This window comes from Bufo gargarizans, chromosome 4 (assembly GCF_014858855.1).
Source record: "Bufo gargarizans isolate SCDJY-AF-19 chromosome 4, ASM1485885v1, whole genome shotgun sequence".
Classification (NCBI taxonomy): Eukaryota; Metazoa; Chordata; class Amphibia; order Anura; family Bufonidae; genus Bufo; species Bufo gargarizans.
The window spans coordinates 38451594-38521799 of NC_058083.1; the positions used below are offsets into that span (position 1 = coordinate 38451594).

General features: G+C 43.6%; 1 protein-coding gene across 2 annotated transcripts; it reads right to left on the reverse strand.

Annotated features, from left to right (window-relative positions):
• Positions 1-31895: 31895 nt before the first annotated feature.
• Positions 31896-60688, reverse strand: LOC122934153 (cytochrome P450 2K6-like). 2 transcript variants are annotated; one of them, XM_044289396.1, is made up of 10 exons: positions 60616-60688; positions 58754-58941; positions 56301-56463; positions 53117-53266; positions 50623-50783; positions 48485-48661; positions 43159-43300; positions 37584-37768; positions 34612-34753; positions 31896-33691 (listed from the first exon to the last, which is right to left on the reverse strand). In XM_044289396.1, exons 2-10 carry the CDS (start codon positions 58925-58927, stop codon positions 33516-33518), a joined length of 1470 nt encoding a protein of 489 aa, XP_044145331.1. In that variant the 5' UTR covers positions 58928-58941; positions 60616-60688; the 3' UTR covers positions 31896-33515. The 2 variants fall into 2 exon arrangements, with proteins under 2 accessions (XP_044145331.1, XP_044145330.1); XM_044289395.1 differs by having other exon boundaries at positions 60476-60629.
• Positions 60689-70206: the final 9518 nt, after the last annotated feature.

Sequence of the window (70206 nt, forward strand, 5' to 3'; positions counted from 1 at the left end):
AAGTCTTTTGGAGGAGTTAATCACTGCCTAATCTTGCCCTAACGTCGCAGCTGCAACCTCTCCCTATACTGATCAGAGCAGAGTGACGGGCGGCGCTATGTGACTCCAGCTTAAATAGAGGCTGGGTCACATGCTGCAGTCGCCAATCACAGCCATGCCAATAGTAGGCATGGCTGTGACGGCCTCTTGGGGCAAGTAGTATGACGCTTGTTGATTGGCTGCTTTGCAGCCTTTCAAAAAGCGCCAAGAAAGCGACGAACACCGAACCCGAACCCGGACTTTTACGAAAATGTCCGGGTTCGGGTCCGCGTCACGGACACCCCAAAATTCGGTACGAACCCGAACTATACAGTTCGGGTTCGCTCATCCCTATTCTTAACCCCAGGGCGGAACGTGACAACAAAATTAAACCTTGAAAAGAACAAAGACCATCTGGCCTGTCTCGGGTTCAGACGCTTGGCTGACTCCAAGTAGGCCAGATTTTTATGGTCAGTAAACACGGTAATAGGGTGTCTGGCTCCCTCTAGCCAATGGCGCCATTCCTCAAAAGCCAACTTAATGGCCAACAATTCCCTATCTCCCACATCGTAATTTCTCTCTGCGGAGGAGAGTTTCTTCGAAAAATAAGGCACACGGTCGCGATTTGGCAGGAGAGGAACCCTGAGACAAGACCGCACCCACACCCACCTCAGAAGCATCAACCTCAACTATGAAGGGTAGAGAAATATCAGGTTGTACCAAAATGGGAGCGGAAGCAAAACTCTCCTTGATATTAGAAAAGGCCTTACGCGCCTCTACCGACAAGGAAGAAAAATCTACCCCCTTTCTGGTCATATCAGTTAGTGGTTTAACAATAGAGGAATAATTCAAAATAAACTTCCTGTAATAATTGGCAAAGCCCAAAAAACGCATCAGCGCCTTCTGATTCTCAGGAAGCTCCCACTCAAGCACAGCGCGGACCTTCTCGGGGTCCATGCGAAAACCAGAAGCGGAGAGAAGAAACCCCAGAAATTGAATTTCTGGAACAGCAAACACACATTTTTCCAGTTTCGCGTATAATGTATTCTCCCGCAGGATGAGCAAGACCTGACGTAAGTGTTCCTTATGAGTTTTGAAATCAGGAGAAAAAATCAAAATGTCATCCAAATACACTAATACAAATTTTCCCATTAAATGATAAAAAATGCTGTTCACGAAATGCTGAAAAACGGCTGGGGCATTCATCAAACCAAAAGGCATAACCAAATTCTCAAAATGGCCCTCAGGGGTATTGAAGGCCGTCTTCCATTCGTCTCCTTCTCTGACCCTGACCAGGTTGTATGCCCCTCTTAGATCTAATTTGGAAAAAAACTTTAGCCCCAACAATCTGGTTAAACAGGTCCGGGATCAGAGGAAGCGGATAAGGGTCACGAATAGTGATACTGTTCAGTTCCCTGAAATCCAGACAAGGTCTTAAAGAACCATATTTTTTCTTAACAAAGAAAAAACCAGCGGCAACAGGTGACTTCGAGGGTCGTATGTGTCCTTTTCTCAGACTCTCCGAGATATAAGCACGCATAGCGACCCTTTCAGGTTGGGAAATATTGTATAAACAAGATTTAGGCAGCTTGACGCCTGGGATGAGATTAATAGGGCAATCGTACTTCCTGTGCGGGGGCAAATCCTGAACTCCACTCTCAGAGAAGACATCCAAAAATTCTGAGAGAAAAGGTGGTACAGTCTTAGTAGAAACCTCAGAAACAGATGTCGTGAGTAGGGATGAGCGAACCCGAACTGTATAGTTCGGGTTCGTACCGAATTTTGGGGTGTCCGTGACACGGACCCGAACCCGGACATTTTCGTAAAAGTCCGGGTTCGGGTTCGGTGTTCGTCGCTTTCTTGGCGCTTTTTGAAAGGCTGCAAAGCAGCCAATCAACAAGCGTCATACTACTTGCCCCAAGAGGCCGTCACAGCCATGCCTACTATTGGCATGGCTGTGATTGGCCAGAGCACCATGTGACCCAGCCTCTATTTAAGCTGGAGTCACATAGCGCCGCCCGTCACTCTGCTCTGATCAGCATAGGGAGAGGTTGCAGCTGCAACGTTAGGGCGAGATTAGGCAGTGATTAACTCCTCCAAAAGACTTCATTCAGAGATCGATCTGCAGCTGTGGATGATTGAACTGCTGCTATTGAATTGCTCACTGTTTTTAGGCTGGCCAGAGCGTTTTTCAGTCACTTTTTTCTGGGGTAATCAGCGGCCATTTTGTGTCTTGTGGTGTGCCAGCACAAGCTGCCACCAAGTGCATTTAACCCTCAATGGTGTGGTTGTTTTTTGGCTAAATCCTACATCAGGGTCAAGCTGTCACACCAAGTGCATTTAACCAGCAATAGTGTGGTTATTTTTTGGCCATATACTACATCAGGGGCAAGCTGAGCCTGTCACCAAGTGCATTTAACCCTCAATGGTGTGGTTGTTTTTTGGCTAAATCCTACATCAGGGTCAAGCTGTCACACCAAGTGCATTTAACCATCAATAGTCTGGTTATTTTTTGGCCATATACTACATCAGGGGCAAGCTGTCACCAAGTGCATTTAACCCTCAATGGTGTGGTTGTTTTTTGGCTAAATCCTACATCAGGGTAAAGCTGTCACACCAAGTGCATTTATCCATCAATAGTCTGGCTATTTTTTGGCCATATACTACATCAGGGGCAAGCTGAGCCTGTCACCAAGTGCATTTAACCCTCAATAGTGTGGTTGGTCAAGCTGTCACACCAAGTGCATTTTAACCATCAATAGTGTGGTTATTTTTTGGCCATATCCCAGTCTAATTCTGTCAGTAAACGTATACCTGTCACCCAGCGCCTAAATAATAGGCCTTAAATTTATATCCAGCTAAATCTGTCGTTACTGCTGTGGCTGGTCAAGTTATTTAGTGTCCGTCAAAGCACAGTTTTTGTTCTGGGTTGAAATACAATTCCCAATGTAGCAATTTCCTAATTTAGTGGTTTCTGCTGTATCAGATCTATTTTAAATCTATCCCTAAAAGGGTATATCAGATTCAAGGTGCACATAGGGTCATTCTGAATAACTTCACACACACGCTACTGTGCATTTCCAAGTCTAATTCTGTCAGTAAACCTATACCTGTCACCCAGCGCCTAAATACTAGGCCTCAAATTTATATCCAGCTAAATCTGTCGTTACTGCTGTGGCTGGTCAAGTTATTTACTGTCCGTCAAAGCACATTTTTTGTTCTGGGTTGAAATACAATTCCCAATTTAGCAATTTCCTAATTTAGTGGTTTCTGCTGTATCAGGCCTACTTTAAATTTATCCCTAAAAGGGTATATTAGATTCAAGGTGCAGATAGGGTAATTCTCAATAACTTCACACACACGCTACTGTGCATATCCCAGTCTAATTCTGTCTGTAAACGTATACCTGTCACCCAGCGCCTAAATAATAGGCCTCAAATTTATATCCAGCTAAATCTGTCGTTACTGCTGTGGCTGGTCAAGTTATTTAGTGTCCGTCAAAGCACAGTTTTTGTTCTGGGTTGAAATACAATTCCCAAATTTAGCAATTTCCTAATTTAGTGGTTTCTGCTGTATCAGGCCTACTTTAAATTTATCCCTAAAAGGGTATATTAGATTCAAGGTGCAGATAGGGTCATTCTCAATAACTTCACACACACGCTACTGTGCATATCCCAGTCTAATTCTGTCTGTAAACGTATACCTGTCACCCAGCGCCTTAATAATAGGCCTCAAATTTATAGTCAGCTAAATCTGTGCTTACTGCTGTGCCTGTATTAGCGTAATACGGTACCTAAATAGATAGCCACATAGTGTTAGTTGTCTTTAAAAAAAGGCCTGAATTTGAATTCAATACATTGGGTCAAATAATATTTTTGTTGTTGTGGTGAATGATAACAATGAGGAAAACATCTAGTAAAGGACGCGGACGCGGACATGGTCGTAGTGGTGTTAGTGGACCCTCTGGTGCTGGGAGAGGACGTGGCCGTTCTGCCACAGCCACACGTCCTAGTGTACCAACTACCTCAGGTCCCAGTAGCCGCCATAATTTACAGCGATATTTGGTGGGGCCCAATGCCATTCTAAGGATGATAAGGCCTGAGCAGGTACAGGCATTAGTCAATTGGGTGGCCGACAGTGGATCCAGCACGTTCACATTATCTCCCACCCAGTCTTCTGCAGAAAGCGCACAGATGGCGCCTGAATCCAAGCCCATCAGTCTGTCACATCACCCCCATGCATACCAGGGAAACTGTCTGAGCCTCAAGTTATGCAGCCGTCTCTGATGCTGTTTGAAAACTCCGCTGGCAGGGTTTCCCAAGGGCATCCACCTAGCCCTTCCCCAGCGGTGGAAGACATAGAATGCACTGATGCACAACCACTTATGTTTCCTGATGATGAGGACATGGGAATACCACCTGAGCATGTCTCTGATGATGACGAAACACAGGTGCCAACTGCTGCGTCTTTCTGCAGTGTGCAGACTGAACAGGAGGTCAGGGATCAAGACTGGGTGGAAGACGATGCAGGGGACGATGAGGTCCTAGACCCCACATGGAATGAAGTTCGTGCCACTGACTTTCACAGTTCGGAGGAAGAGGCAGTGGTGAGACCGAGCCAACAGCGTAGCAAAAGAGGGATCGTTGGACAAAAGCAGAACACCCGCTGCCAAGAGACTCCGCCTGCTACTGACTGCCGCCATCTGGGACCGAGCACCCCAATGGCAGCTTCAAGGAGTTCCCTGGCATGGCACTTCTTCAAACAATGTGCTGACGACAAGACCCGAGTGGTTTGCACGCTGTGCCATCAGAGCCTGAAGCGAGGCATTAACATTCTGAACCTTAGCACAACCTGCATGACCAGGCACCTGCATGCAAAGCATGAACTGCAGTGGAGTAAACACCTTAAAAACAAGGAAGTCACTCAGGCTCCCCCTGCTACCTCTTCTGCTGCTGCCGCCTCGGCCTCTTCTGCTGCTGCCGCCTCGGCCTCTTCTGCTGCTGCCGCCTCGGCCTCTTCCTCCGCCTCTGGAGGAACGTTGGCACCTGCCACCCAGCAAACAGGGGATGTACCACCAACACCACCACCTCCGTCACCAAGCATCTCAACCATGTCACACGGCAGCGTTCAGCTCTCCATCTCACAAACATTTGAGAGAAAGCGTAAATTCCCACCTAGCCACCCTCGATCTCTGGCCCTGAATGCCAGCATTTCTAAACTACTGGCCTATGAAATGCTGTCATTTAGGCTGGTGGACACAGACAGCTTCAAACAGCTCATGTTGCTTGCTGTTCCACAGTATGTTGTTCCCAGCCGGCACTACTTCTCCAAGAGAGTCGTGCCTTCCCTGCACAACCAAGTATCCGATAAAATCAAGTGTGCACTGCGCAACGCCATCTGTGGCAAGGTCCACCTAACCACAGATACGTGGACCAGTAAGCATGGCCAGGGACGCTATATCTCCCTAACTGCACACTGGGTAAATGTAGTGGCAGCTGGGCCCCAGGCGGAGAGCTGTTTGGCGCACGTCCTTCCGCCGCCAAGGATCGCAGGGCAACATTCTTTGCCTCCTGTTGCCACCTCCTCCTACTCAGCTTCCTCCTCCTCTTCTTCCACCTGCTCATCCAGTCAGCCACACACCTTCACCACCAACTTCAGCACAGCCCGGGGTAAACGTCAGCAGGCCATTCTGAAACTCATATGTTTGGGGGACAGGCCCCACACCGCACAGGAGTTGTGGCGGGGTATAGAAGAACAGACCGACGAGTGGTTGCTGCCGGAGAGCCTCAAGCCCGGCCTGGTGGTGTGCGATTATGGGCGAAATCTCGTTGCAGCTCTGGGACTAGCCGGTTTGACGAACATCCCTTGCTTGGCGCATGTGCTGAATTTGGTGGTGCAGAAGTTCATTCACAACTACCCAGACATGTCAGAGCTGCCGCATAAACTGCGGGCCGTCTCTTCGCGCTTCCGGCGTTCACATCCTGCCACTGCTCGCCTGTCTGCGCTACAGCGTAACTTCGGCCTTCCCGCTTACCGCCTCAAATGCGACGTGCCCACCAGGTGGAACTCCACCTTGCACATGCTGGACAGACTGTGCGAGCAGCAGCAGGCCATAGTGGAGTTTCAGCTGCAGCACGCACGGGTCAGTCGCACTACGGAACAGCACCACTTCACCACCAATGACTGGGCCTCCATGCGAGACCTGTGTGCCCTGTTGCGCTGTTTCGAGTACTCCACCAACATGGCCAGTGGCGATGACGCCGTTATCAGCGTTACAATACCACTTCTATGTCTCCTTGAGAAAACACTTAGGGCGATGATGGATAACGAGGTGGCCCAGGAGGAGGAGGAGGAGGAGGGGTCATTTTTAGCACTTTCAGGCCAGTGTCTTCGAAGTGACTCAGAGGGAGGTTTTTTGCAACAGCAGAGGCCAGGTACAAATGTGGCCAGCCAGGGCCCACTACTGGAGGACGAGGAGGACGAGGATGAGGAGGAGGTGGAGGAGGATGAGGATGAAGCATGGTCACAGCGGGGTGGCACCCAACGCAGCTCGGGCCCATCACTGGTGCGTGGCTGGGGGGAAAGGCAGGACGATGACGATACGCCTCCCACAGAGGACAGCTTGTCCTTACCCCTGGGCAGCCTGGCAAACATGAGCGACTACATGCTGCAGTACCTGCGCAACGACAGCAGAGTTGTCCACATTTTAACGTGTGCGGACTACTGGGTTGCCACCCTGCTGGATCCACGCTACAAAGACAATGTGCCCACCTTACTTCCTGCACTGGAGCGTGATAGGAAGATGCGCGAGTACAAGCGCACGTTGGTAGACGCGCTACTGAGAGCATTTCCAAATGTCACAGGGGAACAAGTGGAAGCCCAAGGGCAAGGCAGAGGAGGAGCAAGAGGTCGCCAAGGCAGCTGTGTCACGGCCAGCTCCTCTGAGGGCAGGGTTAGCATGGCAGAGATGTGGAAAAGTTTTGTCAACACACCACAGCTAACTGCACCACCACCTGATATGCAACCTGTTAGCAGGAGGCAACATTTCACTAACATGGTGGAACAGTACGTGTGCACACCCCTCCACGTACTGACTGATGGTTCGGCCCCATTCAACTTCTGGGTCTCTAAATTGTCCAGGTGGCCAGAGCTAGCCTTTTATGCCTTGGAGGTGCTGGCCTGCCCGGCGGCCAGCGTTTTGTCTGAACGTGTATTCAGCACGGCAGGAGGCGTCATTACAGAAAAACGCAGCCGCCTGTCTACAGCCAATGTGGACAAGCTGACGTTCATAAAAATGAACCAGGCATGGATCCCACATGACCTGTCCATCCATTGTGCAGATTAGACATTAACTACCTCCCCTTAACCATATATTATTGTACTCCAGGGCACTTCCTCATTTAATCCTATTTTTATTTTCATTTTACCATTATATTGCGGGACAACCCAAAGTTGAATGAACCTCTCCTCTGTCTGGGTGCCGGGGCCTAAAAATATCTGACAGTGGCCTGTTCCAGTGTTGGGTGACGTGAAGCATGATTCTCTGCTATGACATGAAGCCTGAATCTCTGCTATGGGACCTCTGTCCTCTGCCTGGGTGCCTGGGCCTAAATATCTGACAATGGACTGTTGCAGTGGTGGGTGACGTGAAGCCTGATTCTCTGCTATGACATGCAGACTGATTCTCTGCTGACATGAAGCAGGATTCTCTGTTACGGGACCTCTCTCCTCTGGCTGGGTGCTGGGCCTAAATATATGACAATGGACTGTTACAGTGGTGGCTGACGTGAAGCCTGATTCTCTGCTATAACATGCAGACTGATTCTCTGCTGACATGAAGCCAGATTCTCTGTTACGGGACCTCTCTCCCCTGGCTGGGTGCCTGGGCCTAAATATATGACAATGGACTGTTACAGTGGTGGCTGACGTGAAGCCTGATTCTCTTCTATATCATGCAGACTGATTCTCTGATGACATGAAGCCAGATTCTCTGTTACGGGACCTCTCTCCTCTGGCTGGGTTCCTGGGCCTAAATATATGCCAATGGACTGTTGCAGTGGTGGCTGACGTGAAGCCTAATTCTCTGCTATGACATGCAGACTGATTCTCTGCTGACATGAAGCCAGATTCTCTGTTACGGGACCTCTCTCCTCTGCCTGGGTGCCTGGGCCTAAATATCTGACAATGGACTGTTACAGTGGTGGCTGACGTGAAGCCTGATTCTCTTCTATGACATGCAGACTGATTCTCTGCTGACATGAAGCCAGATTCTCTGTTACGGGACCTCTCTCCTCTGCCTGGGTGCCTGGGCCTAAATATCTGACAATGGACTGTTACAGTGGTGGCTGACGTGACGCCTGATTCTCTGCTATGATATGCAGACTGATTCTCTGCTGACATGAAGCCAGATTCTCTGTTACGGGACCTCTCTCCTCTGCCTGGGTGCCTGGGCCTAAATATCTGACAATGGACTGTTACAGTGGTGGCTGACGTGAAGCCTGATTCTCTGCTATGACATGCAAACTGATTCTCTGCTGACATGAAGCCAGATTCTCTGTTACAGGACCTCTCTCCTCTGCCTGGGTGCCTGGGCCTAAATATATGCCAATGGACTGTTCCAATGTTGGGTGACGTGAAGCCTGATTCTCTGCTATGACATACAGACTGATTCTCTGCTGACATGAAGCCAGATTCTCTGTTACAGGACCTCTCTCCTCTGCCTGGGTGCCTGGGCCTAAATATATGCCAATGGACTGTTCCAATGTTGGGTGACGTGAAGCATGATTTTCTGCTATGACATGCAGACTGATTCTCTGCTGACATGAAGCCAGATTCTCTGTTACGGGACCTCTCTCCTCTGGCTGGGTGCCTGGGCCTAAATATATGACAATGGACTGTTACAGTGGTGGGTGACGTGAAGCCAGATTTTCTGCTATGGGACCTCTCTCCAATTGATATTAGTTAATTTTTATTTATTTTATTTTTATTTTTATTCATTTCCCTATTTACATTTGTTTGCAGGGGATTTACCTACATGTTGCTGCCTTTTGCAGCCTTCTAGCTCTTTCCTGGGCTGTTTTACAGCCTTTTTAGTGCCGAAAAGTTCGGGTCCCCATTGACTTGGGATCGGGTTAGGGACGAAGTTCGGGTCGGGTTCGGATCTCGAACCTGAACATTTCCGGGAAGTTCGCTCAACTCTAGTCGTGAGGCAATTCTCTCTGCAAAAGTCACTCCAACTATTTATTTGCTTCGCTTGCCTATCAATGGTGGGGTTATGCTTAGTGAGCCAGGGTAGCCCCAAGACAAGAGGAGTAGGTAATTTGCTAAGGACGAAACATGACACATCCTCAACATGAGCATCACTCACAATTAAACGAATATTGTGAACTATGCCCTTTAATGATTTCTGAGAAAGTGGAGCGGAATCAATAGCAAAAACAGGAATATCCTTTCCCAAAGTGCACACCTGGAAACCATGAGTTATCGCAAAATGATTATCAATGAGATTGACAGCTGCTCCACTATCTACAAAAATCTCACAAAAAATGTTCTTGCTCTCTAGCGCCACCCTGGCAGGCAGGACAAAACGGGAACTACAAGCAAACGGAAAACCTTCAATTTCCGCCTCAACCCTGCCAATAGTAACAGATGGAACATTTTTAAAAGATTTTTTCCTTTTTGTTTCTTTATTACTCCCAGAAAACTGCCTGAATCTCCTAGAGGAACAAACATTTGCCAAATGATTTATACCTCCACAACAAAAACAAACCTTCCCTATGCAGGCTGAATCTTCTATTGTCAGAGGCAATCAATACCAGCTGCATGGGTTCCTGCTCAGAAGGGGCTGACAGCGACTGAGACCCCTGCGCACAGAATGAGACCGCTTCACTGTCCTGGGACTGAGTATTACAGGAAGGAGAGATCTCTCCTCTCTCTCTAAGACGTCTGTCAATACGAACGGCCTGAGACATAGCAGAGTCCAAGGAGATAGGCCTCTCATTAAAGGCAAATGCATCTTTCAATCCCTCTGAAAGACCATGGCAATATTGACTTCGGAGTGCAGCATCATTCCAACCAGTATCAGCTGCCCATCTCCGAAATTCTGAGCAGTATATCTCTGCGGATTGTTTACCCTGGCATAACAGACGTAGTCTAAACTCAGCCAAAGCAACACGATCCGGATCATCATATATCTGACCCAGGGCTAAAAAGAATTCATCCACTGAACGGAGGGGCCGTGCCCCCACCGGCAGCAAAAAGGCCCACGACTGAGCGTTACCCTTGAGCAGCAATATAATGATCCCCATCCTCCGTTCCTCATCACCAGAGGAATGGGGAAGAAGGCGAAAATGGAGTTTGTAAGCCTCTCTGAAACGCACAAAATTCTCACTACCCCCGGAGAACGTGTCCGGGAGCGAGATCTTAGGCTCAGAACAAACTCCATGAACGCAAGCTGAACCGGTCACTAGAAACTGAGAAAGAGTCTTAAGGAGATCAGCTACCTCCAATGAAAGACCCTGGAAGCGTTCAGTCAAAAGTGAAACCGGATCCATGCTTGAGACGGTTTTGGCGGCTTATAATGTTACGGTAGGTGTACAGGAAACAAGACAATGCAAAATGAATATATGACTCACTGGATCCAAAACTAAGGAACAAAAGGGAGACCCCTGCATCAGACCTGGCACTCTCCCTGACTGCTCAGCCTATGCGAAAATCCCAATGGTGGATGATCGCATATCCTCGTACCTCGACTATATACCACCTGAACACCCTACAATAGTGAGGGGACACGACCACCGGCTCCCTACACTAGACACGGAGGGAGTCAGGGTCACCTGGGATCCAGCAAACAGAAAATCGCAAATAAATGTACAGCACTTAACTTGTAGAAGACTGGAAAATGGGATCAGCATGCACACACACTCCAGGAAGTTGTATAAGCCGCACACTAATGCATTATGGGGAGGAATTTAAAGGGATGCAATCAGTCCAACTACATAACAGCTGAGAGAGGCTAACGAGATAAGGAACTGAAGACCAAAACAAAGAAAACTTAAGGAGGAGGTTCTGAAAGGCTTCTGTCAGAGCTTCTCAGCTCTCTGGTTGTGACAGCCGAGTACCTAAGGAATTATCACGTTTTATTCAAGACAAAGGATTAGCAAGACAGACATTACTTGAGGGCTTTACTAGGCACCTTTGTAGAAGGTGTAGGAGACAGCATAAGGTATTCACACTTCCAGTTCAAACTCTGAGGACAGTTAGGCCAACTGTCAGAATAACATTGGAATAGAAGTTTCAGGATTTAGAAAAGCACCTTTAATCAGGATTAGAATAAGGCCGGACTTTTGACCAGTGTAAGACTTTCATATTTTACAAGCCTAGTCTGAAGCATTAGCTTTCTTATTCATTACAAGAGCCTGTATTTCACTAAGGACTTGCATTTCCCTTTCCCCATATGAATGGGAGATTGTGCTTAATGCCAGGCTGTATCAAGAGACTGTTTAATACTTTGGATGTACTGTTACCAGGAGTTATCTTCATTAAAGGTCCACCCTGGATTTCATCCTTCTTGTCTCAGTTTCAAGTTCCTCAATTAACACCACAGTAAATGGTACTGGCGTCATGACTACAAGGGACCTTGACATAGGCACATTAATACCGACCATCAAGGGCACCTCGAATCACCATCTGGCCCGTGTCCCTTACACCAGAGTGTGCCCCAGAGAATTCTTGTGCTGTTCTCCTCTTCACTTACATCGTCCCTGGGCAGGCTCGCATAGCAGTGAGTAACCAGAACTGTATTTACCTCAGCCCACCTGTTGCTCACACCATGACCTCACACATAATTCCCCTGCTAGGTCTGGCATACCGCACATATAGTAGTTCGAAGGGCGAGAACCCAATAGAGGCCTCTCGCATAGCAAACATGAGATAGGGCAGAAGAAGGTCCCAGTCCTTCCCATCTTTAGACACCACCCTTTTTAACATGTTTTTTAATGTTTTGTTAAACCTCTCTACCAGACCGAGACTGGGGGCTAGTTACCTGGCAGGTCAGACAAGACTTACAAAACTGGTCCACCTCTCTGAATATACTGGTCCAGTAAAACTGCTGTAGTATACAGTTCTGCAAAACACGGGTCTCAGTCCTCCAGCACTGCACAAGCCACCGATCCCAGCACACACACACCTTGCTGCTGAGCCCAGCTGTCTTTTAAGGACAGCCAGGTGCTGCCAACCAACACCCGACACTTAAAATCCAGTCTGGTGTTTGACCCTACCTGGCTGCAAATCAATCCCAGCAGCACACACTGGGAGGAAAATACCTGTTATCCCAGACCATACCCTTCACTGTGTCACTATATATATATATATATATATATTGTGGATTCTCACAGGGTGAAGTAATTGAGGGTATATATGTGTCTCCCAGGTTCTTAGCATATGCTGAAGAAAGTTATTTAGAAAAGGGTTAAAAAAAAAACTGGGGAGCTGCAACTGGGGAGTTGCTAGATCACTGGGCTGTCAACACACTTGCTCAGAACTTCCTGGGAGTGAGAGAAGCCACATCTCACTGAGGGACCCTGAAGGTCCAGAGCCTGCAAACTGCAAGTATCACAGGTTGCTTTTTCAGACAGCGTGCTTATTTTGGGTGGACTGAGGATAGCTCATCCACGTCCTCCAGTTGAAATGCACTTCTGTCTCCTTAGGTCTCCTTGTGCGAAATAATCTGACTAATCCCTCTACCTTTTCACCTCTGGAAAGGTGAGCTAAATAACGGACTGTCACAACATATAAATAAATATATGTATATATAATTATAATATAGATCGTTAGTATCGCTGTGTATTTGTGTATTTAACCAGTATGGTAAATGGCATAGTTTGGAAAACATAAAATTTATTGATTTGCCATTTTTTGGTCGACTCAAAAAAAAAATACTACAAAGTGATGAAAAAGTCATACACACCCCAAAATAGTATCAATAAAAACTGCATATTTAAAAACTAATAAAACGTTATGGGGATCAGAACATTGTGATGCAAAGCAAAAATATATATAATAAGCGGATATGGGAAAAGGCAATTTATTATGTTTTTGTTTTTTTGTTTTTTATATATCAAGTCCCACTTGGATCTTGAAGATCCAGTGCGGCTGATGGCTGTTCTATACATTGCAATGCTCTTGTATTTCAAAGTATAATATATCAGTAATGCATTCATAATAGATTGACACACTGGATGCCTTTGCAAGACATCCAGTTGCTATGGTAACTATCTGCCCACTGCCACCGCCCCCTCCATCTATTAACCACATGGATGCCGCGGGTGCATATTGACCGATACAGCTAAGGGGTTAAACAGGTGAGATCGGTGCCAGCACTGATCTTGCCCGGTACAGCAAAGTGTCAGCATAGAGCTGACACTCACTGCTGATGGCAACAGCTCAGGAATGAAGCCACCACCATCATATACAGCAGGGGGGGGGGGGCGCAAAAGGGGCAGTGTCACAACCAGACAGCTGAGAAGCTCTGACAGAAGCCTTTCAGAACCTCCTCCTTGAGTTTCTTTGTTGTGATGTTCGGTTCTTCATCTCGTTAGCCTCTCTCAGCTGTCATGCAGTTGGACTGATTGCATCCCTTTAAATTCCGCCCCATAATGCATTACTGGGTGGCTTATACTTCCTCTTGGAGTGTGTGTGCATGCTGATCTTGTTTTCCTGTCTGCTACAAAGTTAAGTGCTGAACATTTATCTGTTATTTTCTGTTTGCTGGATCCCCAGGTGACCCTGACTCCCTCTGTGTCTGGTGTAGGGAGCCGGTGGTCGTGTCCCCTCACTATTGTAGGGTGTTCAGGGGTATATAGTCGAGGTACGTGGATATGCAAACCACCACCTTTCGGATCTTTGCATAGGCTGAGCAGCCAGGGAAAGTCTCAGGTCTTGTGCAGGGGTCTCCCTTTTGGTTCCTTAGCTTTGGATCCACTCAGTCATATATGCATGTTGTTTTGTCTTGTTTCCTGTACACCGTCCGTGACATTATAAGCTGCCAAAACCGTCTCAAGCATGGAACTGGTTTCACTTTTGGCTGAACGCTTCCAGGGTCTTTCATTGGAGGTAGCTGATCTCCTTAAGACTTTTTCTCAGCTTCAAGTGACCGGTTCAGCTTGCGTTCATGGAGTTTGTTCTGAGCCTAAGATCTCGCTCCCGGATACGTTCTCCGGGGGTAGTGTGAATTTTGTGCGTTTTAGAGAGGCTTGCAAACTCCATTTTCGCCGTTCTTCCCCATTCCTCTGGTGATGAGGAACGGAGGGTGAGGATCATTATATCGCTGCTCAGAGGTAACGCTCAGTCCTGGGCCTTTTCGCTGCCGGAGGGGGCACGGCCTCTTCGTTCAGTGTATGAATTCTTTTTAGCCCTGGGTCAGATATATGATGATCCGGATCGTATTGCTCTGGCTGAGTCTAGACTACGTCTATTATGCCAGGGTAAACAATCCGCTGAAATATACTGCTCAGAATTTCGGAGATGGGCAGTTGATACTGGTTGGAATGATGCTGCACTCCGAAGTCAATTTTGCCATGGTCTTTCAGAGGGATTGAAAGATGCATTTGCCTTTCATGAGAGGCCTATTTCTTTGGACTCTGCTATGTCTCAGGCCGTTCGTATTGACAGGCGTCTTAGAGAGAGAAGAGATGTCTCCTTCCTGTCATACTCAGTCCCAGGACAGTGCAGCGGTCCCATTCGGTGCGCAGGGGTCTCAGTCGCTGTCAGCCCCTTCTGAGCAGGAGCCCATGCAGCTGGGGTTGATTGCTTCTGACAATAGAAGATTCAGCTCGCATGGGAGGGTTTGTTTTTGTTGTGGAGGTATAAATCATTTGGCAAATATTTGTCCCTCTAGGAGATTCAGGCAGTTTTCTGGGAGTAATAAAGAAACAAACAGGAAAAAATCTTTTATAAATGTTCCGTCTGTTACTATTGGCAGGGTTGAGGCGGAAATTGAAGGTTTTCCGTTTGCTTGTAGTTCCCGTTTTGTCCTGCCGGCTAGGGTGGCGCTAGAGAGCAAGAACATTTTTTGTGGGATTTTTGTGGATAGTGGAGCAGTGGTCAATCTCATTGATAATCAATTTGCGATAACTCATGGTTTCCAGGTGTGCACTTTGGGAAAGGATATTCCTGTTTTTGCTATCGATTCCGCTCCACTTTCTCAGAAATCATTAAAGGGCATAGTTCACAATATCCGTTTAATTGTGAGTGATGCTCATGTTGAGGATGTGTCATGTTTCGTCCTTAGCGGATTACCTACCCCTCTAGTGTTGGGGCTACCCTGGCTCACTAAACATAACCCCACCATTGATTGGCAAGCGAGGCAAATAAATGGTTGGAGTGACTTTTGCAGAGAGAATTGCCTCACGACATCTGTTTCTGAGGTTGCTACTAAGACTGTACCGTCTTTTCTCTCTGAATTTTCGGATGTCTTCTCTGAGAGTGGAGTTCAGGATTTGCCCCCGCACAGGGAGTACGATTGCCCTATTAATCTCATCCCAGGCGCCAAACTGCCTAAATCTCGTTTATACAATCTCTCCCAAAATGAAAGGGTCGCTATGCGGGCTTATATCTCTGAGAGTCTGAGAAAAGGACACATACGACCCTCGAAGTCACCTGTTGCCGCTGGTTTTTTCTTTGTTAAGAAAAAAGATGGTTCTTTAAGACCTTGTCTGGATTTCAGGGAGCTGAACAGTATCACTATTCGTGACTAGGGATGAGCGAACTCGAACTGTATAGTTCGGGTTCGTACCGAATTTTGGGGTGTCCGTGACACGGACCCGAACCCGGACATTTTCGTAAAAGTCCGGGTTCGGGTTCGGTGTTCGTCGCTTTCTTCGCGCTTTTGTGACGCTTTCTTGGCGCTTTTTGAAAGGCTGCAAAGCAGCCAATCAACAAGCGTCATACTACTTGCCCCAAGAGGCCATCACAGCCATGCCTACTATTGGCATGGCTGTGATTGGCCAGAGCACCATGTGACCCAGCCTCTATTTAAGCTGGAGTCACATAGCGCCGCCCGTCACTCTGCTCTGATTAGCGTAGGGAGAGGTTGCGGCTGCGACAGTAGGGCGAGATTAGGCAGATTAACTCCTCCAAAGGACTTGATTAACTGATCGATCTGCAGCTGTGGATCATTGAGCTGCTGATCCTCAATTGCTCACTGTTTTTAGGCTGCCCAGACCGTTTGTCAGTCACATTTTTCTGGGGTGATCGGCGGCCATTTTGTGTCTTGTGGTGCGCCAGCACAAGCTGCGACCAAGTGCATTTAACCCTCAATGGTGTGGTTGTTTTTTGGCTAAAGCCTACATCAGGGTGAAGCTGTCACACCAAGTGCATTTAACCAGCAATAGTCTGTTTATTTTTTGGCCATATACTACATCAGGGGCAAGCTGCGCCTGTCACCAAGTGCATTTAACCCTCAATGGTGCCTTTGTTTTTTGGCTAAAGCCTACATCAGGGTGAAGCTGTCACACCAAGTGCATTTAACCAGCAATAGTCTGTTTATTTTTTGGCCATATACTACATCAGGGGCAAGCTGCGCCCGTCACCAAGTGCATTTAACCCTCAGTAGTGTGGTTGGTCAAGCTATCACACCAAGTGCATTTAACCAGCAATAGTCTGTTCATTTTTTGGCCATATACTAAATCAGGGGCAAGCTGCGCCCGTCACCAAGTGCATTTAACCAGCAATAGTCTGTTCATTTTTTGGCCATATACTACATCAGGGGCAAGCTGCGCCCGTCACCAAGTGCATTTAACCCTCAGTAGTGTGGTTGGTCAAGCTGTGACACCAAGTGCATTTAACCAGCAATAGTCTGTTCATTTTTTGGCCATATACTACATCAGGGGCAAGCTGCGCCCATCACCAAGTGCATTTAACCAGCAATAGTGTGGTTATTTTTTGGCCATATCCCAGTCTAATTCTGTCACTAAATCCATACCGGTCACCCAGCGCCTAAATACTAGGCCTCAAATTTATATCCCGCTAAATCTCTCGTTACCGCTGTCCTGTTGTGGCTGGGAAAGTTATTTAGTGTCCGTCAAAGCACATTTTTTGTTCTGGGTTGAAATACAATTCCCAATTTAGCAATTTAAAAATTTAGTGGTTTCTGCTGTATCAGAGCTATTTGAAATCTATCCCTAAAAGGGTATATAATATTCAAGGTGCACATAGGGTCATTCAGAATAACTTCACACACCCGCTACTGTGCATTTCCAAGTCTAATTCTGTCACTAAACCCATACCTGTCACCCAGCGCCTAAATACTAGGCCTCAAATTCATATCCAGCTAAATCTGTCGTTAGTGCTGTAGCTGGGCGAGTTATTTAGTGTCCGTTCAAGCACATTTCTTGTTCTGGGTTGAAATACAATTCCCAATTTAGCAATTTAAAAATGTAGTGGTTTCTGCTGTATCAGAGCTATTTGAAATCTATCCCTAAAAGGGTAGATCATATTGAAGGTGCACATAGGGACATTCAGAATAACTTCACACACCCGCTACTGTGCATTTCCAAGTCTAATTCTGTCACTAAACCCATACCTGTCACCCAGCGCCTAAATACTAGGCCTCAAATTTATATCCAGCTAAATCTGTCCTTAGTGCTGTAGCTGGGCGAGTTATTTAGTGTCCGTTCAAGCACATTTCTTGTTCTGGGTTGAAATACAATTCCCAATTTAGCAATTTAAAAATTTAGTGGTTTCTGCTGTATCAGAGCTATTTGAAATCTATCCCTAAAAGGGTAGATCATATTGAAGGTGCACATAGGGACATTCAGAATAACTTCACACACCCGCTACTGTGCATTTCCAAGTCTAATTCTGTCACTAAACCCATACCTGTCACCCAGCGCCTAAATACTAGGCCTCAAATTCATATCCAGCTAAATCTGTCCTTAGTGCTGTAGCTGGGCGAGTTATTTAGTGTCCGTTCAAGCACATTTCTTGTTCTGGGTTGAAATACAATTCCCAATTTAGCAATTTCATAATTTAGTGGTTTCTGCTATATCAGAGCTATTTGAAATCTATCCCTAAAAGGGTATATAATATTCAAGGTGCACATAGGGACATTCAGAATAACTTCACACACCCGCTACTGTGCATTTCCAAGTCTAATTCTGTCACTAAACCCATACCTGTCACCCAGCGCCTAAATACTAGGCCTCAAATTTATATCCAGCTAAATCTGTCCTTAGTGCTGTAGCTGGGCGAGTTATTTAGTGTCCGTTCAAGCACATTTCTTGTTCTGGGTTGAAATACAATTCCCAATTTAGCAATTTCATAATTTAGTGGTTTCTGCTATATCAGAGCTATTTGAAATCTATCCCTAAAAGGGTATATAATATTCAAGGTGCACATAGGGACATTCAGAATAACTTCACACACCCGCTACTGTGCATTTCCAAGTCTAATTCTGTCACTAAACCCATGCCTGTCACCCAGCGCCTAAATACTAGGCCTCAAATTTATATCCAGCTAAATCTGTCCTTAGTGCTGTAGCTGGGCGAGTTATTTAGTGTCCGTTCAAGCACATTTCTTGTTCTGGGTTGAAATACAATTCCCAATTTAGCAATTTCATAATTTAGTGGTTTCTGCTATATCAGAGCTATTTGAAATCTATCCCTAAAAGGGTATATAATATTCAAGGTGCACATAGGGTCATTCAGAATAACTTCACACACACGCTTCTGTGCATTTCCAAGTCTAATTCTGTCACTAAATCCATACCGGTCACCCAGCGCCTAAATACTAGGCCTCAAATTTATATCCAGCTGAATTTGAATACAATACATTGGGCCAAATAATATATTTGTTGTTGTGGTGAACCATAACAATGAGAAAAACATCTAGTAAGGGACGCGGACGTGGACATGGTCGTGGTGGTGTTAGTGGACCCTCTGGTGCTGGGAGAGGACGTGGCCGTTCTGCCACATCCACACGTCCTAGTGTACCAACTACCTCAGGTCCCAGTAGCCGCCAGAATTTACAGCGATATATGGTGGGGCCCAATGCCGTTCTAAGGATGGTAAGGCCTGAGCAGGTACAGGCATTAGTCAATTGGGTGGCCGACAGTGGATCCAGCACGTTCACATTATCTCCCACCCAGTCTTCTGCAGAAAGCGCACAGATGGCGCCTGAAAACCAACCCCATCAGTCTGTCACATCACCCCCATGCATACCAGGGAAACTGTCTCAGCCTCAAGTTATGCAGCAGTCTCTTATGCTGTTTGAAGACTCCGCTGGCAGGGTTTCCCAAGGGCATCCACCTAGCCCTTCCCCAGCGGTGAAAGACATAGAATGCACTGACGCACAACCACTTATGTTTCCTGATGATGAGGACATGGGAATACCACCTCAGCATGTCTCTGATGATGACGAAACACAGGTGCCAACTGCTGCGTCTTTCTGCAGTGTGCAGACTGAACAGGAGGTCAGGGATCAAGACTGGGTGGAAGACGATGCAGGGGACGATGAGGTCCTAGACCCCACATGGAATGAAGGTCGTGCCACTGACTTTCACAGTTCGGAGGAAGAGGCAGTGGTGAGACCGAGCCAACAGCGTAGCAAAAGAGGGAGCAGTGGGCAAAAGCAGAACACCCGCCGCCAAGAGACTCCGCCTGCTACTGACCGCCGCCATCTGGGACCGAGCACCCCAAAGGCAGCTTCAAGGAGTTCCCTGGCATGGCACTTCTTCAAACAATGTGCTGACGACAAGACCCGAGTGGTTTGCACGCTGTGCCATCAGAGCCTGAAGCGAGGCATTAACGTTCTGAACCTGAGCACAACCTGCATGACCAGGCACCTGCATGCAAAGCATGAACTGCAGTGGAGTAAACACCTTAAAACCAAGGAAGTCACTCAGGCTCCCCCTGCTACCTCTTCTGCTGCTGCCGCCTCGGCCTATTCTGCTGCTGCCGCCTCGGCCTCTTCCTCCGCCTCTGGAGGAACGTTGGCACCTGCCGCCCAGCAAACAGGGGATGTACCACCAACACCACCACCACCACCTCCGTCACCAAGCGTCTCAACCATGTCACACGCCAGCGTTCAGCTCTCCATCTCACAAACATTTGATAGAAAGCGTAAATTCCCACCTAGCCACCCTCGATCCCTGGCCCTGAATGCCAGCATTTCTAAACTACTGGCCTATGAAATGCTGTCATTTAGGCTGGTGGACACTCGCTCATGTCGCTTGCTGTCCCACAGTATGTTGTTCCCAGCCGGCACTACTTCTCCAAGAGAGCCGTGCCTTCCCTGCACAACCAAGTATCCGATAAAATCAAGTGTGCACTGCGCAACGCCATCTGTAGCAAGGTCCACCTAACCACAGATACGTGGACCAGTAAGCACGGCCAGGGACGCTATATCTCCCTAACTGCACACTGGGTAAATGTAGTGGCAGCTGGGCCCCAGGCGGAGAGCTGTTTGGCGCACGTCCTTCCGCCGCCAAGGATCGCAGGGCAACATTCTTTGCCTCCTGTTGCCACCTCCTCCTTCTCGGCTTCCTCCTCCTCTTCTTCCACCTGCTCATCCAGTCAGCCACACACCTTCACCACCAACTTCAGCACAGCCCGGGGTAAACGTCAGCAGGCCATTCTGAAACTCATATGTTTGGGGGACAGGCCCCACACCGCACAGGAGTTGTGGCGGGGTATAGAACAACAGACCGACGAGTGGTTGCTGCCGGTGAGCCTCAAGCCCGGCCTGGTGGTGTGTGATAATGGGCGAAATCTCGTTGCAGCTCTGGGACTAGCCAATTTGACGCACATCCCTTGCTTGGCGCATGTGCTGAATTTGGTGGTGCAGAAGTTCATTCACAACTACCCCGACATGTCAGAGCTGCTGCATAAAGTGCGGGCCGTCTGTTAGCGCTTCCGGCGTTCACATCCTGCTGCTGCTCGCCTGTCTGCGCTACAGCGTAACTTCGGCCTTCCCGCTCACCGCCTCATATGCGACGTGCCCACCAGGTGGAACTCCACCTTGCACATGCTGGACAGACTGTGCGAGCAGCAGCAGGCCATAGTGGAGTTTCAGCTGCAGCACGCACGGGTCAGTCGCACTACAGAACAGCACCACTTCACCACCAATGACTGGGCCTCCATGCGAGACCTGTGTGCCCTGTTGCGCTGTTTCGAGTACTCCACCAACATGGCCAGTGGCGATGACACCGTTATCAGCGTTACAATACCACTTCTATGTCTCCTTGAGAAAACACTTAGGGCGATGATGGAAGAGGAGGTGGCCCAGGAGGAGGAGGAGGAGGAGGAGGAAGAGGGGTCATTTTTAGCACTTTCAGGCCAGTCTCTTCGAAGTGACTCAGAGGGAGGTTTTTGGCAACAGCAGAGGCCAGGTACAAATGTGGCCAGCCAGGGCCCACTACTGGAGGACGAGGAGGACGAGGATGAGGAGGAGGTGGAGGAGGATGAGGATGAAGCATGGTCACAGCGGGGTGGCACCCAACGCAGCTCGGGTCCATCACTGGTGCGTGGCTGGGGGGAAAGGCAGGACGATGACGATACGCCTCCCACAGAGGACAGCTTGTCCTTACCCCTGGGCAGCCTGGCACACATGAGCGACTACATGCTGCAGTGCCTGCGCAACGACAGCAGAGTTGCCCACATTTTAACCTGTGCGGACTACTGGGTTGCCACCCTGCTGGATCCACGCTACAAAGACAATGTGCCCACCTTACTTCCTGCACTGGAGCGTGATAGGAAGATGCGCGAGTACAAGCGCACGTTGGTAGACGCGCTACTGAGAGCATTCCCAAATGTCACAGGGGAACAAGTGGAAGCCCAAGGCCAAGGCAGAGGAGGAGCAAGAGGTCGCCAAGGCAGCTGTGTCACGGCCAGCTCCTCTGAGGGCAGGGTTAGCATGGCAGAGATGTGGAAAACTTTTGTCAACACGCCACAGCTAACTGCACCACCACCTGATACGCAACGTGTTAGCAGGAGGCAACATTTCACTAACATGGTGGAACAGTACATGTGCACACCCCTCCACGTACTGACTGATGGTTCGGCCCCATTCAACTTCTGGGTCTCTAAATTGTCCACGTGGCCAGAGCTAGCCTTTTATGCCTTGGAGGTGCTGGCCTGCCCGGCGGCCAGCGTTTTGTCTGAACGTGTATTCAGCACGGCAGGGGGCGTCATTACAGACAAACGCAGCCGCCTGTCTACAGCCAATGTGGACAAGCTGACGTTCATAAAAATGAACCAGGCATGGATCCCACAGGATCTGTCCGTCCCTTGTCCAGATTAGACATTAACTACCTCCCCTTAACCATATATTATTGGACTCCAGGGCACTTCCTCATTCAATCCTATTTTTATTTTCATTTTACCATTATATTGCGAGGCTACCCAAAGTTGAATGAACCTCTCCTCTGTCTGGGTGCCGGGGCCTAAATATATGCCAATGGACTGTTCCAATGTTGGGTGACGTGAAGCCTGATTCTCTGCTATGACATGCAGACTGATTCTCTGCTGACATGAAGCCAGATCCTCTGTTACGGGACCTCTCTCCTCTGCCTGTGTGCTGGGCCTAAATTTATGAAAATGGACTCTTACAGTGGTGGGTGACGTGAAGCCTGATTCTCTGCTATGATATGAAGACTGATTCTCTGCTGACATGAAGCCAGATTGTCTGTTACGGGACCTCTCTCCTCTGCCTGGGTGCTGGGCCTAAATATATGCCAATGGACTGTTGCAGTGGTGGCTGACGTGAAGCCTCATTCTCTGCTATGACATGCAGACTGATTCTCTGCTGACATGAAGACAGATTGTCTGTTACGGGACCTCTCTCCTCTGCCTGGGTGCTGGGTAGTGTTGAGCGCGAATATTCGAAAAGCAAATTTTTTTCGCGAATATCGCAACTTCGCGATTTCGCGAATATTTCGAATATAGTGCTATATATTCGTAAAAACGAATATTCGTTTTTTGTTTCCCCCCCCCCCCCCCACAAAATTACAGTACACATATAATTGATTGTTTCCCAAAGGTCCAACAGCTCAGATCTTACTCACATTGCCTAGAAAGTGATTGAGGCGCGAATCTTCGTAAGGCGATTTTATTAGCGCACATGCGAATATCGGCACGTCCCAGAACAGAGGCAAAGGGCTTTGCATTCATACATTAGTGAATTGAGTTGCGAATCTTCGTAAGGCGATTTTATTAGCGCACATGCGAATATCTACACTTGTCCCAGAACAGAGGCAAAGGGCTTTGCATTCATACATTAGTGATTGAATTGAGCTGCGAATCTTCGTAAGGCGATTTTATTAACGCAAATGCAAATATCTACACTTGTCCCCAGAACAGAGAGGCAAAGGCCTGTGCATTCATATAGTATAGCACCATATTCGCGAATACGTAGAACTTCGTAAAATTCGATTTACGAATATTCGTATTTTTTATTTTACTTTCCACCTTACAGATTACATTGATCTGTACTCTGTCAACTACTGTCATCACCCCCCACTGTATCTCGATTGATTCCCAAAAGTCTCACATTCCCTAGAAAGTGATTGAGGTGCGAATCTTCGTAAGGCGATTTTATTAGCGCACATGCGAATATCTACACTTGTCCCAGAACAGAGGCAAAGGGCATTGCATTCATACATTAGTGATTGAATTGAGTTGCGAATCTTCGTAAGGCGATTTCATTAGCGCACATGTGAATTTTGCATAGCATATGTATTATGCGATGCGAAAATTCGAATTATCGCATATGCGAAATAATAACGAATTTGAATAATCGCGAATATTTTACGAATATTCTTTCGAATATTCACAAAATTTCGCGAATTCGAATATGGGACATGCCGCTCAACACTAGTGCTGGGCCTAAATTTATGACAATGGACTGTTGCAGTGGTGGGTGACGTGAAGCCTGATTCTCTGCTATGACATGCAGACTGATTCTCTGCTGACATGAAGCCAGATTGTCTGTTACGGGACCTCTCTCCTCTGCCTGGGTGCTGGGCCTAAATATATGCCAATGGACTGTTGCAGTGGTGGCTGACGTGAAGCCTCATTCTCTGCTATGACATGCAGACTAATTCTCTGCTGACATGAAGACAGATTCTCTGTTACGGGACCTCTCTCCTCTGCCTGGGTTCCGGGGCCTAAATATCTGAGAATGGACTGTTCCAGTGGTGGGTGACGGGAAGCCAGATTCTCTGCTATGGGACCTCTCTCCAATAGATTTTGGTTCATTTTTATTTATTTAATTTTTATTTTTATTCATTTCCCTATCCACATTTGTTTGCAGGGGATTTACCTACATGTTGCTGCCTTTTGCAGCCCTCTAGCCCTTTCCTGGGCTGTTTTACAGCCTTTTTAGTGCCGAAAAGTTCGGGTCCCCATTGACTTCAATGGGGTTCGGGTTCGGGACGAAGTTCGGATCGGGTTCGGATCCCGAACCCGAACATTTTCGGGAAGTTCGGCCGAACTTCTCGAACCCGAACATCCAGGTGTTCGCTCAACTCTATTCGTGACCCTTATCCGCTTCCTCTGATCCCGGACCTGTTTAACCAGGTTGTTTGGGCTAAAGTCTTTTCCAAATTAGATCTAAGAGGGGCATACAACCTGGTCAGGGTCAGAGAAGGAGACGAATGGAAGACGGCCTTCAATACTCCTGAGGGCCATTTTGAGAATTTGGTTATGCCTTTTGGTTTGATGAATGCCGCAGCCGTTTTTCAGCATTTCGTGAACAGCATTTTTTATCATTTGATGGGAAAATTTGTATTAGTGTATTTGGATGACATTTTGATTTTTTCTCCTGATTTCAAAACTCATAAGGAACATTTACGTCAGGTCTTGCTCATCCTGCGGGAGAATAAATTATATGCGAAACTGGAAAAATGTGTGTTTGCGGTTCCAGAAATTCAATTTCTGGGGTTTCTTCTCTCCGCTTCTGGTTTTCGCATGGACCCCGAGAAGGTCCGCGCTGTGCTTGAGTGGGAGCTTCCTTAGAATCAGAAGGCGCTGATGCGTTTTTTGGGCTTTGCCAATTATTACAGGAAGTTTATTTTGAATTATTCCTCTATTGTTAAATCACTCACTGAAATGACCAGAAAGGGGGTAGATTTTTCTTCTTGGTCAGTAGAGGCGCGTAAGGCTTTTTCTAATATCAAGGAGAGTTTTGCTTCCACTCCCATCTTGGTGCAACCTGATATTTCTTTACCCTTCATAGTTGAGGTTGATGCTTCTGAGGTGGGTGTGGGGGCGGTCTTGTCTCAGGGTTCCTCTCCTGCCAAATGGCGACCGTGTGCCTTTTTCTCGAAAAAACTCTCCTCCGCAGAGAGAAATTACGATGTGGGAGATAGGGAATTGTTGGCCATCAAGTTGGCTTTTGAGGAATGGTGCCATTGGCTAGAGGGAGACAGACACCCTATTACCGTATTTACTGACCATAAAAATCTGGCCTACTTGGAGTCAGCCAAGCGTCTGAACCCGAGACAGGCCAGATGGTCTTTGTTCTTTTCTAGGTTTAATTTTGTGGTCACGTTCCGCCCTGGAGTTAAGAATGTGAAGGCAGATGCCCTGTCACGTTGTTTTCCGGGAGGCAGGAATTTTGAAGACCCGGGTCCCATTTTGGCTGAAGGTGTGGTGGTCTCTGCTCTTTTTTCTGAATTGGAGGCAGAGGTGCAGGCAGCCCAGTCAGAGGCTCCTGATCTTTGTCCTCCTGGGAGGTTGTTTGTGCCTCTCACTTTAAGACACAAGATTTTTAAGGAACACCACGATACGGTCCTTGCTGGGCACCCGGGGGCAAGAGCCACACTGTATCTCATCGCTCGGAGATTCTGGTGGCCTGCGCTTCGTAAGTCGGTTGAGGGTTTTGTGGCAGCCTGCGAGACTTGCGCTCGTGCTAAAGTCCCTCATTCACGGCCATCAGGTCCTCTCCTTCCCTTACCCATTCCTTCCCGTCCTTGGACACATCTGTCCATGGACTTTATCACGGACCTGCCTCGTTCCTTGGGGAAGACTGTGATTCTGGTGGTGGTGGACTGTTTTAGCAAAATGGTGCATTTCATCCCTTTTCCTGGTTTGCCCAATGCTAAGACGCTGGCGCAGGCATTTATTGATCACATTGTCAAATTGCACGGTATTCCTTCAGACATAGTCTCTGATAGGGGCACGCAGTTTGTTTCCAGATTCTTGAAGGCTTTCTGTTCTCGCTTGGGGGTTCGGTTGTCATTCTCTTCTGCTTTCCACCCGCAGTCAAATGGCCAGACAGAGCGCGTCAATCAGAATCTGGAGACATATCTGCGCTGTTTTGTGGCGGAGAATCAAGAGGATTGGTGTTCTTTTTTGTCCCTTGCTGAGTTTGCTTTAAATAACCGTCGTCAGGAGTCCTCTGATATGTCACCATTTTTTGGTGCATATGGGTTTCATCCGCAGTTTGGGACTTTCTCGGGAGAGGGGTCTTCTGGTTTACCTGATGAGGACAGATTCTCCTCGTCTTTGTCATCTATTTGGCAAAAGATTCAGGATAATCTAAAGAGCATGAGTGAGAGATATAAGCGTGTGGCAGATAAGAGACGTGTGCTTGGTCCGGACCTGAATGTTGGTGATCTGGTGTGGTTGTCTACCAAGAATATCAAATTGAAGGTTCCCTCCTGGAAGTTGGGTCCTAGGTTTATTGGGCCTTACAAAATCCTGTCTGCCATCAATCCTGTTGCCTACCGTCTTGATCTTCCTCAGACTTGGAAGATCCATAATGTTTTTCATAAGTCCTTATTGAAACCTTATGTTCAACCCATTGTACCCTCCCCTTTGCCTCCTCCTCCGATTATGGTTGATGGGAATCTTGAATTTCAGGTCTCTAGGATTGTGGATTCTCGTCTTGTCCGCGGTTCTCTTCAGTACCTTGTTCATTGGGAGGGTTATGGTCCTGAGGAGAGGATGTGGGTCCCAGTGACGGACATTAAGGCCTCTCGTCTCATCAGGGCTTTCCATAGGACCCATCCTGAGAAGGTGGGCTCTGAGTGTCCGGAGTCCACTCATAGAGGGAGGGGTACTGTCACAACCAGACAGCTGAGAAGCTCTGACAGAAGCCTTTCAGAACCTCCTCCTTGAGTTTCTTTGTTGTGATGTTCGGTTCTTCATCTCGTTAGCCTCTCTCAGCTGTCATGCAGTTGGACTGATTGCATCCCTTTAAATTCCGCCCCATAATGCATTACTGGGCGGCTTATACTTCCTCTTGGAGTGTGTGTGCATGCTGATCTTGTTTTCCTGTCTGCTACAAAGTTAAGTGCTGAACATTTATCTGTTATTTTCTGTTTGCTGGATCCCAGGTGACCCTGACTCCCTCCGTGTCTGGTGTAGGGAGCCGGTGGTTGTGTCCCCTCACTATTGTAGGGTGTTCAGGGGTATATAGTCGAGGTACGTGGATATGCAAACCTCCACCTTTCGGATCTTTGCATAGGCTGAGCAGCCAGGGAAAGTCTCAGGTCTTGTGCAGGGGTCTCCCTTTTGGTTCCTTAGCTTTGGATCCACTCAGTCATATATGCATGTTGTTTTGTCTTGTTTCCTGTACACCGTCCGTGACAGGCAGAGATGGGAGCAGGGGGCACAGATGTGGCAGGCAGGCACAGATGTGGGGGCACAGATCAACAGCTGCCACTGTAATCCTGCGATCATGTTTTGACCAACAATCCAGCTATCCTTGAATGGTTTACTCAGTCTCCAACATCATCTCAACTGACATCAGACACCCACAGGCAGGAGTCGGTGGGTTCCTCTGACGCAACTCTTAGTTGGCATGGCCCAGGAACAAGCTCTGTGCCCTCACCTGTCCTGAACCAGCCTCTTTCTTTTTCTGCTGCTTCTGCTCAGGAAGTATTGCATGCTCTGCTCCACTTTTCAGAGAGAACGCGCTTATTGAGGACAGTCGGCAACTACTGTCCAGCCACGATTTGGAGGAGAGGTCCGCTGCTTCCTCCTGTAGGCGTGCAAGTAGCGACAATGAGAGTTGTGTGGTAGCAGGTTTTGCCAGAAGTCAAGGCTATGGCCATGAGACTGGTGAGTGTGACATAAGTGATGAGCAAACAGTAGTGGATATTGATGTAACTGATTGCACGTGAAAGACGAGTGAAGAGGGGGCTTCATCATCCTCAGGGGCAAGCATGGCAGCTTGCGTGTGAGACAGCGGCAGGGTGGCAGCATATGGCTGAGCCAGCAGGTTGAAGTGTGGCCGTGAGTCAGTAGGGTGGCAGCAGTGTAAGATATGGAGTCGAACATGCCGGGGGTAGACTGTCTGCTACTCAGGAGCTTACCTGTATGGAAACAACTAGCAGTGCACAGGTTCATAGAGGCAGCAGCAGGAAGTCAGCACGCAGTGGTGGGGGTAAAATGCTATATTTGGCAGTGTGGGAATCAAGTCTCCGGGGAACGTCAGAGTGGCCATATGTATGATCTGTGGGCAGAAGGTGAACCACAGTCAGGGTGCCAATGAGTCATACCGGGGAGGAACTACTCCATGTCATCAACCAAGAAATTAAATGCTGGCTGTCTCTTTGCCAACTGAAGATTGGCATCATGGTTATCAAAAATGGGAAGAACATCTAATGGTGTGGCGTTAAGGAGGGCTGACCCATGCGCCCTGCACCTCTTTAATTGGTTGTAACCCAGTTCCTGAAGTCTTCTACCCAACTGCAAGATGTCTTGAAAATGGCCAGGAAACAGTGAATGCACTTCAGTCACTCTCACCCTGCAAAACACGCCCTCCTTGAGCTGCAAACACAGAATAGCTTGAAATTTGGAAATCAATATTGGATGCTTCTACTTAAATGCCCTACTTTCATGACATAATATTACTGTAACGTGAACTGTTTGTTTTCCATAAATTTAACCCTAAAGCCAAATATCCGTAACTTTTTGTGTGTGTGTATATATATATATATATATATATATATATATCTGGTTCGTTATGAACGTTGCTATTTTTTGGATGGCAGACAAACCCGAACTATTTCAAGTTTGTTTAGGATGAATCCAGGAAAAAGGCACCATTTTACTGCACATGTCGATTAGAAAAGCACTAGGGTGGAAGAAGGATGCTCACATGACCTTAGAAACAATTGTTTTTAGTAGAGTTTTTGTAAGCACATAAGAAACATCATGCCCAACAAACACAAAGAGAAAAATAATAACATTTGCTTGGACGTGTTGCAGGACCAGGAAGCATTGAGTCTTCTTGATAGAGTCCATCTACCAGAAAGTGCCTATAGGTGAGTATGGGGCAGCCCCAATATTCCATAGTATATACATAGTGCATAAACTATTAATCAAGCTAACTGGAGATTCTTAAAATCAACAGTAGTTACATAGAAAAACAATATAAAAACTAACAAAATAATATCAAATAAACAAAAGAGTAAAGAAAAATATACAGATAAGGGTCTTTAAGGCAGAACAGCTACATAGATAAGTCAATCAGTCATAATGTAGGTATTATGGGTAATATCACACATGGAATAACCAAGGCACCCAGGTACCATCCCTAATGGATGGATTAATCATAGTGGCAGGTAGAAGTTTCTTGAATCGACAAGTGACATTCAAAGCCTGAATGACTTCTAGAATAGAAGGGGGTCCAACGACCTCCAATGGCGTGTAATCACCAATTTAGCATTCAGAAAAGCATGGCCAATGAGACATCTAAAAGGGGGGGTGATGCAATCAATATCTAGAAACAAGAGTGCCAGAGCCACTGAGGGAGTGATCTGCATCCTAGAAATCTGCAAAATCAATGCAAAGACCCGTCGCCAGTATTCAGCTAGTTTTGGTCAGGACCATAATACATAATATAAAGACCCAGTATTTCTGCAATTCCTCCAACAGCATGCAGATGGAGATTCAGCCGGTTCACCAAATAAAAAATAAAAAATTGGTTCAATCCAAATTTATTAGTGGCAATTGGCAAATTGCGTTAAAAAAACAGCTATATCCTGGCTGCAGAGAACCTCTAGGCCCCTTTCACACGGGCGAGTATTCCACGCGGGTGCGATGCGTGAGTTGAACGCATTGCACCCGCACTGAATCCGGACCCATTCATTTCTATGGGGCTGTTCACATGAGTGGTGATTTTCTCGCATTACTTATGCGTTGCGTGAAAATCGCAGCATGCTCCTCTTTGTGCGTTGCGGTGCGATAATCCACGCAATGCAGGCCCCATAGAAGTGAATGGGGTTGCGTGAAAATCGCAAGCATCCACAAGCAAGTGCGGATGCGGTGCGATTTTCACGCATGGTTGCTAGGTGACAGTCTATTCACTGTATTATTTTCCCTTATAACATGGTTATAAGGGAAAATAATAGCATTCTGACTACAGAATGCTTAGTATAATAGTGCTGGAGGGGTTAAAAAAATAAAAAAGTTAACTCACCTTATCCTCTTGATCGCGTAGTTCCCGGTCTGTTCTTTACTAGCTGTGGGCTAAAGGACCTGTGATGATGTCAGATCACATGCTCCATCACCATGGTGATGGACCATGTGATTGGAGCATGTGATCTGACATCACCACAGGTCATTTAGCCCACAGCTAGTAAAGAACAGACCGGGAACTACGCAATCAAGAGGATAAGGTGATTTATAGTCAGAATGCTATTATTTTCCCTTATAACCATGTTATAAGGGAAAATAATACAATCTTCAGAACATCAATCCCAAGCCCGAACTTCTGTAAAGAAGTTCGGGTTTGGGTACCAAACATGCACGATTTTTCTCACGCGAGTGTAAAACGCATTAGAATGTTTTGCACTCGCGTGGAAAAATCGTGCATTTTCCCGCAACGCACCCGCCTTTTATCCGGGCAAAAAACATGACGACCTGTGTGAAAGAGGCCTTATAGTGGTATAGAACAATGTGCCTTGCAGTAACACACATAGGGAGTCTGTGTGGTAGTGAAATAATACTGTGAGTCCATATGACATGCAGATGACAGTCATCGCTCTTAGAATCACTGCACACGTCACTTATTTGGGCAGTTACGGGGCCAAAACTGACCAAATAACTCAAGTGTGAACTCAGCATTACAGGTCAATGTTAGAGTCAAGAAGAAGCGCACTCCTTTTACACCGTCGTCAGCTGATTCCACATAGATGTCTACAGAACCTGTTCTATTAAAGGCTTATACAAGTAGAGCCACCAACAAAGTGGAGAGGGTGTCAGCAGTAAGTTTGTGTTCACGTCACTGATTATTTTACCCTAAAGCCAAAAAAAAAACAGGAGTGGATCCAAAGCAGAGATGACACGTGAATGGAATATTTGCATGTCTTCTGTGTTTTGTACCCACTCCTGCTTTTGCCTACCAAATCATAAGTAAATTCTGATGCAAAATAGGGACCATGTCATGCAGGCCTTACAGCTGTTACATAGACAGGATCCATTGTGCATCTCATTTTTCCTTTCTTCTGACAGATCAGAAGAAGGTTCAAATAAATGATGATGTCAGCCAGGCCAAAAGCAAAATAGTGGGCTAGTCAAGAAGTGGGGAAGGTGGGAACAGCATGAGAAGTATAGGGGGAAAATGATATTTACATAGCATACTGTACCCCTCATCCCTATAAGGGGCAGAGGTAGTAGTCTCATTGCAAAGTACTGGCACATCATCTATTCCAGGGATCAGCAACCAGCAACCTTCGGCACTCCAGCTGCTGTGAAACTACAAATCCCAGCATGCCCACTTACTTGGCTGTGCTTATAACTCCCATAGAAGTGAAGGAAGGATTCTGGAAGATGTAGTTTGCTGATCCCTGATCTATTCATTCCAAGAACATTACTGAAGACCAGAGGACATTCTTTCCATGTAGAAGAAAGGAGATTTAGACATCAATATTTCTTTGTTAATTATTTTATGCACTTATATAGGAAAGGGTTCTTTACAGTTAGAACATTCACCACATGGAAATCCCTAATCCAAAAGGCTAAAAGACTTATCTAAAAGTAAATGGGGGTTTTAATCCTTCTAGCAAATAATGATGTTTGATGGAGATAGATTGAACTTGATGGGCTTGTCTTTTTTCAACCTACGTAATGATCTGGAATCTGAATTAATTTAGGGCTCATATCTTGAAAGTGAATTTGTTTTGGGTTACAATGCCTCCCATTCGCAGGTCCTGTATTTTCTACTTGTGTGTTTAGTAGCATTGTCCTAGCATACTCTGATCTGCTACGGGGTCCAGAACTTTCTGTAAAGCGGGATAAGACTGTTAAGCCAGAATATGTGCCTCACACATAAGAAATTACTCTGGCTTATGCACAGTAACTCTAATAAAACCAAAGTATGTCGGCCAAACCATGGAGCTAGATCTACCTGGTGACTTTACACTGAGGACAAGTAGCTCCTAATCTTGGGCTGCATTTCTGATGGCTTTTACACAAAAATGGAAGAACTTTTTGAATGTTTCTGTGAACCTGTGACCAGTCCTATTGAATGAACTGGACATTGGGGAATCATGTAAGGAGGTATGGGTTTCACACTCCATAAACTAAAACAGAGGGGAGGTACGTCATGGACACATAAGAAGAAAGCAGGGCTATGGCAGTAGTACAATAATTAACTATGGCTGCTATCAACATTATGGGGCAATGGATGTTCTGGAACATACAAAAGAAATGACAGAAGTGTCCTCTGTCCATCACTTATGCTTCTCCCTGCTACCCTGGTAGATACTTGATCCTGACCAAAAAGTAGATCCTATACTAAAAACTAGAGATGAGCTAAGTCCTTAAAAAATTTGATTCGGCTGCTACGTCGAATTTTACAAAAAACATTTGCTTTGTGACGAATTACTGTGTTACAAAGCAAATTTTTTTCTAAGTAGCGAGTTCAATGACAGGGAACGGCCATTGCACATTCCTCGCTGAGCGCGGCATTTAACATTAATACTAAGGTCGAATGAAAAATAAATAAACAAATTTATATTTAACTCATCCATTTGATCCTAAAGAGCCCACAGCCGCCATCTTGACTGACGATCCAGTGCAAAATCCATTGTCACATTGGCCAGTTGCTGATGGTAACTGTGGGCTCTTCGTGCTTAAATGGATGAGATGAGTATGATTTTTTTTTTTCTCATTTCGGGAAAATCAATTCATTGGCATGATGCACAAGGAAATTTGGCTTTGCAGCCAATCAAATTTTCCCAGAAATTCAGATCAAAGTCCACTTTGGACAGTTCGAATTCGCTTAACACTGCTAAAATTTTCTTCATTTCTACCTTTGCTATATGACTTCTATTTGTCAAATATTTACTAACTTTTTTTTCTATGATACAAGGGGGATATTTAAGGAAAACTTGCTTAGGTGACCATAGCAACCAATCAGATTCCACCTTTCATTATTTAAAGCTCCCTTGTTGCAATAGGCACCTAAGCTAGTTTCCCTTAGCACCAGTTTTGATAAATGTCCTCCAAAGTGTCTTTGACATTAGAATTAGTAGTAATCATAGTCCATCAGCGAGATACAGCACAGATTTTATAAGGCTTGGGGGCATTTGTAGATCCCATGGCTGGATTAAGATCAAGTTTCGCTCCAGGTACTGGTTGAAATGTAAAGTTTTGCAACAGTGACGTAAAGAAGAGGAATATCTCCATTTTAGCCAAAGTCTCCCCAGCACAACTTCTTTTTCCTAGAACACATAGAAATAAATAAATGAGTGAAAAAAAAAATCATAAATAATTCATCTTCTTTTTTTCCTTATTTAATTTAAGCTCTCCCTTGAATCTGGTTCCATCTTAGGACTTTTTTCTGCATGCAAACATTGATGCCCTTATATTTCCTGGGTTTTCCAGGCCTTACATGTTGATGACCTCTCCTCAAAATACTGTAGATCCTTAATATCTGATCCTTTGGGGTCAGACTACAAGGACCATCCTGATTAGTTGTTTGAAGGGGCTGTAGTGCTTGGAAAAGCTTTCATACTATACACTATTCACTTGAATGGGACTAAGTTGCGCATTGGCCATGTGACTAGCCTGGTAGTTAGAACCCTATTAATCAGATATTGATAAGCTATCCTTGAGGCTTTCCGTTTTGATCCATCATGATAGAGTTCTTTGGCCAAAAATAACAGTTCTGTCAGGTTTCCATTATCCTGGATGGAAAAGAGAGACTTTTTTTCTGTCCAGTAGATCTGTCCAATCAGCTTGGGAATTTCCCTGGTAACACCCCTGTGTAACTGAAGCTCATGCATTAATTGGCTGTCTTGTAGCGCCTCTCTACTCGACCATAAAGTACTACAAGTTCTCCATGCTATCTACCTGTACTGAGATGAGCTGCTCATTTGGATATCAAGTTAGGGGAGCTATTCTAGTACAGTGTGCATTGTGCAGGACCCTGAAGAAGCTTCTATCCTCTAGATTGAAACTGATTTACAGCTTTCATTTTCTGATTATTTTTTACTTTGACATTTTTGATTTTATTTATTTTTTAACAATAACTATTTTTCCATAGAGTTGTGGTCGCAACTTGCAATAATTTTAACAGATAGTGGTCATCCTGGAACCAACTGCAATTTGAGGGACCACTGTAATTTGCTGTTAATGTTACCTATTGAAAATGGTATGAAGGCCTCGTTCTTCTTGAAGTTCCCACTGGAGTCAAGAAAATGCTCTGGATAAAACTCATCTGGTTTTTCAAAGTAATCTTTATCCCTGAGCGCTGAATGCAGCAGTGTAATTACAGCGGCTCCCTGGAAGAAAGGTTATTAAAAATATTTTGTAAGATCAATGTACTCACATAAAAATGGTCAAAAAGAAACGGACAGCAAAGAAGAAATTAATTTCCTAGAGTCACACTAAATAAAGCTAAAAAAAGTTAAAATAGGGCTTTGTTCATATCATGGTCATGATGATGGCATTATCTCCTTGATTATCTCAGGACCTATAACCACCACTATTACCCCCTTTCCTATTACTATTATGCCTAAAAAGACATAGACACCTGGATTATTTATATTGGCCACCAGTGATGGTCAGTTCGCAGTGTTCGCCAACGAACACATGTAAGCTGCCATCTTGACTCACCTGTCCGGCTATGCACAGGTAAGCCCTTACCTGTGCCTGTGTCGGGAGCAGGTCTGAAATCAAATGCGGTCACCAGGAGCAGGCAGTTCCGAGAACAGCCCGATAAAGGCCCTCGGCGGCAGTTCTCAGAACTGCCTGCTCCCAGTGACCGCATTTGATTTCAGACCAGCTCCCGGCACAGGCACAGGTAAGGGCTTACCTGTGCATCGCCGGACGAGTGAGTCAAGATGGCAGCTTACATGTGTTCGTTGGCGAACACTGCGAACTGACCATCACTGTCGGACAAAGCATCCACTTAACAAAACAAAACAAAAATAGAAACGTACATAAAATGATATACAAAAGCAAACCATCCCAGCTACAATGTCTATTAAAGGGGTTGTTCCGAGTTATGAAAAAATAATAATATAGCACTGAAAATCTGATATATAACTGAGCTAAGCAAGTTTTATGCAAAAAAATATATATTTTTCCTAATTTCCCTGGTTCTTTTCTGGCTCTTTGTTTACATGCAATAAAAACAATCTCTGCCCCTCCCCCTGCTCTGCTAAGGGAGTGGCTACAAGAGCTGCCCTGAGTGACATGTCTGCCTGCTGGGAGACTCAGCAGCATGTTATATGTGTAGAACTACAAGTCCCAGCTGTATAATGACACTGCTAAGGGAGTGAATACAAGAGCTGCCCTGAGTGCTGGGAGACTCTGCAGCATGTTGCATGTGTAGGACTACAAGTCCCAGCTGTATAATGACACTGCTAAGGGAGTGAATACAAGAGCTGCCCTGAGTGCTGGGAGACTCTGCAGCATGTTGCATGTGTAGGACTACAAGTCCCAGCTGTATAATGACACTGCTAAGGGAGTGGATACAAGAGCTGCCCTGAGTGACATGTCTGACTGCTGGGAGACTCTGCAGCATGTTGTATGTGTAGGACTACATGTCCCACCTGTATAATGACACTGCTAATACACACAGGATCTTCCCCCTACCTTCTTGTGTAATGCTCTCTCTAGTATTCAGCTCCAGTGCCCAGAATTGTCCCTGCCTGCAGAGCTGTGCAGCTGAAGGGGTTAAGAATCCTAGCAGAGAGTAGACGGCAGTGAAGGGGGAACGTGGCCAGCACAGTGACGTCTCGTTTACAGGCTTGTAAACGACCTTTATCAGAGCAGGGAGAGAAGCTGACATCACAGGTCATGTGACCCTCAGTGAAATCTCAGAAACCAGCCACTGAAGATAAAGGGAGTGAATTGGAAAGCTGTTATATTTGCTTAGTTAGGAACATAGAAGGAATAAAAACATAACTCGGATAACCCCTTTAACTCCAAAATATGACATAACATTAACCATAAGTGGAGTCTTCGAAGCCCCAATATTAGAGTTGATGAGACACCGCTAGTGCTCAACTTATTGCCCACTAACCAGATCCTAGGCCATTTAAAAATTCACCTGTCCCAAATTAAGGCCCAACCACAAAATATTCCACCAGTGGAGTCCAGCCTCAATCATGAGATCTGCCCCTCCAAACCAGTATCCAAGACTCATCACTACCACCTTTACTGCTGTTATAAAAATATTACTTTGTAAAGGTGGGTGGGGGGGCTTTTGGCTTGATACTGTACCTCATTTTAGCCTCATTGACCTATCACCCAAGCCCCCAAGCTAAACCCCTGCTTCCCAACTCTGCATGCTCCATCCAAACCCTCATCATGCTGCACTCCCCTTAGGCACTACCCTAAGTCCAGCCTTTCTTTCTGTTTTTCTGCTCCATTCTAGAAATAAATGGCAGAATAGGATCTTTCATATGACAAAAAACTGTGATGGCTGATGGACACCATTGACTACTCAGGCTTCTGTCAGAGAGGTAGGCATTTTTCTGGGTAACATAGTTCAGCATGAGGCATGATTAATTCCTGCTTTTTCAATTGAATCAAGCATGGACGTCCCTATTGCAGCCTTTGATGCAGATGTGATTGAAGCCTTTATTTAAGGCACATTTTTAAATTATTATTAAAATTGTTATTAATATTATGTAATTTCAGAGGAATGGATTGAATCAAAATATTGTATACCCACTTGAGTTCAAGGAAATATTTTAATGGTTCATACCAGCGTTGCGCTCCATAAGGTTGGCACATTCTATGTGTAGAGGCTGAGCTCAGTGAGCGTAGGGAAGGTTGATTTATTAGACAAGAGGCGTCTGGGTGACTTTCTTGAAACATTAAATACTACAACTCATATGTACTAGATTTCTGGAGATCTGATGTTTCTCCCTACCCCATGGGGTAAATGCCGGAGAGGGCGTTTTGCTTTCCTTTGGCTCTACATGGTAGAATAAGATAGACTTGATAGGCCTTTTTTCAACCATACAATAGGTAACAAATAAAAGTTATGGTAGACCTCCACTCATTACACAAAGATATTTGGTGCATGTGCAGGTAAGGTGAGCACTAATGATGAGGGTTTAGTTATTGACAGGGTTTAGATGAAAACAGATGAATTACCTTAGGAATAAAGTAGCCTCTAAAGGTGATATCCTGAGTAGTTGAATGTGGAACACCAAGCGGTGCGATATCCCCAAACCGAAGAATCTCATGAATGACGGCATCTGTATACGGCATTTGTTTCCTATGCTCCATTTGAGGTTGGGCCGATCCGATCACATGTTCAATTTCATTTTGCACTTTTTCTGTCAGGATAGAGATATAGAAGTATGGTGTAAAGATATAATTCAGAGGTTTTTTCCCACATAGATATACACAAAAATCTGGAATTTAGCTAGAGCTGCAGTACCAGGTACAAACAAATGTAGGGACACATCACAGTTGAGGCCAATCATTAGCTGCAGAAGCACTCCTGGCCTCATTTGTGCTAAATTGACAGACAAGGAACTGAAGTCCAGTGAAGACAGCCCAGAATCCACAAATGGAACGCCAGGCAGAAGGTGAGTATCTATTTCTTCACAGATCCGGCTGGCTTGGGGGCAGACTTAAAGGAGCTCAGTCATCAGAAGTGTTATAATAAAACTGTCTCACCTGACAGCACATGCACTGAACGAGCTCCCACAAGACTTCAGGTCCAGCTGTGAGTATGTCTTCACTGCCTTGCCCTGTCAGTCAGTGGTGGGGGAAGGGAGGGGAGTGCGATATGAAGGGCGGCGAGTGTAGCTTCTGGGAGCAACAAGGTGCAATGGAGTGACTTTGATGCTTCTACGGGAGCATTTTCATATTATAAAATATAACTTTTCTCAAGAATGAAGGCACCTAGTAAGATGAGACCAAGACGATGATGTTCAACTGGCAAGCACAAACGTCTCAGGCGAGACAGTGGGTGTATCCTTTCACAGGGATGTGTCCTTTCTGATGCAGCTGTCTCCCTTACACAGCTCAAGGGAAAGTTAAAAGGTGTAACTGAGCATGTGTGACCACCTATGCCAGGTAGACAGAGAAGGAAGAAAAAGAACAAACACCACGTGGTGCTATACAGATATATTTTATTTAGATCCAGTTGCTGGTTTGAAAATGTAGAATATGTTTCATAGGACAACCCCTTCTCTATACTCTCCTCTCTAACTCCTCCAGGTCCTCCTGTCCCTACTCTCTGTCACCATCACAGCTTTGCCCCCTCCTTTCTAGAGGTTTCTACAGTGACCAACACTAGGCTGTCTGAGCATGCTCAGTATAATCTGCCACATTGTGTAATATATTCATTCTAGATATCAAACCAGACAGATAACTGTGAATATCTAGAAAAATATCTAAATATATGTAGGACGGCTCACCCCTTACTAATCATGGAATGGTGCTCCAAACTGTTCATGCACCCTAATCAATGATTGTATTGAAGAAAATAGTGGTATAGATGGGCACTCATCCACTTGGGACCACCCGGAGATATGATTTGTAAACAATATATTAAGCAATAAATACAATAACTAATAAAATGCAATTAAATAAAATCAATATAATGTACAATTATATAAAAACAATATTTAAAAAAACGAGGATAGTCTACAGGGAAGGTGATAATGCATGTTATGGTCTATGGTATTTAAATCAACTGTAGCACATTTCTAATGAATTGTTTTCTAAAACACACTTTGCTTTTCATAAAAATAAATAAAAAAAGTAAATAGACATAAAAAATAAGTTAATAGACATAAATATGTCAAGATCATGTACAATCTGTATAAAGTGCGATAAATGGAATGTAGTGATCTGTCCCTGATTTTTATCTCAAGAACAAAAAGTGAATAGATCCTATTATATTGTGTTCATTTTTCTAAATTTGTTTTTGTAGCCATATGTCCTAAAGAATGTTTTAAGGATAGCTAGAGTTGGTATATTCAGGATATGGATTAACATATTACCAGTAGTGTTGATCACGAATATTTGAATTGCGAATTTGAATCGCGAATATCGGCACTTTGAGAATTTGCGAATATTTCGAATATCGCTAAATATATTCGTAATTGCGAATATTCGATTTTTGGGAAAATACCAGTTCATGCGAATTTTATGCGAAAATTTAAATGCAAATTTTATGCGAATTTTAGCAATCAAGAAAATAATGCCTGGAGATCATGAATTCGCGGATTCTCGAATATATGGCGAATATTCGCCCAAATATTCGCGAAATATCGCGAATTCGAATATTGCCCCTGCCGCTCATCACTAATTACCAGTATTAACGGGCAATAAATAATTTATATATGCAAATAGGTAACATCAGACATTTGGATGTAAAAGCGGTTGTTTCCTATATACCTTAAAGGATATCCCTAATCTATCTATTTTTACTTGATAGATTGAGATAGGAGGAATACGCAATATATTTTATTTATTTTATTTTTGTTTTAGCTACATTTTGGATTTATATTGACCATTTACTGCACAGTACACTACAATTGATTTATTGCAGCCATACAGATGGTAATATATTGGGATCACCATCCCTGTAGACTATCCTTGTTTTCTAAATGTTGTTTTTATTTAATTGTACATTATATTGTTTTTATTTCATCACATTTTATTGGTTATTGTATTTAGTGCTTAATAAATTGTATATAAATCATATCTCCGGGTGGACCCAAGTGGATGAGTGCCCATCGATACCACTATTTTATTCAACTGTTAATAACAACCTTAAACACATATTAAACATACAGAAATACAATGGATAGGTCATTGGACCTCTAGATCGGTCATCAGTATCTGGTCGTGGGGGTCCGACACCCGAGACCCCCACCGTTCAGCTGTTTGTGAACGCACTGGTTCTCGCTGTAGTGCAGTGGATGGTGGCATTACTAGTAATGACTGGCCATAAAAGGACATTTTTTAGCAGATCTCTCAGACCAGGTGCAGAAGGAGCTCCATCCAATTTCTACATGTATATACTGTACAGTATGTCCATCTCTATTCACTTCAATGGGACTGCACCGCTGAATGGCAAAGATATTTTACTTTTGCCATTAATACATTACAAAAAGGGCTGTCATTTTCACACTTCACCACACAACAGCTAAAAGGCCCTTTTTTTACACTAATACAAGCCAAAAAATGCTTTAGAACATATAACTGCAGAGCATAAGGGCAATAAGACATAGAAATATTTCCTTGTAATAAACCCTGTCGATGGCTGTATGAAACTGCACTTACACACCAATAACAAGAACGGTTTGCTGGAATTACAGAGCTGTATAATGGCAATTTGGATCCCCAGTCAGTGCAGCAAGGTGTAATAGGAATGTTCCTACCGTGTTTCCCTGAAATTAAGCCCTACCCCGAAAATAAGACCTAGTCCTATTTTGCAGGGTTTCGGGAGTAAGACTTAAATATAAGCCCAACTCCAAAAATAAGCCCTAGAAAAATTTTATATTTTTGGAAGTGTGGGTGATTCAGCAGCTCAGGAGCGTTCACTAATAGCTCTCGGAGCCGGAAATCTCTGCTTTCCCAGCTGATCGGAGGCAGCCAGGAGTTAAAGCAGCGCAGGCTGCCAGCACTAAGCCTTCAGTCAAGCCACTAGCCTGTGCATACTTTGCGGCTGGCGGCTTCACTAAATGCAAAATTATGCCCGCAGCCGCGCTTCCACCTACCGTATGGGTATATCCCTGTGCGGGCTGGATGGCATCTCTCCCCTGTACTGCCACCAGCCCGCACGTTTTAAAAATGAGGCAGCAGGAGGATGTCCTTCTCCTCTCTGCTGCCTGGAGATGGAGGTGCTGATTGGTGGTGAGAGTGTCCTGCTCCCTCCCCCGCCTCCACCAATCAGCACCCTGTCATCTCTTGCGCCGGATCTCCCTGTTTTTTTGTTCAAGCATAAATGTGTGATTGTTGTTCATGGAGCCAAAATAAGCCCTACCTTGATAATAAGCCCTAACCCATTTTTTGGAGAAAAAAATTATATAAGACCCTGTCTTGTTTTCAGAGAAACACGTATTACCCAGCCTGTAACCTCCCCTACTGAACCCTATTCAACATAAATGCTGTGGAATAATTCCTCCCTATCCTTTCCCTACAGCTTGAATAATTTTTCCCTGCACTTGTAAATAATTTTCTTTGCACAATTAAGTATTTTCTACTAGCGCCTGCTGATGTCTCTCCCTACACTAAGTGCACTGGAAAAATGGCTGAATCCAAGATGGCTGAGGCTATTTATAGGGCTGTGACATTACAGGGATGGCTTTTAGGGAAAAAATGTGATTCGTTACCACAAAGCATGAGGAAATTTGGTGCGAATCAAACCTTTGCTGAAATTCGGATTGAATTCCACTTCGTCAACTTCGATTTGGTCAACTCTAGTCTAGACGATAAATCATCAGTTAAAAAATCTTGGAAAACCTCTTTAACAGAATATGGGACAATGTTGGTAGATGGGCCCAACACGTTTGATCAAAAATGTGTGCGAAGAGCTTTCATTTTTCATGTCTAACAGGTATAGTAACAATGTAGTCCAGAATAATCTCTAATCTTTAGTTCCGTTGCTTGCACGTAGAACAGTGTGCTGCCATAATTTGTTTGATGCCAAAATTTGCACCTGTGACTTTAGATGTGCTAGTCTAAATGTTCCTGCTGTATAACTGAGATACCAACATGAGCTCATTATCAGCACTTACTGAGACCAGTTTCTTCATCTTCAGAAGTAATCTCAGACTGCCTGTTAACCTGCTGACGGTTGCAAACCTGGCTGCCATCAACATTAGAGATGAGCAAAATTATGGAAAATTTAATTCAGCTGCTTCGCCAAATTTCACAAATAAATTTTCTTTGTGACAAATTACTTGAGGCTAGGTGAGGCGATCGCCTCAGGCAGCACCAGGTAGGGGCAAGAGGGGGGCAGCAGAAGGGCCATGGGCAATGAGAGCTTTCATTGTGGCAAATTGGGTTAGGTCAAGAAATTGACATTGAGTGGGCATCATTTCAGTTTTTTCCTCAGGCAGCAGAAAGGTTTGGTGCACACCTCAGATGCCGCGTTCATCGCCAATCGCGGCATCGGAGGCTACCATTTTGGCCTTTCAGGTGTTAATCAGGGTAAAAAAATAAAAAACATTCTCAACTCACCCATTTGATTGAGTAGAGGCCGTTGTGGCCATTGTGATCGAAGACACCGCTCAAAATCTCACTCAGTGACTTGATGTCATCACACTGGCCCGCGTGGTGATGTCACAACAGATTTTGCACTGTATCTTCAATCAAGATCTCTTCACGTGCAAATGGATGAGATGAGTATGTATTTTTTTGTTTTTACTACCATTTCAGGAAAAATTGACTCGTTGCCACAAAGTGCAAGGAAATTTGGCTTTGTCGCAAATCAAAATTTTCCTAAAATTCTGATTGAAGTCCACTTTGGACACTTTGATTTGCTCAACACTAATCAACATACAGTAGATTGAAGATATTAGCTAAATAACAACAGTACATGGCTAATTCCACCACATTGTGGGCCCATCCTTCCTAGCAAATGTTTTGAAACTTAGGTGTAACTCATTCATGCTGTCTTCCACAATATGCCATAGGAAGTATAAAACGGGAGAAATTCATACTGTACAGCTGTATACATGTTTTACATGATATGTCTTACGTTGAATTTCCGGATATTTCATCATAAGAAGAATAGCCCATCTTAATGTGGTTGATGTGGTCTCCATTCCAGCCCCAAACAAATCCCCCACCAGAGCAGTCAGATTCTCATTGTGGAAATACTTAGAGAATTCAGATTTTCCCTGGAAAATATTATCATAATTATATTAAATATCCAATATTTCCCTTCTATCTAGAATTTTCTGAAGAATGGTCAGTTATACTATATAATACAGTAGATGTTAGTTATGATATATTATTACATACCTGCATGCTAGTGTTGATCGAGCACCGTAGTGCTCGGGTGATCGGGGGCTCGGGCCGAACACATGGGGTATAATGGAAGTCAATGGGAGAACCTGAGCATTAAACCATGCACCCCCTGCTCTGAAGAGGGGAGGGTGCCTGGTTCATAGTAAAAGGTCACCTCACAAAAATTGTAATAGCAAGCGATCAAAAAGTCATATGCCCCCCTAAATAGTGCCAATAAAACCATCCTCTCATCCTGCAAAAATGAGCCCCTACCTAAGATAATCGGCTAAAAAAAAAAAAAAAAAACACTCAGAGATGGAGATACTAAAATGTTTTTTTGGTTTATAAAAATATAATATAGTGTAAAACATAAATAAATAAAAAGTAGACATATTAGGTATTGCCGCGTCCGTAAGAATCTGCTCTATAAAAATACCCCATGAGCTAACCCCTCAGATGAACACGGTCAAATTTTTTTTATAACTTGTGCAACACCTAAAGGGTTAACAAAGTTAGTAAAATCAGTTTTGAATACCTTGAGGGGTGTAGTTTCTTAGATGGGGTCACTTTTATGGAGTTTCTACTCTAGGGGTTCATCAGGGGGGCTTCAAATGGGACATGGTGCAAATAAACCAGTCCAGCAAAGTCTGCCTTCCAAAAACCACACGGCGCACCTTTCCCTCTACGCTCTATCGTGTGCCTGTACAGTAGTTTACGGCCACATATGGGGTGTTTCTGCAAACTACAGAATCCGGGCAATAAATATAGCATTTTGTTTGGCTGTTAACCCTTGCTTTGTAACTGGAAAAAATAGATTAAAATTGAAAATTTGCCCACAAATCTAAATTCTGAAAATTTATCTCCATTTGCCATTAACTCTTGTGGAACACCTAAAGGGTTAACAACATTTGTAAAATCAGTTTTGAATACCTTGTTTCTAGAATTGGGTCATTTTTGGGTGGTTTCTATTATGTAAGCCTCACAAAGTGACTTCAGACCTGAACTGGTCCCTAAAAATTGGGTTTTTGAAAATTTTCAAGATTTGCTTGTAAACTTCTAAGCTCTTTAACATCCCCAAAAATTAAAATGTCATTCCCAAAATGATCCCAACATGAAGTAGACATATGGGGAATGTAAAGTAATAACTATTTTTGGAGGTATTAATATGTAGTATAGAAGTAGAAAAATTGAAACTTGAAAATTTGCAAATTTTTCAAAAAATTTGGTAAATTTGGTATTTTTTTATAAATAAAAATGATTTTTTTTAACTTCATTTTACCAGTGTCATGAAGTACAATACGTGATAACTCAGAATGGCCTGGATAACTCAAAGCGTTTTAAAGTTATCACCACTTAAAGTGACACTGGTCAGATTTGCAAAAAATGGCCTGGTCCTTAAGGTGAAATATGGCTGTGTCCTTAAGGAGTAAACTGTCCACAGCGGACACCGTCTACAGAAAAAGTGCTCTGGATATCACTGATATTTTAGGGATGCGTACACTTTAAACAGGAGATGTGGCGCAAATAATTTAAATGTCCCCAGCTGCCTATTACACGATATTTAGTGCAGGATGCGCTAGAAATCTATTTTGCTGCTGTCACACACAAAAGTCCTTAAAAGTATTTATTTTTTATTTTTTATATATAAATCTTCCTATTACACTCCCTACACTGTCTGTCCCTTCCTATGCACAGCTCTCCCTAACACTGAGCAATTTAGCGCAGGTTCCGCTACAAACATATATTGCTGGTGTCACACACAATAATGCTTACAAGGACTTTTGTACCAAAAAAACATTCAATTACACTCCCTACACTCTCTGTCTCTTCCTATGCTCAGCTCTCCCTGACTTCTAATGAGCCGGACACACGTCATCAGGTGCTACCCGATGATGCGTTCTGGCCAGCCAATCACTGTAATGCCAGTACTGGCATTACAGTGAGGGCAGTACTTACCTGCACGTTTATTGGCTGCTTAGCAGCCGTGAAACGAAACGTGCCCGGAGGAGACTCGAGCATTGCGCTTGAGCACATGCTGTACTCGGAAGAAGTATGGAAGGGTATGGTGTGAGAGTGGCACCCTATCTCAAGGAAATCTCTTTTATTGGTTATTCATATATAGGGAGAGAGAAGAATTTACTCAATAAAAAAACATAACTTTTATTATTTCTCTTAAAATAACAATATCCTAAAATTAGTAGATGGGTAGGTCAATGATTGTGCATGACACAGGACATTTACTCAATAAGTAAGATGAAGTTCAGGTGGCTGTTATATATGACTGGGCTTACAGACAGGTATTCTATTACACCTTATAGACTAGCTCAGTAGTGGTGATTGCTAAACCCTATGCTGAATACTTGGTGGAGCACCTGGGTTTCTTAGTTACCAGATCGAGACAGGGGAGCTATCTGCAGCCGGCCCTGGGGACCTACAAAGAATATATATAATTATCCCTACAATGCCAAAAATAAGAACATTTCTTCTGCAGAAAACAGAGTCTCATAGAGCCATATCAATGAAAAGTTATGGCTTCTGAAATGCAGAGAGACAAAAATGGAAAAAAAAAAATGTGTTTCAGGCATGGTAATTAAGGGGTTATGAAAATAGTTCAATGAAGGTTATCAGCTTATTTTTGGCCTTAGCGGTGACCAGCCTTATCCTGTTGTTTGCTAAGTTGTCTTTTTCTGGAATTTCCTGCAGGTCGAGCCAGGATCAGGTAGTGAAGAGTAGCATCAGAACAGCAGCAGCGAGTGATTCGTGGAGATGAGTAAATCTTATTTTATTTTTAACCCATTTTTCGTAATAATAGTAATTGTTCCTGGAAAACTACTTTAAAAGCACACTATGAGTATACTGTGATAACCCATTGGAGACATGGGATTTACCACCGGAGGTACATAAACCAGAGGCTGAAAACCTAGTCATTAAAGAATGTCATATATTGTGTCATCATAAATATTTTCCAACTGACTGGTGAAGGAACCAAGATTTCAGCCAAAATAGTTGATCACAAAGTATTACAGTTTCCGACAACTGAGTCCACTACTCTGTTATATGGTCCTATTAGAACATTGAGAATTGGGTTTGTGTGCATCAAATTCTAAAGACTCTATAGTGTATTGTTATGATATAGGAAAAAAAAAAGATTGTCCAGTCCCTTAACATAAAAAACACTCACAATGGTACAATACAATTAATAAAAGAATGAATAAAAGAATGGTACAATACAAATTAATAAAATTAAAAGAAGTAACACTAATCTTGCTGTTTCCCTCCAATCCAGTTATGAAGCTTACCCACATCCCTTGCCAAACTTTGTACTGGTCGCACTTGACATGTACATGTGGCCACTTAGCCCATCTTTGACCACAGTGATAACATGTGACAGCCAGTGATTGACTGCCCATATGAAGAAAGTCCAGAAACCAACTAGACTCCTGCGGGATCGGTGAGGAATTGTGGAAAGTATGTATTTTACTTTTTTTTTTTTTTATTAAAGGGGCATTTGCATCTGGAACATTGATGACATATTGCTAGGCTATGCCATTACTGTGAGAATGGGGGTGCCCACTTTGCATGCGCGGTTTACCTATATGGTAGCTCCAAAAATAGTTGAGCACTGGCTCAGTTAATACTGGCAGTCCCGTAGCAGTAAATGGAGAGCAAGCTGTGCAAATGTGTTATGCCATTAATGCTCCTGATGGGAATACTAATTTAAGTGGCTGGTCAACTCCGTTAATAGAAGGTTTTATGGTCCAACTTCTGGTGATAAGTGGGCGACTCACAATCGTTGATAATTCGGATGGGTTATTGTGGCTCTTGTTGTCCAATGGGAGGTTTATAATGTTTAATAGTCTGATGGTGGCATTTATAATTCATGGTAACTCAGCCCACATTCACATAACAGTGAGAACTGTCTGTGTGTATTTTCATGGCCATTGAAAACCATGTGCGCAATTTTAATGACCGGAGTGTACCCATCTAACAGCCATTAAAAACTAGTACACTATGTAAAAAAGTATTTTCAGTGGTTACAATAATTTAAAAAAATACTCATCCCATACACGTAGAGTACACACAATGGAATATTTGCTCCATATTGGAGGCAGCAGAACTCGTGACATCGTATGCTGTGACATCATCACATCAAGAGCACCAGGTCCTGCTGCCTCCAGTGCAGAACAAGTGTTCCCTCATGTGAACGCGGATGAGGTATATTTTTTAAGGATGTGTCGGCACTAACAGAGGTGGGGGAGGCATTATATATATTAGGCACTATGTGGGGGCCATTATATATACTGGTCACTATGAAGGCATTATATATAATGGGCCATTTTTAACAGCCAATTAAAAACATATGCAGAACTATTGTTAAAAATGGATAGACACCCAGAAAATGATTGCAAACAAAGATGCAAAATGGCCAATTTTAACAGCTGTCATGTGAATTTACCCATACTCATCTGTAATAACTTTTTCAATATCTTCGCCTAATCCTGATTTCACACAGCTGGTCTGGTTACAATGTGCTGTATAACTGATTTTACCATCTGATCACCCTTTTGATCAACCATAAGTATTGATAATGGTGATTAGATCAACATAGTCTTTATGTGATTGATTTATTAGAAGGATTGATTAGATGATTATGGAGGTCATTACTATGATTATAAATTATAACATCCTACACTTAGGTACTTTTTGAGCACCACAGGAAGTAATACTGAGGCCCCTTCTCAATGCAGAACAGGTGAATGTCTACACTGCTCTTCACTACATCCTAACAATTGTCCTCATCAGCTAGTGAGCTTCATTGGGTTGGTGTCTGCTGGTTCTTTGGGGATCATCACTCTATCAGAGCATGAACCCAACAAAGGTTCCTCTAGTGCTTGCAGGCCAACCCGACCATACCATAATATTTAAACCCAACTTATCTTTGTTAAATAACTGTATTAGTTTCAAAATATTTTGCTTAATCATGTTATTTACACAATACATTTAATATATTATGTTTCTGTTACTTTTTTTACTTTACATATTTAATATTAGCAACTGGTGAAACATCATCATACCTCTTGTTGCTTGGCTAAGAAGGCGTCAATTAGGTTCCTCTGGTCATTCACGTCCAGCTCTTTCTTCTGTTTTGTAAATATCTTTCTTATAAAGTCCAGAAACTCTTTAACATTTTCAAAAATTGTTTTGTGAGCTCCGGGTAGACATTTTGCCAGAAATGGATAAGAATTGTACAGCTACAAAATAGATGAAATACAAAGAAAAACCTGAGTTTTAAGAATTTAACTTTACTCTTGTAAACTTATCCCCCATTCATAGTAGGCGATAACCATTACATTGTTGGGGGTGCTACCACTGAGATCCCCATGATCATGAGAATGGGGGCCATATCCTACGTGGAGGCCCCTGGAAATGAACGGAGCGGCCAGTCCTTTTACAGTATATCTGTGGGAATTCTGGAGCTAGCAGAGTACAGCATTCAGACAAACAGATGGATAGAGATAGATAGATGAAATAATTAACTCATTTAGAACTTGATGGCAGCAACACATCTCAAAGAATATGGGAAAGGAGCAACAAAGAGCCAGAAAAGTAAATGGTACTAATAAAAGGCAGTTGAAATAACAATTTGAAACTCATTCAAATGATTGGGCATAAAAAGAATATGTCAGGGTGCCTTCACACGCGGCAGATTTTGTGGCAGAGAATTCTGCGACTGAAAACCAGTTCCTTTCACCTTAATGAGACTTGCAGAAATCCATGTGCTTGCTGCCCCATTCAAATAAATGGAACTGATTTTTAGTCGCATAATTTTCTGCCACAAAATCTACCACGTGTGAAGGTACCCTCAGAGTGGGAGAGTGTCTCAGAAGCAAACATGTGCAGAGGTTCACCAATCTACAAAAATATGTGTCTACAAATTGTGGAACACTTTCAGAAAAATGTTTTTCAAAGTAAAATGACAAAGACTTTTTGATATCCACCATCTACAGTACATAATGTCATCAATATTGGATGTGCATTACCCCAAAATGGGGTCCTTTCATATGATTTTATTGTTGTATAATGTTCTGTTCTATTGTATAATCAGTATAGCTCTATATGACTCAATCATGGTTAACAATCCTGGCTCATGTAGGAAGCTAGGAGATGGACTAGAAGGTCCAGAATCTGCATGACGGAACACTGGAGTTAGTCAGTAAGGTATTCATTATTTTAGACTGATCAAGACTTTACTGTAGTAAGAGGGATTTTGCTAATTCACTCTTCCACACTTTGACTCGGTCCTGGCCAGCCATATCTTAATTCTGTATTCCTTAGCTGGTAATTACAGACAACTTTGCAAGAACCTTATTGCCAGCCTTAGGTTCTACAGAGAGAGACTTTGAGAAAGCTAGAGAGAAGGAGTATTACAAGTCCCAATCATTTCTAAATCATTTCCATACATGCTATCAGGGAATACTTGCATTGTGAATATTTTGGAAACTCAAAAGCCTACATCTCTGAGGGTATGGAGTTGCATTAGTGCCTAGGGCAGCCTAAGTGCTAAACAGCATATAGAGGTTTTATTAACAACATATGCTCCCATCCGGACAACGTCTCTTTCAGAGGACAGAGGAGGCTTCGCATATTTCAGAAAAATGCTAAACCACATACTGTATCCATCCAAGAGTTGATAAACTGTCCTGCCTGCAGTGCCAATAGAAATAATTTCATTAAACAAAAAAATGCGGCAAAGACCCAGAACTGTTGACCAACTAGAATTCTACAGAAAATTGTGGAACATCATTAGTCTCCCAAAACTCCAGCAGTTGGTCTCCTCGCTATCTAGACATTTACAGGTTATTGTTATAAGAAGAGGGGATGTTACACAATGGTAGACATGGCCCTGCCCCGACTTTTTGTGTTGCTGCCAAATTCTGAATTGGCAATTTTTTTTCATGAAATGTTAAAATGTCTCACATTCAAAATCCTATATGTGTTCTGTGATCTATTAAGAATAAAATATAGGTTTATTAGATTTGCAAATCATTGATTTCTGTTTTCCTTTACATTTACATTTTTATACAGCCTCCCAGCTTTTCTTGAATTTGGGTTGTAGATCTGAAATAGATACTGTAGATGATAGATAGATAGATAGATAGATAGATAGATAGATAGATAGATAGATAGATAGAAAGACAATATAACCACTTACAATGACCCAAGGGCTGCCTAGAAGTTTTACATTCTCATTGACTAAACCCATTAGACGTAGTATGGTCGGATCCTCATAATCAAACCTTTTACTCAGCAGTATAGACACAATTATGTTGGTTACAGCAGCATAAATACTTGTCACATTATCAAAGGGCTTTCCTGGAAAAAAAAAAGAATACAAACAAAAAGTTTTTTTTTTTTAAATATTTGTAAAGGTTTTTAGGTTTTATTGATATTTGTTTACATGTTTCTTTTAAAACATTGGCTGGTCCAGTGCACAGGTTTCATCAGAGGGCTCCGCTACCACCTATTTGACCTGAACTGGTTTGAGATGAATCAGATTGGCTCCATTTGCCCTGAAAATAGGTATAGTCTCGTAGGACTCCGATTTCTTTAGGAAAACATGTTATCTCTTTTTGGTCAGTTTTTATTTACTTTTGCTTTTTCTTCCCCTCTCTTCCCTCCCCAAGCTCAATAGTAAATCATGTATGAGTGACAGTGACATACATAGGTATGGGTAAACGCGCGTTTGGCGGTGTTATCAAACAGCGTGTTTAACATTGTAAACATGTGACACACCACACGGTCACATGTGTTATGCTTTTTCATATTCTAAAACTGTCCATTATTAGTTGCAGATGGTGTCATGGGATAAAAAAATAAATAAATGTGCATTGTTGGGGGACCAAGCATCCAAACATTATGACTTAAAAAGGTCAGAATGTCTGCCCATACAATACATGTGGCTAGTTGTGAACAAGGCTAGAAAAATTTTCCCTTTTAATTGGGAGCAGTACAGTGTGTATGTGGAAATGGTAGGGTAATAAGTTGCACATGGCCACAATAGTAGTGGCAGCAGAATCAGAACAATAGGCGTGGCAGTAGGGGATTAGCAGTAGGGAGCAGCAGTTAAAGGGACACTGACAGGCCCAATTAGCATATTTAGGTATATATATGTCAGTACAGGTCTTATAAAGTCTATTAAAATCATCTAAGTAGCCCCCCTGTCCACCTTATAAATACCGAAATATAACGTTTTATAACCTGCTTGTCCGGTCTCCAATCTGCCCAAGGGGCAGCGTTTCATGCCAAAATGCGCCCAGCCAGCCGCTCCGAACTGCCGTTCTGAAGCCCCGCCCAGCTCATCAATATTCACTTCGCTGGGCGGCGGCTACAACTCTCCCGACTCAAGATTCTGCGCATGGCCCATTAAATCCTCTGGGCACGTCCTCCGTCCAATCTTCAGCGCATGCGCCCGGCCGGGGTCACATCGCGCCTGCGTACAGAGAGCTGCAGCCTCTGCTTTATGCGCATGCGTCGGGCACTTGAGTCGGGAGAGTTGTAGCCGCCGCCCAGCGAAGTGAATATTGATGAGCTGGGCGGGGCTTCAGAACGGCAGTTGGGAGCGGCTGCTGGACGCATTTTGACATGAAACGCCGCCCCTTGGGCAGATTGGTGACCGGAGAAGCAGGTTATAAAACTTTATATTTCTGTATTTATAAGGTGGACAGGGGGGCTACTTAAATGATTTTAATAGACTTTAGAAGACCTGTACTGACATATATATACCTAAATATGCTAATTGGGCCTGTCAGTGTCCCTTTGAGGCGAAGGAGACCGCAAAAGCCATATGGTACATGTTGGCAGGTAGGCAGCAAGATGATGGAGGCAGCTGCAGCCATACGGAAGATGATGGCAGGCAAACAACAGCAGTGGCATGATGGCGGCAGTGGCATGATAGAAACAGCAGCAACCATATGGAACATGATGATAGGCAGACCACAGTAGTTGCATGATAGCGGTAGCGACATCATGGAGGTAGCAACAGAAGCAGCCATACTGAACATGTTGGTTGGAAGGCAGCAAAGTGGCATGATGGTGGCAGTGGCATGATGGAGTTAGAAGCAGCAGCCTTCCCGGAACATCAAGGTAGGCCGCAGTAGTGGCATGATGGCGGCAGTGGCATGATGGAAGCAGCAGAAGCTGTTGTATGGAACATGTTAGTAAGCAGGAAGTAGCAGTGGCATGATGGAGATAGTAGCATCCCTACGAAATATAATGGTCGGCAAGCAAAATTGTGGTAGGCAGAACGGCAGGCAGACAACAACAGTGGCAAGATGGGACACAGTAAGCAAAGCCAAATCTATTCGATAACCTCAGCCTCCCTAATCCACCAATCTGTTGGAGATGTGCAATGAATGGGTACAAGCATTGGTATAGAAGTTGCCCCAAACACAGCTCATTGAAAGCCATCAACAAGGTGAAGGCATCAGGAAAAGAATTGCTTTTGGCCTATACTGATAGGTAGTGGGGCATAAAATGTGGATGTACAGCTTCTGTTCCATTACTCAGCAGTGCCTAACTGCCAGGAGCGATTCTTCTTGTCATCAAGCATTCACATGTATTTGAGTAGAATACCTATATTAACAAACCTACATAAAGTATGTGATAGAATGATGTACTACTGGGAAAATTATGAATTATCCACAGACCTTCATATGATCTCAACTTCTGGATTAAGCATTCAGATTCCTCAATGATCCTGTTTTCTATGGTTTTTCTTCCCATTCCATAGTCTCGTAAGGTTGAGAGTGTAAATCTTCTCATCACTTTCCAGTTCTCTCCCGTGGAAAAGACAATGCCTGAATGGAATGAAGTTGCAGTATATGATGTATGATGTCTACAAGATAAACATAGTGATTGAGTGGTGGCAAACCCAGTATAGGTAGTGTGAAAACCATTTTCCTAAGGAATCCCAAGGGTAGAAACCCAAAAAGCAAACTGTAACCACCCAGTATTTCTTATATTTGTTTGGCGGTCTTATTTGAGAATTGAATTACAGTATTATGTGGAAACTAAATGGCAGTGTTATTTGGGCTTTCTATGGAATGTGTCATCAGAAAATGACTGATTATGTTTAAAGAAGTTTTGAAGATTTTATATTTCATTTTCCATGTTATATATTTTTTTTTAAAAACACATAAAATCCTGCAGTTTTCACACTGGCCACTAAACCTAATAATAGGCACCAGTATTGAATCACCCGTGGGCAATGAGTGGCAAGAGAGCGCTGGATAACACAGTCAAAACAATTAAACCTCTAGAGTGAATACTTATTCTGTTAATCTGTGCTTTGTAGCATAGAGCGACTGGTGCACAGAGGTTTTTACGGCATTGAGAGAAGGTAATGTCGGAGTTAGTCTCGAGAATGTCAAAATTATTGACAGTAGTAATGTTAGTAATTCCTTGGTTTACCTTATCTTTTAATCCACAGTGGTTCCTGGATTGTTGGTCCGCTTAGGATATGGTTATTTGATGGGAAGTTGCTGATGTTGTTCTTGCGGCGTCTTCCTAGCTCACCTCTCAGCAGCCGTGCGGCTCCGGCCGGAAGCACGCGCAGCGCGAGGGAGCTTGTGTATGTGTTGCCCGGGAGACCGATGATGGTGACGTCACCAAGCAAAGTACGAGGGCCTCTGTTGGACAAAAGTTAACCTGGTTAACTTTTGTCCAACAGAGGCCCTCGTACTTTGCTTGGTGACGTCACCATCATCGGTCTCCCGGGCAACACATACACAAGCTCCCTCGCGCTGCGCGTGCTTCCGGCCGGAGCCGCACGGCTGCTGAGAGGTGAGCTAGGAAGACGCCGCAAGAACAACATCAGCAACTTCCCATCAAATAACCATATCCTAAGCGGACCAACAATCCAGGAACCACTGTGGATTAAAAGATAAGGTAAACCAAGGAATTACTAACATTACTACTGTCAATAATTTTGACATTCTCGAGACTAACTCCGACATTACCTTCTCTCAATGCCGTAAAAACCTCTGTGCACCAGTCGCTCTATGCTACAAAGCACAGATTAACAGAATAAGTATTCACTCTAGAGGTTTAATTGTTTTGACTGTGTTATCCAGCGCTCTCTTGCCACTCATTGCCCACGGGTGATTCAATACTAACGTTTACATTTACCTGAGGAGAACAATAGCTCCTTATCGGCTAGTCAGCAGCAGGAGCTGCTTTATCAGGCAGATCTACACAGCCTCAACAACAGGAGCGCAGGGGGGGCTCTATATAATTCTAATAATAGGCACCAGTCTGTCTCGGTCTGTACAGTTCACTTTACTGCAGTTATCTGCTTATCTTCCATCCTTATCCTGCCTGCAATTATATCTCCTCCTGTATAAGACAGGATCCACCATTCACTATAGGTGACTGTCAAAACTTATCTATTGTTTCCTTGTACAATGACTTTTGCACAGGTCACAGAGCATGCCTAGAAAACTCTTCCATAGAAGTCAATGAGGTCCCCTTATGACCAGTGTATCTATGGCCAAAGTGGCTGCTGTAAACTAGCAACAGGTCTCCAGGTCTTCTTAATAGTGTTGAGCGAGCATGCACAGCCGAACTGCTTAGCTATGCTCCGCACATTGCAGTGCTCGGCAGAATACTGCGGGTGCTCAAGTATAATTTAATACAATGAAAGTCAATGGGAGACCCGAGCATCAAACCAGGCACCCCCCTGCTCTGAAGAGTATGTGGAAGCCAACAATCTATCCATGAGACAGATAACAGTCAGCATACCCTACAATGGCAGACTTGTGCCCCAAAAAGATGAACCGCGCCATCTATTGGTTTCATAGTCTTGTAACAAGACTATGAATCCAATAGTTGGCTCTGTTCATGAGTAGTGTAGATCGCACATTTTCCATGAAAATGGTTTTTCAGCTGACTGTTATCTGTCTGATGGATAGATTGTTGGCTTCCACATACCTGGCTTTTGGCATATAGCGTTTGTGTGGTTGTCTATTGTATGTCATAGATAATATAAGTCCAAGATGCATCCAGCCATCCTCTTCATGCTGTTTCCAAACCATTTTGATGGGGTTTCCATCAATTTCTAACTTTTTTGTGAACCTGACATCCTCTTCTCTTCTGAGCAGGGGGTGCCTGAGCTTCTCCCTTTGACTTCCATTGTGCTCGGTAGAGCACACAAGGATACTGATATGTTCATCCAAAGCACACAAGCACTTTGGTGCTCGATCAACACTACTCCTTAGCAAAATGCTGGATCACTTTTTATTTTTATTGACCCAGATGAAATTTTCAAAGATGAAATTCTTGGTGACACATTTTCTTTAAGGTAGTATTATTTGGTATTATGTGAGTGTATGTGGCAGTATTAGGTTGGTATTTGATGCATTTACTATAATTACTATCTAAAATTGTAATTGAAAATATAGTACTTTCCTTATTACCTATGGCCCAACTTTCCATCAAATAGCCTGGATTGTTAAGCATAGATGGCGTTTAAAAGCCCAAAATAGAATATATTTTCCAATAATGCAGTAAAACCCTTGTTCCCACTCACTATTTGTCTTTTTCAACCATACTAACCATAATATAACAATAATAAACAGTTGGGTTTCCTCATTGTCTTTTATGTCCTAAATTTCATTTAATTATTATGTCTAGAGGTATAGTCATAGGAGGTGTAGAGGTAGCAATGAGACCCGGTCCCTGGTACATTAAGGGGCTCAAAGGCCGCTCTGCCACATAAGAGGACACTAGTATTATACATGGAACGTGGTACTGTAGGAGGGAACCATGTTACAAGTCTTCATTGAGACCCAAAAGCCTCATGTAAAAAGGTATAGGTTCAATACAAAAACTTACCGTGGCCTTTTATTGTGTCTGCAAACAATGGTGTATGTGGTCTTTCCACAAATAATTCAGCATGATTGACTAGAGCATCTTTGATGGTCTCGTAACCACATAGGACAATTGATTTTGACAATCCTATCTGGATGCTGAAGACTGTGCCGTACTCCTTAGACAACTGTGAATACAAGAATGATCATATAGTTACCAAGTGCTTTAAACATACTTTAGGGCGGGTTCTCATTACTGTTATAAATTCCGTTATGTCTGTTCTGTTATAACAGAGGTATAACAGAATATAAAGGAATTTTAGGATGGAATACAAAACGGAACCCTTCAAGAGGCATTCTGTTTTGCTCTGTTCTAATACATGTCTATGGGCACAAATAGCAGTTCGGTTTTGTTCTGTTATACATGATGGAAAATAAAGTCCTGCGATCAGCATTGAATATGGCATCTGAGAGGTTAAATAACAGGGAAGGGGAAGCGAGGGGAGGGGGGGGGGGGTTTGCACCAGCCCCATACAATGGAATTCGATTAGTTACCAAAGTACTCATATAGTACTCTGGCAAGATTGTTCTGATGCAGGGCTAATTGAGAGAGAAGCCTTGAGGGAGACTCTAAACTCTAAAGGTTTCCATTTTGAATTCCAGCTTACAAATTCAGTTATTTTCCATTATAACCATGTTATAATGGAAAACAATAATGGAATTCATAACGCTGATGTGAACCCGCCCTAAATAGCTTAAAGTGCAACTGAGTTTTCTAAAAAGTTTGCATAATATCTGTGCTTCTTTGTATAAACATAACTGTGTAGAAAATGTTTGGGAAAATGTCTCTTTAAGCCATATCATTCCCTGTTTAAGCTGCACAGATAGATGCATTTCTCTCCGAAGCAGTGGGTGTCTCTTTTCTGCAAGTACTTTATGCAGTGATCTCACTTCCCTTACTTTCCACTGTTTGTTTTCTTCTAGAGAGCTCAGAAAGCTGATAAGTAGAGATAAATTACACTTAGGGCTCATGCACATGGTGGGTCCGCAATACAGGGGCACCGGCCGTGTGCACCCCGCATCACGGATGCCGACCTATTCACTTGAATAGGTCCGCAATCCGGAAGATGCGGTGCGGAATGGAGACACAGATCAGTAGCCCACAAAAGCACTACGGAGCACTTCCGTGGGTTTTCTGTCTGTGCCTCAGCACTGCAAAAAAGTAGTGCATGCACTACTTTTTTGCAGTGCGGACAGTCGGATGCAGATCGTGGACCCCATTCAAGTGAATGGGTCCACGATCGGTGCCCGTACAATTTGTGGTCCGCAGTATGGGCCTGGCCGGCACATGAGCCCCTACAGAACATCAGAGGGCTCCCATGATGTTCAGAAGGAGTGTAGAAGCAGTTATTTTTTAATCAGTCTCACAAGTTCAGTTTGCTATGACACGCCCCCCCCCCCCCCTCCTGCATCTCAGTTGTATTGAGAGTCCCTGTTACCAAGGATGATTCTTTACTGATAACAGGCAGTGGACTGCAACTTAGGTAGAAGTGAGACCCCTAGTGGCCGTGACTTTACAGCTTTTTTTTTTTTCAGGTCAATGTAGGCATATTTTTTTAAAATAAAGTAATTTAATTTAAAAGGTGGTTAAAGAGGACCTTTCATGGGTCTGAATGAATATTGTAAGATAACTATATGGACATGTAGAGGGTCACCCAGGGATCTCACTGCACTTATTATCCCTGGGCGCAGCACCGTTCGCCCGCTGTGGCCCCGTTACCTTCTCCCACGCTGCATGGTAATTGCTAATATCGGAACACCAGGGAGGAGTCTGCCCTGTTTCTCCCTGGGCGTTCCTTCTCCCTGGATGTAGCGCTGTCCAATTGCGGGACAGAGCTCACAGCCAGGGGAAAAAAAATATGCCAGGGAGAAACAGGGCAGACTCCTCCCTGGTGTTCCGATATTAGCAATTACCATACAGCAGGGGAGAAGGTAACGGGGCCACAGCAGGCGAACGGAGAGACGCTCAGGGATAATAGTAAGTGCAGTGAGATCCCTGGGTGCCGCTCTACATGTCCAGATAGTTATATTACAATGTTCGGACCCATGAAAGGTCCTCTTTAATGTTATATATACTTATATATTTATTAGAAATAACATTGCCCAGTGGATTATACACAACCCCTACATTCACAATTGCGTTGTGGTTTTGATGGAAATCATAGGCTCTGCTATATCTTTTGTAGAACAGATACCACCATTACAAGATGGACCCTGCTGACCTGTAATTGAGTTTGTTGTGTCTGCCGTTTTGGTATGATCTCTGAAGCAGATGTGAACACACAGCCAAATATGGACAGTTATCACAATGTCAGTCACATTTCACTATTCTAGTTGGAAAGATAAGATACAATTTGGTTTCTCCATTCCTTACTATATACACTGTAATACCTTGTAAATAACATGGATCAGTGTTACCTGTAAAAATGTTTTATAGGGTTTTCCTATATCCATGATGTGGATATTTCCAATGATTGGTAAAGGTGTTGGACCAGGTGGGACATTTTTGTAATTTCCTTGTTTTTTGTTCTTGAAAGCTTTGACCAAAAATAGTATGACAACAATGGAGAGAAGAACTATGACCAGATCCATGGCGAATGAGAGTTCTGAAAAATATAAAAGGCAAAGATAAGCCTAGTCTTTAAAAGCAAAAAAATTAGGGGACACTAGATCACTCATTGTAACTCTAAACCTAGAAATGAGTGCATGCCTCTTAAGTTTCCTCGTTTTGGATGGACAGTCCCTCTTTTTGACCCAAGTCCCTCTGTCCCTTTTTGATCCTTAAAGAGGACCTTTCACCTGGATAGCCTTAATCTAATTATTATACTACCTTATAGTGCGGCCCCCACTGATGTCTTGGCACTTTTTTTTTCTCTAAAGGCCCCCCCATTCGTCCGCTGTGGTCCCCGTATCTTTTGGCGTCTCATATGCTAATGAGGCGACTCGGTTATACTAGGCATGGACTTGTATTTCTCCTGGGCGCAGTTATCTTCTCCCGGGCTGCGAGCGCATCCAATCAGAGTACTCCGCTCTTAGCCAGGGAGAAGGAGCTCAAGTTCTCACGGGAGAAGGAGCTGTGATTCTAGCAAGAACTTGAGCTCCTTCTCCCTGGCTCAGAGCAGGGCGCTCTGATTGGATGCGCTCGCAGCCAGGGAGAAGATAACCACGCCCAGGAGAAATTCAAGTCCACGCCTAGTATAACCGAGTCTCCTCATTAGCATATGAGGCACCAAAAGATACAGGGACCACAGCGGACGAACGGGGGGTTCTTTAGAAAAAAGTGCCAAGACATCAGTGGGGGTCGCACTATAAGGTAGAATTAGATAAAGGATATCCAGGTGAAAGGTCCTCTTTAAATGTCCCTCTTTTTTACCTGGGGAAATAATGCATAAAGGTGCACTAACAAATTAGCTAAATTGCTCTTTACTAAACTATGTGATTTCTACCTGTATATTAGCCCATAACCTCATTATTTGGTGCAATTTGGACCTTAAAATATCTATAATCCGATGATTTATGTGCTCACATTTAAATGGTTATTGAAGTGCAAGAAAAAAAAATTGTCCCAGGGGCTCCACAATAACAGATTCCCAGCTGCTGCAGTAGTGACGGAGTCAATAATTATGCTTTGGGTGGAGTTAGAGGCGTGGCCTAGTAGGGAAAAAAAACTGCCGTGATGTGCACCGAACATATTGTTCCTCTTTTCTCTTTGCGATTTTCAAAAGTTGGGTGGTATGTGAGTGATAAAAGTAGCCTGACTGTATCTTTTTGTCAGCACGTAGAATGTTCTGCATGACCCTGAACCAGTCTTGTTGAAATCTAGCATAAAATAGATTTACTGCTTAAGAATATATACATATACAGTGTTCTAATTAATTGACAGCACAAAAATACCTAGAAAATTGGGAGAAATGGAAGCATTATGGGGGAGATTTACCAAAATTGGTATAAAGCAAAACTGGCTTTCCCACCCATAGCAACTAATCAGTTTCCACCTTTTATTTTTCAGAGCTTCTTTGGAAAAGGAAAAGTGGAATCTGATAAGCCAGTTTCATTTTGCATCAGGCTTGATTAATCTCTTTCAAAGGCTTTTTGAAAGCTGTTGAAAATTTGATTACACAACAATTAAGCTTCACTTACATAAAACCAGAAACCAGGAAATGACGTAAGAAGCTACATAAACTAATACACCGTGAGAATTAAATTGCATCAAATTAATAAATGAAAGAAAACATTAAGAATAAGTCCTCTTAAGTGGAGTCCTGCAGTAGTGACTGTACCAGGGGGACACGGATCCAATCTTCTCTCTCTTCTACTCTGCACTTGGAAGACCTTTATACCCGTGCATGGAATTTCAACACAATCAGCTCCTCCCTATGAGTAACCAGTAAGCTGCTGGAAGTAACTGTGCCAGCAAGACAAACCAGTTTGTTATATACAGTAGTATCCTGCATGATACATTAATAGAATATACTATGCATAATATACCTATCTATAATCTATATGTCTCCAGTACTAAAATACCAACAACCATGACTGACAACATATAAATCATTCAATTCGGACATTATATGAAGTCTAGCGCCATTGGTCTACTGTGATTTGTGTCCATCATATGACAAATCAAGCAGTGCTTTATGGGTTTCTTTATAAACATCATTAGTAGAGAGGAACAAACTTTAGAAAAATTTTATTTGGCTACTTCGCCGAACATCGTTAAGAAATTAGTTTTTTTGACAAATTTGATTGCTACAAATTGCTTATTGTTGTATGGAGCTGGAGTAATGATTGAGAACAGTGATCGCACCGCCCCTGTCATACTGTGGCACCTCTCAGATGCTGTGTTCAACGCTGATTGTAGCATCTGAGACTCATATTCAGGTGCTCAGGAGGTTAATTCGGGGTTAAAAAAGAAAAAGATACTCCTCTCATCCACTTGATTGAGGAGAGGCCATCTTGATTGCAGAAAACCCACCAAAGGACCTGCGGCGAGCATGAAGACGTCACCACATGATTACATGGCTGCACTCAGCTCACCGCAGGTCCTTTAGCTGGTTTTCTTGAATGAAGACAGGAGTGGATGGCCTCTCCACAAACAAGTCGATGAGGTGAGTATATATGAGTATATATTTTTTTTTATTTTCAGCCACCCTTTTAGGAAAAATTGATTCATTACCACCAAGCCCGAGGAAATTCCACTTTAGATGCGTCGATTCATTCAATGCTAATACTAAGGAATCAGTGTGACTCATCAGTGGGAACATACAGTAGCCTTTGATGTACTGATTTTGCTCAATTTTCATCTTGGTTTCCCTCATTCCACCTACAGTGGCTCTAAACATTCTGCTGGTTGCCTTTCGAAACAGAAATTTTAATATCTTCACCCATCTGAGCTTCCACAACGCACTGCTTCTTGGTCAGTCTACGCTCACATGTACTGCACAAACTCCTGTAGGCCGTTCTTGCAGAGGAACAGACCACCAGAGTTTACTGTATCTGGCAAAGTCGTAAACAGCCGTGCACCGGCGCATCCCTATTGATTAGTGATAAGCAGCATAGGCAATATTCGTTGTCATGATATTTAGCAAATTTTTTGCATAATATTTGCAATAAACTTGAGAATTCTAGAATTCGTGATCTATAGTCACTATTTTCGCGATTGTGCAAATCGGCACTAATGATGCGCATATTTTTTGCTCAATACATGCAACTTCACATTTTATCAGGTCTGAGTAGATATTACCGATTGGTGCACAATTGTTGTGACATCACAGCACTATGTCTGTAGCATGTATGTATGGACAGCAGAGAAACAGTAATTCCTATCACACTACCTAACACCCTGCACTGGAACCTATCAGCTACACTATATCACTATCTAACCTACACTGACTATCTCCCACTAACTATCTGCATTATATATATCTGAGCTAACTAACTATCTAATGTAATTGCATAAAGCATAGTATCCAGATAAAAGCACAGCAATGTTACTGCTCTCTCTCTCTCTCTCTCTCAGAACTGCAAAAAGAAAACTGAAATTACAGGAAATGGCTGCTGGGGAGTTTCTTATATAGTAAAGGGGTAGGCAACTTTCCTATTGGTTGCTAGGGATGTTGCTAAGACAAAGACAAAAAAAAAATCTAGAATATTTGTGATTATGAATAAATAGCATTATATTCTATATCTTAGAAAATTCTCGAAGTGCCGATATTCGCAATAAAAATTTGCGATTCGAATATTCGCAATCAACACGACTATTGATTATAATTGCATCTGATAGGGATCCAGCAGCTTTAGAAAATGCAGGCTTCTGTTCGGACTAAATGTCCTGCATGCCGGAACAGACTACCAGGGTTCAGTAACAGAGATTAGTGATGAGCGGCAGGGGCTATATTCAAATTTGGGATATTTCACAAATATTTTGTAGACTATTAGTCATATATTTGCGAATTTCGAGAATTCAAGATTATTTTATTGAATGGGAAAAATCAGCAATGTAAAAATCGCGTAATGCAAATTTGTAACGCAAAATACCGGCGTGGGTCACTTTGGCTACATTTTTCAAGCTGCTAGAAGTTTCCTGAGACTGGAGAAAATGGTTGGCACGGCAGAACATTAGAATAGCTTTATATGCAGATAGTCAAGTGCTTCAATATATTCGCGATTTTTGCTAATCGGCAGTGATTAGAATATTTTTTCGCACTACGTGCAACTTCACATTTAGCAGGTCTGACTACAGATTACTGATTGGTGCACTAAGTATTGTTGTGAACTTGACATTGCTTCCTTCTCATTGGCCCACAAGCAAGAAGCAGAGAGGAATCATGTTTTCAGATGGGAAAAAAAATGAATATATACAGATGTAGTAGAGATAACACTCATGCTTCATGAGACGTGTTATCTAAACTAAATGAGTTAAGCAAACACCTTCAATTGCCTTTCAATGGATTTTGTTTCAAGATAACATGATGAGTTTAGAAATTTGAGTTAAGAATTTGAGTGTTAACCCTGCTACATCTGTAGCACTATATTCTAAATATTCGTGAATTCTCAAAGTGGCGATATTTGCGATAAAAATTCGCTATTCGAATATTCATGCTCCGCACTAACGGAGATGTGTTGAAAATGTTTCTCTCTGTATAGCACATTGAAACAATAGTTTACTGATCATTCAGAAAATCACAGTTTTATTGGTTACACACTTTGGGCACAGCGTTTGGTGCTTTCTCTGAAAGATATGAGATATGCTGTAGTTTAAGAGGCATGGAGCACCATTGATGGCCGTGCTTCATCTCTTTCTAAGGTTGCGGCACAGGGGATGGGATGTTCGTTCACACGCTGTCGGTGAAAGTAACAAGGAAATGGCTCAATACCCAATAGGAGCGGACTGGGAACTTAAAGTGGCCCTGGAAAAAAAACTAAAGTGGCCCTAATGTTGTAGGTGGATCCAAATTGACAGAAGGTGAGGAAACACAATTAGATAGGGTCAATACAAGTTGGCAGTGTTAACAATACGTACCACAGTGCAGCACAGAATACCATCCCAAAGAACGAAATACCACATAGCAGAACTAAATACCTCCCAGGAGCTTGTCTCTGTGGTGGCCATTATTAGCTGACACATTCTGTCCTCCTCCTCCAATCAAGATATGGTACAGGGGGCTTAAGCAGTAAGACGTGGGCAACAGTACCAAGCTAGTCCTACTTTTACATGCTGCCCGGACATGGACATGGAATTCCTCTAATAGTGCCCCCAGTAGTATGTACTGCCAGCGGCGGTGAGGAGGGCTGGAGTACCCTGTGGGGCATCGGCCCACCATGAAAATTCCCTGTTGGGTTTATGGCCAGTCTGCCCCTGACTCCCAGCAATGTGATCAGAGTCTCTGGCGGTATGGGGCATTCTTTCAACTCAGTTGTACCCTACACAGAAATTCTCTATGACAGCTTAGTCCAACAATTTCTACCCTGTCCGGCATTTCAGTTGATTTCCTTCCACTCCACCTGCAGCCCAAACAGTCATGACTTAAAGACACAGCCACATAAATAGTATAACATGAGTATCACACTACACATACTGTACATGAACATTCCCCGGCACACCTTACAACTTCACCATAACAATTGCTTCTTATCTCTCTACAATAAAAACTCACTTCACCTCTAGACATTTTATTTGCAAACTCAGCCAACTAGTCTCTACCTTTCTGTCACCCTTTGCAGACATTACAGGATTCCTGCTTGCACACCCTTTTATAGAAAGAAAAACATTAAAAACAAAAAATATGTGACAAAATAAAACATGAATACAATAAGACATGGCAATAGAACATAAAAACTAGTCCTCCGAGTTGCTGTTATCTGTTATCAAGATGTAGCACAGTAGTCATTTCTGTTCTATCCAGGTCAATGGGTTTATTCATATGTTGTGGTGGAATTGTGCATTTTAACTTATGTTTGTCAAAAATGGTGCAAAACCACACGATTTGATGACGAAGGAGTATTAGGTTGGATCAGTTATCATAATATACCTTGTTTTTTTTTTGCCAGGGTTATAATCTCATTAGAAAGATATTGATGACCTACCTCAGGATAGAAGTAAGTAGAGGACCGGCACTCCCAAATTTCTGGTGAATTGAACTTTATTGGTCACTTTTCAGACTTCAGTCAGTGGCGCGTTTCGGCACTTGTAGTGCCTTTCTCAAACTGTGAACAAGTGGCAATAACATACAAAGTAACAAACACATTTAAATAGCCCACCCAGCATCACGTGGTTCTGACGTCATGTTTGTCATGGTGACCATGCATACACAAAAGAACTCGCGGGGCGGGTTATGCAAAGTGAAGATCAGCTGTTGCGAAACGTAAGTATCGTCGCCATACTTCAATTGAACCGTAAAGACACGTTAAAACATGATGAGCATCTATATACAATTTACAAGAAGCTATTAAGCGCAAACTCTCGATTCAGTCCCTTGGGTTCCAGGGTCTGAAGACAGTAAATCCAGTGGGCTTCTCTTTTCTTCAACATTTCAATCCTGTTTCCTCCACGGCGGGGAAATGGTATTTCCTCTATGATTTGAAACCGTAATTGTGCAATATTGTGTTGCTGTGTGAAAATGGTTATGGAATAGGTAAAAGTGTATTGCCCTTTCGTATAGTGGATTTGTGCTTGCTAAAGCGATCTTTCATGCGCATAGATGTTTCTCCCAAGTAAGCAATGCCGACACGGGAACCTGAGGATATAGACAACAAACTTGTTATCACATGTAAAATGGCTACGTATTGGAATCTGTTCACCTGTATGCGGAGACATATATGAACCCTTTATCACGCTGGAACAGTGTATGCAGTTGAGACAGGGAAAAGTGCCTTTCTTGACTGTAGAAAATTATGTTTGTCTAGATGTCATTTTATTACTGCCAATGTCTGCCCTTATAATTTTGTCACGTATATTCCCCACTCGCTTATAACAGATCATGGGTAAATGTCTAAACTCTTCTACTGTCCGGTACGATTTTGTTATAATACCCCAATGTCTGTTTGACACCGATCTCACCTTATTTTTCTAAGGGTGGCACTTGACAATAAAGGGGAGACGTTTTGACTGATGTGTCTATTATTAGCTGTGGTCTGAGGTGAATCTATCCTAGCTCGCTGTTGTTGTAACAAATATGCGGGATATCCTCTGTCCTGAAATTTACCTGTCATTTCATTCAACCGAACTGTACGAGTCACAGGGTCACTAAAAATGATGTTCACCCTTTAGAATTGGGAGTAGGAAAGAGATTTTTTGACGGCAGGTGGATGGTTGCTGCCATAGACCAATTAACTGTTACAATCAGTGTTTTTCAAAATGCAGATCAGTTGCACACTTGCCGTCTGTCCCTTTTATCACCCAGGTGTCAAGAAACGAGATGCGCTGTACATCCCAATCCTCCAGGGTCCGAGTGCTGCCCCGCCATATGCAAAATATATCATCAATAAAACGTTTCCAACATATGCAATGTTGTTGGTATAATGGACTGGAATAAACATATTCTAGTTCAAAAGATGCCATATAGCAATTTGCGTACGGCCTAGAGGCATTTGAGCCCATCGCGGTACCGCACCGCTGTTGATAAAATGTATCTTGGAACATAAATCGTATACTACGAATTAAATTGTTGTAAGTCCATGTCCAAGCTCAAACTGTGAACAAGTGGCAATAACATACAAAGTAACAAACACATTTAAATAGACCGGCCAATTTCATGTGGTTCAGACGTCATGTTTGTCATTGCAACCGTGCATACACAAAAGAACTCGCGGGGCGGGTTATGCAAAGTGAAGATCAGCTGTTGCGAAAGTAAGTATCTTCGCTATACTTCAAATGTGTTTGTTACTTTGTATGTTGTTGCCACTTGTTCACAGTTTGAGAAAGGCACTACAACTGCCGAAACGTGTCACTGACTGATGCCTGAAAAGTGACCAATAAAGTTCAATTCACCATCAATTTCGGAGTGCCGGTCCTCTACTTGCTTAGTTCACTGGGGAATTCAACCCTTTGGCCGAGCACCCTGATTCCTTAAACACAGTGCCGACCAATTTGGATGACATCTACCTCAGGATAGCTCATCAATATCAGATCTACGGGGGTCCAACGATCATCTGTAAGAAGAATTTGAGTTCTCCTTGAGTGGCGCGGCCTGTTCCATGGCCAGTGATGTCACCAGTCATTGGTCACGTGGTCTAGTTGCAGCTCAGTTCCATCCAAGTCAATGAAGCTGAGCTGCAATACCTGCAATGTAAAGCACTGTGCTTGGTCAGCTGCCAGGAAGCCAAAGTGCTCACCAGACCTCTGGTGCCAAGGCTCCCTGAAACTGCTGATCTGCAGGGGTGCTAGACTCGGACCCTGCCAATGTGATAAATTATGACCTATCCTGAGGATACCTGTAGTAAACAGTGTCAGACTGGGGTGCCTAGGGGCCACCAGTCAAAAATAAAATTCTGGTGGCCCAACAGTATGGATATGTTCAAATATTACCTGCTCACAGAGCAGCAATATTCTACCTGATGATTGAATATGGGTGTCCATGAAGCAACTTTAAGAAGTTATGTCCTGAGAAAAAGAGTATACTGGTTAGCTTTCCTCTATAGCTAGCAGTCATCTCAGCTCTGATTGTGTCTATAATAATAAACTGGTTAGTTTCTGTAATAATCTACCAAGTTTTTTCTATGAACATAGGCTGGTGGAGGTGATGTACATTGAATATACAGTACAGACCAAAAGATTGAACACACCTTCTCATTCAAAGAGTTTTCTTTGTTTTCATGACTATGAAAATTGTAGATTCACACTGAAGGCATCAAAACTATGAATTAACACATGTGGAATTATATACATAACAAAAAAGTGTGAAACAACTGACATTCCTGTCATAGTCTAGGTTCTTCAAAGTAGCCACCTTTTGCTTTGATAACTGCTTTGCACACTCTAGGCATTCTCTTGATGAGCTTCAAAAGGTAGTCCCTTGAAATGGTCTTCCAACAGTCTTGAAGTGCTTAGCACTTGTTGGCCCTTTTGCCTTCACTCTGCGGGCCAGCTCACCCCAAACCATCTTGATTGGGTTCAGGTCCGGTGACTGTGGAGGCCAGGTCATCTGTCGCAGCACCCCTTCACTCTCCTTCATGGTCAAATAGCCCTTACACAGCCTGGAGGTGTGTTTGGGGTCATTGTCCTGTTGAAAAATAAATGATGGTCCAAACCGGGTGGAATAGCATGCCGCTGCAAGATGCTGTGGTAGCCATGCTGGTTCAGTATGCCTTCAATTTTGAATAAATCCCCAACACTGTCACCAGCAAAGCACCCCCACACCATCACACCTCCTCCTCCATGCTTCACGGTGGGAACCAGGCATGTAGAGTCCATCCGTTCACCTTTTCTGCGTCGCACAAAGACACAGTGGTTGGAACCAAAGATCTCAAATTTGGACTCATCAGACCAAAGCACAGATTTCCACTTGTCTTATGTCCATTCCTTGTGTTTTTTAGCCCAAACAAGTCTCTTCTGATTGTTGCCTGTCCTTAGCAGTGGTTTCCTAGCAGATATTCTACCATGAAGGCCTGATTCACACAGTCTCCTCTTAACAGTTGTTCTAGCTGCTAGAACTCTGTGTGGCATTGACCTAGTCTCTAATCTGAGCTGCTGTTAACCTGCGATTTCTGAGGCTGGTGACTCGGATGAACTTATCCTCCACAGCAGAGGTGACTCTTGGTCTTCCTTTCCTGGGGCGGTCCGCATGTGAGCCAGTTTCTTTGTAGCGCTTGATGGTTTTTGTGACTGCACTTGGGGACACTTTCAAAATTTTCCCAATTTTTCGGACTGACTGACCTTCCTTTCTAAAAGTTATGATGGCCACTCGTTTTCTTTACTTAGCTGCTTTTTTCTTGCCATAATACAAATTCTAACAGTCTATTCAGTAGGACTATCAGCTGTGTATCCAACTGACTTCTCCACAACGCAACTGATGGTCCCAACCCCATTTATAAGGCAAGAAATCCCACTTATTAAACCTGACAGGGCACATCTGTGAAGTGAAAACCATTTCAGGTGACTACCTCTTGAAGCTCATGAAGAGACTGCCAAGAGTGTGCAAAGCAGTAATCAAAGCAAAAGGTGGCTACTTTGAAGAACCTAGAATATGACATATTTTGATTTGTTTCACACTTTTTTTGTTATGTATATAATTCCACATGTGTTAATTCATAGTTTTGATGCCTTCACTGTGAATCTACAATTTTTATAGTCATGAAAATAAAGAAAACTCTTTGAATGAGAAGGTTTGTCCAAACATTTGGTCTGTACTGTATGTATATAGTGCAGTAAGTCTACTGTATTATGTGTCATTTGTGCAGGGGGTGGAAGATTAGGGGCCCACCTTGCTCTAGGGCCCACCGGGGGATTCACTTGTACCCCTGTGGGCCAGTCCGAGCCTGCAACCCTGCACTGGGCTATATTACTGTATTAAGTAGCAGACAAGAAAGACAGGTAGCCCTTTAGGCCCCTTTCAGGTGTGGCTTGATATGAACAGAAGGTCTTGGTGCCACCATCACATTTTCTCTACATTCTCCATTGCTGGACAACACATTCTTAAGCACAGGGGTAAAGCCCTAGAGCAGGGATGCTCAACTTGTGTGATAGTAGAGTAGACTGTGCCACTCTATCCTGCAGTGTACTGTAAACGAAACAATCCCTTTAACGGCTGTGTGGTGTGGGGGGCTATAATAACCTATGGGTGATGGATGCCTCTGTATGGCATCCCTCATTAGCCTCTGAAAAAACATCCCTGCCATGGTTTTCATATGGAAATTCATATGGGATTAATCCAATTGAATTGAGGTAATCTATGGTAAGATCTGCAACATTCAAATTACAAACCTGTGGCAGAAATTCAAGGGTCAGCCTTGGATTTGTGCCGCAGATTCCACAGAAATTAGATGTCATATTTTTCCGACATATGTCCACCATGTGAACAAAATAAAGGGGTTATCCCATGACTAAGGTAACAATTTTAAATCACACATAATCTAGTACATGATAACCTCTCTCAAAAAAAAAAGCTAGAACCAGACTTGTAACTCACATAGATCTGGAGCTTGCAAGGGGGGTCGTTTTGCAGAGGGCCCATACTGTCAAGATAGTGGCAGCTCGAGGATGGAACTGAGCATGTGCTTCCATTTCATTGAGCAGGACAGAGAAATTCGAAAAAGAGCAAACAACATATGGCACTATACAGATCCATTTTATTGAATAACTCAGTAGCTATAATACATTTTTAATTACATGCATTTACAAAAGTACTCAGATGCTGGTGTTTGTTTGAATACTG

Coding starts and splice junctions, on each gene's coding strand:
- LOC122934153 (XM_044289396.1), bottom strand. CDS start 58,927: ATGGATCTGGTCATAGTTCTTCTCTCCATTGTTGTCATACTATTTTTG. Junction 34,754..37,583: donor GAGGCTACTTTATTCCTAAG/GTAATTCATCTG, acceptor CCTTTCTTCCAG/GGAGCCGCTGTAATTACACT. Junction 33,692..34,611: donor CTTCATACCATTTTCAATAG/GTAACATTAACA, acceptor TATGTGTTCTAG/GAAAAAGAAGTTGTGCTGGG.